General features: G+C 43.9%; 5 protein-coding genes, 1 long non-coding RNA gene and 1 pseudogene across 6 annotated transcripts; 5 read left to right on the top strand and 2 right to left on the bottom strand.

The window, feature by feature from the left end:
• Positions 1 to 29,107: 29,107 nt before the first annotated feature.
• LOC125551947 (zinc finger (MYND type) family protein / programmed cell death 2 C-terminal domain-containing protein) lies at positions 29,108 to 37,592 on the bottom strand. The gene is made up of 13 exons (XM_048715362.2): positions 35,633 to 37,592; positions 35,241 to 35,393; positions 33,230 to 33,468; positions 33,048 to 33,131; positions 32,828 to 32,961; positions 32,642 to 32,739; positions 31,929 to 32,017; positions 31,579 to 31,672; positions 31,334 to 31,491; positions 31,188 to 31,258; positions 30,880 to 30,994; positions 29,981 to 30,189; positions 29,108 to 29,396 (listed from the first exon to the last, which is right to left on the bottom strand). Exons 1-12 carry the CDS (start codon positions 35,835 to 35,837, stop codon positions 30,022 to 30,024), a joined length of 1,608 nt encoding a protein of 535 aa, XP_048571319.2. The 5' UTR covers positions 35,838 to 37,592; the 3' UTR covers positions 29,108 to 29,396; positions 29,981 to 30,021.
• Positions 37,593 to 38,688: 1,096 nt separating this feature from the next.
• LOC147976095 (uncharacterized) lies at positions 38,689 to 44,358 on the top strand. The gene is made up of 6 exons (XM_087520727.1): positions 38,689 to 40,470; positions 41,530 to 41,724; positions 41,824 to 42,021; positions 42,343 to 42,442; positions 42,917 to 43,025; positions 44,139 to 44,358. Exons 1-6 carry the CDS (start codon positions 38,689 to 38,691, stop codon positions 44,356 to 44,358), a joined length of 2,604 nt encoding a protein of 867 aa, XP_087376853.1.
• Positions 44,359 to 44,388: 30 nt separating this feature from the next.
• On the top strand, positions 44,389 to 47,328 carry LOC125531953 (uncharacterized; the record flags this gene model as incomplete). The annotated part of the gene is made up of 2 exons (XM_087520726.1): positions 44,389 to 44,462; positions 44,715 to 47,328. Coding segments are annotated over exons 1-2 (2,688 nt in total), but the record flags the coding sequence as incomplete, so codon positions are not given.
• Positions 47,329 to 47,332: 4 nt separating this feature from the next.
• Positions 47,333 to 48,174, top strand: LOC147976094 (uncharacterized). The gene is made up of 2 exons (XR_015601313.1): positions 47,333 to 47,387; positions 47,469 to 48,174. It is a non-coding gene; the product is annotated as an uncharacterized LOC147976094 (long non-coding RNA).
• A 4,638-nt stretch (positions 48,175 to 52,812) lies between these two features.
• Positions 52,813 to 58,829, top strand: LOC125551949 (transducin family protein / WD-40 repeat family protein). Its single transcript, XM_048715370.2, has 12 exons — positions 52,813 to 53,053; positions 53,140 to 53,280; positions 53,378 to 53,493; positions 53,734 to 53,888; positions 54,582 to 54,670; positions 54,788 to 55,322; positions 55,517 to 55,684; positions 56,273 to 56,442; positions 56,574 to 56,653; positions 56,738 to 56,846; positions 58,317 to 58,391; positions 58,486 to 58,829. The coding sequence occupies exons 1-12, from the start codon at positions 52,958 to 52,960 to the stop codon at positions 58,618 to 58,620; spliced, it is 1,869 nt and encodes a 622-aa protein (XP_048571327.1). The 5' UTR covers positions 52,813 to 52,957; the 3' UTR covers positions 58,621 to 58,829.
• A 516-nt stretch (positions 58,830 to 59,345) lies between these two features.
• LOC125551950 (pathogenesis-related protein 1) lies at positions 59,346 to 60,312 on the top strand. The gene is made up of 2 exons (XM_048715371.2): positions 59,346 to 59,655; positions 59,740 to 60,312. Exons 1-2 carry the CDS (start codon positions 59,361 to 59,363, stop codon positions 60,033 to 60,035), a joined length of 591 nt encoding a protein of 196 aa, XP_048571328.2. The 5' UTR covers positions 59,346 to 59,360; the 3' UTR covers positions 60,036 to 60,312.
• A 3,813-nt stretch (positions 60,313 to 64,125) lies between these two features.
• On the bottom strand, positions 64,126 to 66,214 carry LOC125553919 (putative pectinesterase/pectinesterase inhibitor 21 pseudogene; annotated as a pseudogene).
• Between the last annotated feature and the right edge of the window lie 4,844 nt (positions 66,215 to 71,058).

The raw sequence follows: 71,058 nt of genomic DNA, 5'->3' as shown, positions 1-71,058 counted from the left end.
TCGGTATCCCGGTTCTTCAAGACAACTCCGACAATGGTAAAACAAGTCCAGCAACACCACCCGCTGTGCCGACAAATCCCGATAGGAGCTGCACATATCTCGTTCTCAGGTCACACCAGATAAGCTAAGCGTACGGGAGCCAACGTAACCCAAGTTGCCAAGGGACGGCCCCGCACGGTGCTCTAGGTTGGACCAACGCTCAGAGGAGCACTGGCCCGGGGGTTTAAAATAAGATGACCCTTGAGTCCGCGAAACCCAAGGGAAAAGGCTAGGTGGCAAATGGTAAAACCAAGGTTGGGCATTGCTGGAGGAGTTTTATTCAAGGCGGACTGTCAAGGGGTTCCCATTATAACCCAACCGCGTAAGGAACGCAAAATCCGGGAACATAACATCGATATGACGGAAACTAGGACGGCAAGAGTGGAACAAAACACTAGGTGAGAGGCTGAGCCTTCCACCCTTTACCAAGTATATAGATGCATTAAGATAACATGGCAATATAATGATATCCCAACAAGTAAATAATGTTCCAACAAAGAACGGTCTCCAATCTTCACCTGCAACTAGCAACGCTATAAGAGGGGCTGAGCAAAGCGGTAACATAGCCAATCAACGGTTTGCTAGGACATGGTGGGTTAGAGGTTTGACATGGCAATTTTGGAGGCTTGAAAGCCAGTGGTAGGTATCGTAGCATGGCATAGCAAAAGAGCGGGCATCTAGCAAAGCAAAGATAGTAGTGATTTCGAGGGTATGATCATCTTGCCTGCAAAGTTGTCAGAGTTGACTGAATCCTCAAAAGCAAACTCAACGGGCTCCTTGTTAGCGAACTCATCTCCCGGCTCTACCCAAACGGAACACAATCAACCACGTGCAAAGCTCAAACAATATGATGCAAGGATGGTATGCTATGCGGGATGCGTATGCAAGATTTGACAAGGGATGCATGAACCTGGTCTCAACATGGAAATCCAAGTGTGCCACTAGAAATATGAGATGAAATCGCTTGAAAACGAAATAAATAACGCCGGAATCGGAGTTACGGTTTGGAAATGGCAAGCAATTCAAATATGACACCGGTCTGCGATTTACAGCAAGTAGTCATCTAAATGCAACAAGATAAACATGCTACAGCACCCAAACATGGCATAAAAATACATGGCAGGGATGCATTCATGAAGCTTAACAAAAGTCTAGCACTGAGCTACGGCCAATTCATCCATTAACAGGTTCAAACAAGCATGGCAAAAATGCATTTGACAGACAGATTTCAGACTTAGTGAAATTAACACTTGTCTGGAATCTCAGATCAGATAGCACTCTTCGGAGCATCAAAACAATATGCTACAGGACCTGAACATGGAAAAGTAAAGCATGGCATGGAGCTACTCAAAGAGCTTAACAAAAGTCCCTTAGTGACCTTGAGCCAAAAGGGATCAGAAAATACAATTGCAAGCATGTGAACATGGCAAAAACATAATCAGTTCTCAGACTTTGTGAAAACTGGAGCATGCTGAAACAGATATCAGGTAGGCATGTTTACGAGCTCGATGCACTCACTACAGAGCAAGTCATGACGAGCTAGGCATACACCCATCAAGAATACACAAAATACAGGCTAGACATGGCAAGAACAATACCATAGCATGCACGGATCAACTACAAAATCCTCGGCAAAATTGCTAACGAGTAGACAATCTGCCCAGATTGACGAAATGACAAAAGTAGAGCTCGATTGACTCAAGCTAGGGTGCTCCATAATTGCAAACAAGGACATGGATGGATAGAGAACTACAATATTAACAAAACATCCTTACTGATCATCCTCAAAAGAGGCACGGATCACTAGTAAACAACATGAACATATGGCAATATGAGATAACCAGCTCAAGGACTTAGTGGAAATGCTAAGTCCCTGAAATCAGCATTAGCAAATGCCTCACTTTGCAAGCTTGTGCTAGTCACCACACACATCACAAAAATACATGGGTTGCATCTCTGGAAAGATGGCAAAACCCTTAACAAAACATATGTAGAGCTCATGGGCATATCATGCACACAATAATCATGGCAAAAATGACAAATATCTAAATGGAGCAGCACATCTCACAAATATCTCAAGTAGCACTCTTCTAACAGCATTTCGGGCATCAAGATGAACTCAAATGAAAATGATGCAATGAGATGAAATGATGTGCTCTTTGAGGCGAACATTTTGATATGCTATATGCCCAAAACGGAGCTATGGATGAGGAGTTGCGATGCGATGAACATGAGCAGATAAACTGCAGACTTAGAAAATAAAAGGGGGGGGTCAACCCTTAGGGTTCCTATAGCAGTCCAGATCTGGATCGCGGCGCACTGTAGTGGATCGGGGTCGCTGGAGCCTTCGCCGGAGTTGAAGACCGCGGTGGCCGAGGACGACGAAGATCGCCGACGGACGGCGAGGGAGAGGACGGGGATGGAGTCGGCGGCTCCCTAGCGCGGCGACCGAAGCTTCGGGGCGGCACGGGCGCACTTGGCGAGATGAGGCGGGGCGGCAACCGGAGCGACGCGGTCGCCGGCGATGGCGGTGCGGTGGCGCTGGGTGGCCGGAGATGAAGGAGAGGGGCGGCGTGGGCAGTAGGCAGCTCGGGCCCGGTCGGCGATGGGAGGGCCCGGCCTGGGCCTCACGGGCCGGCGGGGCTGAGGCGGCGATGTGGTCCCCCGCGGGACAGGTGGCGGTGGCTGATTGGCGGCGGCGGATCGGGCGGACGCGTCCGGCTCCGTCCGGACATGTCCGGTGGCGGTGGAGACGGGTTTTTTTAGGGTTTGGACGGGGGAGATCCGGATTTTCGGAGGAGGACCTATTTATAGGCATAGAGGGAGCTAGGAGAGTCCAAATGAGGTGCGGTTTTCGGCCACGCGATCGTGATCGAACGCTCTAGGTGATGGAAGGGTCTTTGGTAGGTTTTGGGCCAAATTGGAGGGGTGTTGGGCTGCAACACACACGAGGCCTTTTCGGTCCCTCGGTTAACCGTTGGAGCATCAAACGAAGTCCAAATGGTATGAAACTTGACAGGCGGTCTACCGGTAGTAAACCAAGTCCGCTTGGCAAGTCTCGGTCCAATCCGGAAATGTTTAAGCCCCACACTCGAAAGAAAGGTAGAAATGACCACCGGAGGAGAACGAAGCGCCGGAATGCAAAACGGACAACGGGGAAAATGCTCGAATGCATGAGATGAACACGTATGCAAATGCAATGCACATGATGACATGATATGAGATGCATGACAACGACAACAAAACACGGAGACAAAAACCCAAACCCAAGAAAATAAAATAACTTAAGGCCGGAAACGGCAAGAGTTGGAGTACATATTGGGTAAATCACATCCGGGGGTGTTACAACACTCCACCACTACAAAAGGATCTCGTCCTGAGATCTAGGACTGAAAGAACGCCGGGTACTCAGAATGGAAGTGATCCTCGCGTTCCCAGGTAGCTTCACAGTCGGAATGGTGTGACCACTTGACTTTGAGGAATTTGATTGACTTGTTGCGAGTCTTGCGTTCAGTCTCTTCAAGAATAGCAACTGGGTGCTCACGATAAGAGAGATCTTCTTGGAGCTCAATGTCCTCGAAGTTGACGGTGCGGTCAGGAGTCTTGAAGCACTTTCGGAGCTGAGAGACATGGAACACATCATGAACATTTGCAAAGTTTGAAGGAAGCTCGAGTTGATAGGCGAGATCGCCTCTCTTGCTGACAATCTTGAAAGGTCCCACGTATCTGGGGGCAAGCTTCCCTTTGATACCGAAGCGACGAGTACCTTTCATTGGAGAGACGCAGAGGTAAACATGATCTCTGATCTCGAAAGCCAAATCACGGTGCTTACTGTCATAGTAGCTCTTCTGGCAGGATTGGGCTGCTTTGAGGTTACCTCGAATGACTTTGCACATCTCCTCTGCCTCTGTGATTAAGTCATTTCCGAGAAGTTGGCGTTCACCGGTTTCAGACCAGTTGAGAGGGGTACGGCACTTCCTGCCATACAGAATTTCGAATGGGGCCTTGCCCGAACTTTCTTGAAAACTGTTGTTTTAGGAGAATTCAGCATATGGAAGACAATCCTCCTACTTCATGCCGAAGGAGATCACACAAGCCCTGAGCATATCTTCAAGAATCTGGTTGACACGCTCGACTTAACCGCTAGTTTGAGGATGGAAAGCTATGCTGAAGCGGATGTTGGTGCCCATGGCCTTCTGAAAAGAATCTCAAAACTTGGAGGTAAAGATGCTGCCACGGTCTGAAGAGATCACTTGTGGAATACCGTGCAGAGAGACAATTCGAGAGGTATAGAGTTCCCCCAATTGAGCCGCAGTGATTGACTCTTTGATAGGCAGAAAGTGAGCCACTTTAGTGAGTTTGTCGATGACAACGAATATAGCATCATTGCCACGTTTGGACTTTGGAAACCCAGTCACGAAGTCCATTTCAATGTGGTCAAACTTCCATTCTGGAATGGCAAGAGGTTGGAGGAGACCAGCTGGCCTTTGATGTTCTGCCTTCACTCTTCTGCAGACATCACATTCATTCATGAATTGAGCAATCTCACACTTCATTCGAGTCCACCAATAAGCCTGCTTGAGGTCCTGATACATCTTCGTGCTCCCAGGGTGGATGGAGAGGAGAGAATTGTGAGCCTCGTTCATGATCACTTTACGAAGGTCACCCTTGGGCACAACAATACGATCCTCGAAGAAGAGAGTATCCTTGTCATCAAGGCGGTAGCACTTGTACTTGGGTTGACTCTTGGCAATCCCAATCTTCACCTTTTTCACCATAGCATCAAGAAGCTGGGCTTGGCGAATCTGGTCTTCCAAGGTAGGAAAGACTTGAAGATTGGCGAGGAAACCTTGAGGAACAACTTGCAGATTAAGTTTGCGGAAAGCTTCACAAAGCTCGGGTTGATAAGGCTTGAGAATCAGACTGTTGCAATAAGCCTTCCTGCTCAATGCGTCAGCAATCACATTGGCCTTGCCTGGAGTATACTCGATACTCGGATTATACTCTTGAATCATTTCGACCCAGTGAGTTTGCCTGAGGTTGAGATTAGGCTGAGTGAAGATGTACTTGAGACTCTTGTGATCAGTGAAAATGTCCACTTTTCTTCCCAATAAGAGATGTCTCCAAGTCAAAAGAGCATGCACAACTGCCGCCAACTCGAGATCATGAGTGGGGTAGTTCTTCTCGTTGGGCTTCAACTGACGAGAGGTATAAGCCACAACTTTCTTCTCTTGCATCAACACTGCGCCAAGACCTTGGAGAGAGGCATCACAAAAGACCTCGTACGGCTTGGATTCATCAAGCGGAGTCAGAACTGGAGCAGTGATCAATTTCTCTTTCAAAGTGTTGAAAGCAATGTCACACTCCGGAGACCAAACGTACTTGACGTGCTTCTAGAGAAGATTTGAGAGAGGCTTCGCGATCTTAGAAAAGTTTTCAACGAATCTTCGGCAATAGCTTGCGAGACCGAGGAAGCTACGGAGTTGCTTCACGTTCTGAGGAGGTTCCCAATTCACAATAGCAGACACCTTCTCAGGATTCACCTCAATGCCCTTGGCAGAGATGATATGACCAAGATAAAGAACCTCATCGAGCCAAAATTCGCACTTGGAGAACTTGGCGTAGAACTGGTGTTCCCTCAACTTATCGAGTACCAAACGCAAGTGCTTGGCATGATCTTCCTTGTTCTTCGAGAAAACCAGGATGTCATCGAGATAGACCAAAACGAAGTCATTGGTGTAGGCGTTGAAGATGAAGTTCATCATGCGAGAGAACGTCGGAGGAGCGTTGACGAGGCCAAAAGACATGATAGTGTATTCATATGAACCATAGCTTGTCCTGAAAGCCGTCTTGGGAATATATTGTTCACGGATTCGAATCTGATGATAACCCATACGGAGATCAAGCTTGGAGAATACTTGGGCACCTTTGAGTTGTTCGAACAGCTCGTTGATGTTGGGATGTGGGTATTTGTTCTTGATGGTCTTCTTGTTCAATGGACGGTAATCAACACAAAGTCGGTCCGTTCCATCCTTCTTCTTCACAAAAAGAACACCACAACCCCACGAAGAAGAACTAGACCGGATGAGACCCATTCTCTCTTGAATATCGAGTTGCTTCTTCAGCTCCTTCAACTCTTCAGGTCCGAGCTTGTAAGGACGCTTGCACACTGGTTCCGTGCCAGGCTCAAGATCGATGACGAATTCAACTGGCCAGTGCGGAGGCATTCCTGGAAGCTCTTCTGGAAAGACGTCTTGATATTCGCAAACGACTGGAATTTGCGAGATAGCATCCAGTTCACCCTTCTCATTGAGAGAAAATAGACGGATGGTATCGTCATTCGCGGCAAAGACAATTACATCCTCAGATGAATGAGTCAATTGAATCTGCCTGGCTGCACAATCAAGCTGAGCCTTGTGCTTAGAAAGCCAATCCATTCCGAGAATAAGATCAATATCCGAGTTACCAAGAACCATTGGAGAAGCCAGAAACTTGAAGTCACCCAACATGATAGAAACATCTGGGACTATTGAAGTAGCCCTCACAGACTTAGCCGGAGAAACCACTCCCATAGGTTTACTCAACATTTGCGAAAGGAAGTCATGCTTGGAAACAAATGATCTTGACATGAAACAATGCGATGCACCAGTGTCAAAAAGAACTTTCGCGGGAAAAGAGTTAACTGGAAAGTTACCCATGATGACATCTGGCGAGTCCTCTGCCTGAGCTGCATTCACCATGTTAACCTTGGCGTGCTTGGGGTTATGCTTGACCACAGCTGTACTTGCCGATCTCACAGGAGGAAGAGGAGGAAGACGCCTCTGGTTGAAGCACTTGTTGGCATAGTGACCCTTCTGTTGGCACTTGTTGCACGTGACCTCTGAAAACGAACGGTGATACGGAGCACTCGATCTTGGAGCTTGAGATGAAGTCTTGTTCTGAAAGCCAGGGTTGGGTGGGTGGGAAGATCCACTGCCACCTTTGATCTTCTGCTGATACGGCTGACGGAACGGAGGAGGAGGAAGCCAATACTTCTGCTGCTTGGCCACTTGAGTAGAGGAAGAAGGAGTAGCATCTCTGACTCGCTTCTTGGAAGCATCACACCTCAGTTGAGCGGCCTCTTGCTTCAATGCCATGTTGTAGAACTCATCGTACCTCAAGGGTTCCAAGAGAACAAGAGCTAGCTGAATTTCTTCTCTGAGACCACCCCTGAACTGGTATATCATGCTCTTCTCATCAGTGACGTCCTGCTTGGCAAAGCGGGCGAGCTTCTGGAACAACTTGTTGTAGTCATAGACAGACAAAGAGCCTTGCTTGAGGTTGCGGAATTCCTCACGCTTGCTTTCAACCACACTCTGGGGAATATGATGAGCTCTGAAATCTTGACGGAATTCATCCCAGGTAATTGCACGTCCACCTCTGAAATCCTTGTACTGCTGGAACCATTCTGCAGCTTGATCTTTGAGTTGGAAGGAAGCGAACTTGACGAAGTCCTCAGGCCTGATGTTACTGCACTCGAAATGCTTGCACAGATCCACGAGCCAATCGTCAGCATCAGTTGCCTCAACACAATTGTGAAAGTCTTTGGCCCGTTAGCAAGGAACTGGTTGAGTGTAGCAAAGTGATTTTGGTTGTTGCCTTGGTTCCCTTGGTTGCCTTGATTGCGCTCTTGAAGAATTTGCATGATCAACTGTGTGTTTGCATTGGTTGCGGCCATCACAGCTTGCCATGCCTCCGGAGGAGGAGGAGGTGGTGGCGGATCAGGATTCAGAGTCGTGCGCGTTGGAGGAGCCATCCTGAAGAGGTTGACATCCATTAGCACATTGATAGAGAAATATTGAAGCTGAATCCAACGGAATGAAAATTGCAACATATAGTCTTCACATCCAAACAAAATGAACGAATGCATTCCTCTTGAAATGGTCACATATCCATAAATTGAGAAGCCACTTAGAATTTAGGTAGAGAAATAAATCAACAAGGTACGGATCAAGAACGAATACTCGGTAAGAAATCCCAATCTCAAACCAAATATCCATGGAAGAAGAACTAGAGCTACAAGAATTCCCACCTATGAAACTCCCGAACCTTTCCGGTTATGCAATCAGGTGTTGGGGATACAGGGGAAGCATAATATCTCACCCAAATCTAGCAATTCCTACATCCAGCTGTATCCATCCTTCAACAGATAACCGAGAAAAACTTCGGAAACCATCTACCTTAACCTTCGAAAAGCATCCGCTATACAAGTTATGGCGATACTCCCGAACTCCCGCCCTAGTACTGGGTGGCGTCGAGGTTATCTCACCAACGAACTGCATAAAAGAGATTTTCGATGTCGGTGTACTAAACTCAGGTATTCCAGAACTGCAACGATAAAATTATGACGACAACACCTCAGAGCTCAACTCCCCGGGACACTTCCACAAAACCCCTGACAGGAGGCACCAAGACAATGTTCTCATCATAAAACCATCGGAATGATTCCAAGATACCCGCGTGATCCTAAAAAAAAATTTAGTATAATTTGAGAAGAGAAGAGTCAAAACTCTACGTCAGGATGCCTTACCAGAGCGATGAGGAGACTGGGGAGTAAAAAGAATTCCTAAACTCTCCGATATATAATTCCTAAATGACTCAAAACATTTTTCTAGACACAACTCGGCTGCTAAAACGATCAAGCAATGGGGCTCCTAAGGTCGGGGAAGGCTCTGATAACCAACTTGTAACGCCCTCGATGCGGCTATAGCTCCCACGTGTCGAGGCACGACTTAGAGACATAACCGCATTGAAAGCAATGTCGCAAGTTAGGCAGTCTTCACAACATCCCATGTAACATAAATAATAAAGGGGAGATACATAGTTGGCTTACACTCGCCACGTCAATCAAAGTGCATAAATAACATTACAACATTCAAACACTCATGGCCCGACTATGGCGCCAAAATAAAAGATAACCCAACATGCGACACGGTCCCGATCACCCCAACTAGGCACCACTACTGATCATCAGGGAAAGACATGTAGTATCGTTGAGAGTCCTCTTCGAACTCCCACTTGAGCTCAAGCGCGTCACCTGGAGCGGAATCATCAGGCCCTGCATCTGGTTTGGAAGTAATCTGTGAGCCACAGGGACTCAGCAATCTCGCACCCTCGCGATCAAGACTATTTAAGCTTAATAGGTAAGGCAAGGTAATATGTGTGGAGCTGCAGCAAGCGACTAGCATATATGGTGGCTATCCTGTTCGCAACAGAGAGCGAGAAGAGGAGGCAAAGCGCGAGCGAGAAACTACAGGACAACCTGCGCAAGCATTACTCCAACATCGTGTTCAATTCCCGGACTCCGCCGAGAAGAGACCATCACGGTAACTCACACTGTTGATTCATTTTAATTAAGTTAAGGTTCAATTTATCTACAACCGGACATTAACAAATTCCCATCTGCCCATAACCGCGGGCACGGCTTTCGAAAGTTCAAATCCCTGCAGGGGAGTCCCAACTTAGCCCATGACAAGCTCTCACGGTCAACGAAGGAATAGACCTCCTCCCGAGACGTTCCGATCAGACTCGGTATCCTGGTTCTTCAAGACAACTCCGACAATGGTAAAACAAGTCCAGCAACACCACCCGCTGTGCTGACAAATCCCGATAGGAGCTACACATATCTCGTTCTCAGGGCACACTGGATAAGCTAAGCGTACGGGAGCCAACGTAACCCAAGTTGCCAAGGGACGGCCCCACACGGTGCTCTAGGTTGGACCAACGCTCAGAGGAGCACTGGCCCGGGGGTTTAAAATAAGATGACCCTTGAGTCCGCGAAACCCAAGGGAAAAGGCTAGGTGGCAAATGGTAAACCCAAGGTTGGGCATTGCTGGAGGAGTTTTATTCAAGGCGGACTGTCAAGGGGTTCCCATTATAACCCAACCGCGTAAGGAACGCAAAATCCGGGAACATAACACCGATATGACGGAAACTAGGGCGGCAAGAGTGGAACAAAACACTAGGCGAGAGGCCGAGCCTTCCACCCTTTACCAAGTATATAGATGCATTAAGATAACATGGCAATATAATGATATCCCAACAAGTAAATAATGTTCTAACAAAGAACGGTCTCCAATCTTCACCTGCAACTAGCAACGCTATAAGAGGGGCTGAGCAAAGCGGTAACATAGCCAATCAACGGTTTGCTAGGACATGGTGGGTTAGAGGTTTGACATGGCAATTTGGGAGGCTTGAAAGCAAGTGGTAGGCATCGTAGCATGGCATAGCAAAAGAGCGAGCATCTAGCAAAGCAAAGATAGTAGTGATTTCGAGGGTATGATCATCTTGCCTGCAAAGTTGTCAGAGTTGACTGGATCCTCGAAAGCAAACTCAACGGGCTCCTCATTACAGAACTCGTCTCCCGGCTCTACCCAAACAAGACAAACAAGCAAACGGAACACAATCAACCACGTGCAAAGCTCAAACAATATGATGCAAGGATGGTATGCTATGCGGGATGCGATGCGGGATGCGTATGCAAGATTTGACAAGGGATGCATGAACCTGGCCTCAACTTGGAAATCCAAGTGTTCCACTGGAAACATGAGATTAAATCGCTTGAAAACGATATAAAGAACACCGGAATCGGAGTTACGGTTTGGAAATGGCAAGCAATTCAAATATGACACCGGTCTGCGATTTACAGCAAGTAGTCATCTAAATGCAACAAGATGAACATGCTACAGCATCCAAACATGGCATAAAAATACATGGCAGGGATGCATTCATGAAGCTTAACAAAAGTCTAGCACTGAGCTACGGCCAATTCATCCATTAACAGGTTCAAACAAGTATGGCAAAAATGCATTTGACAGACAGATTTCAGACTCAGTGAAATTAACACTTGTCTGGAATCTCAGATCAGATAGCACTCTTCGGAGCATGAAAACAATATGCTACAGGACCTGAACATGGCAAAGTAAAGCATGGCATGGAGCTAATCAAAGATCTTAACAAAAGTCCCTTAGTGACCTTGAGCCAAAAGGGATCAGAAAATACAATTGCAAGCATGTGAACATGGCAAAAACATAATCAGTTCTCAGACTTAGTGAAAACTGGAGCATGCTGAAACAGATATCAGGTAGGCATGTTTACGAGCTCGATGCACTCACTACAGAGCAAGTCATGACGAGCTAGGCATACACCCATCAAGAATACACAAAATACAGGCTAGACATGGCAAGAACAATACCATAGCATGCACGGATCAACTACAAAATCCTCGGCAAAATTGCTAACGAGTAGACAATCTGCCCAGAAACACGAAATGACAAAAGTAGAGCTCGATCGACTCACGCTAGGGTGCTCCATAATTTCAAACAAGGACATGGATGGATAGAGCACTACAATATTAACAAAACATCCTTACTGGTCAACCTCAAAAGAGGCACGGATCACTAGGAAACAACATGAACATATGGCAATATGAGATAACCAGCTCAAGGACTTAGTGGAAATGCTAAGTCCCTGAAATCAGCATTAGCAAATGCCTCACTTTGCAAGCTTGTGCTAGTCACCACACACATCACAAAAATACATGGGTTGCACCTCTGGAAAGATGGCAAAACCCTTAACAAAACATATGTAGAGCTCATGGGCATATCATGCACACAATAATCATGGCAAAATGACAAATATCTAAATGAAGCAGCAGATCTGACAAATATCTCAAGTAGCACTCTTCTAACAGAATTTCGGGCATCAAGATGAACTCAAATGAAAATGATGCAATGAGATGAAATGATGTGCTCTTTGAGATGAACATTTTGATATGCTATATGCCCAAAACGGAGCAACGGATGAGGATTTACGATACGATGAACAGGAGCAAATATACCGCAGACTTAGAAAATAAAAGGGGGGTCAACCCTTAGGGTTCCTGTAGCAGTCCAGATCTGGATCGCGGCGCACTATAGCGGATAGGGGTCGCCGGAGCCTTCGCCAGAGTTGAAGACCGCGGTGGCCGGGGACGACGAAGATCGCCGGCGGACGGCGAGGGAGAGGACGGGGATGGAGTCGGTGGCTCCCTGGCACGGCGACCGAAGCTTCGGGGCGGCGCGGGCGCACTTGGCGAGGTGAGACGGGGCGGCAACCGGAGCGATGCGGTCGCCGGCGATAGCGGTGCGGTGGCGCTGGGTGGTCGTAGATGAAGGAGAGGGGCGGCGCGGGCGGTAGGCAGCTCGGGCCCGGTCGGCGACGGGAGGGCCCGGCCTGGGCCTCGCGGGCCGGCGGGGCTGAGGCGGCGATGCGATCCCCCCGCGGGACAGGTGGCGGCGGCTGATTGGCGGAGGCGGATCGGGCGGACGCGTCCGGCTCCGTCCGGACGTGTCCGGTGGCGGCGGAGACGGATTTTTTTTAGGGTTTGGACGGGGGAGATCCGGATTTTCGGAGGAGGACCTATTTATAGGCATAGAAGGAGCTAGGAGAGTCCAAATGAGGTGCGGTTTTCGGCCACGCGATCGTGATCGAACGCTCTAGGTGATGGAAGGGTCTTTGGTAGGTTTTGGGCCAAATTGGAGGGGTGTTGGGCTGCAACACACACGAGGCCTTTTCGGTCCCTCGGTTAACCGTTGGAGCATCAAACGAAGTCCAAATGGTACGAAACTTGACAGGCGGTCTACCGGTAGTAAACGAAGTCCGCTTGGCAAGTCTCGGTCCAATCCGGAAATGTTTAATCCCCACACACGAAAGAAAGGTAGAAATGACCACCGGAGGAGAACGAAGCGCCGGAATGCAAAACGGACAACGGGGAAAATGCTCGAATGCATGAGATGAACACGTATGCAAATGCAATGCACATGATGACATGATATGAGATGCATGACAACGACAACAACACACGGAGACAAAAACCCAAACCCGAGAAAATAAAATAACTTAAGGCCGGAAACGGCAAGAGTTGGAGTACATATTGGGTAAATCACATCCGGGGTGTTACAGGGTAACAAGTAATAAAAGTAAATAAGGTGCATAAATATGGCCCAATACTTTTTGTAGCAAAGGACAAGCCTGGACAAACTCTTATATAAAGGAAAGCGCTCCCGAGGACACATGGGAATTATCGCCAAGCTAGTTTTCATCACGCTCATATGATTCGCGTTCGGTACTTTGATAATTTGATATGTGGGTGGACTGGTGCTTGGGTAGTCCTTCCTTGGACAAGCATCCCACTTATGATTAACCCCTATTGCAAGCATACGCAACTAAAACAGAAGTATTAAGGTAAACCTAACCATAGCATGAAACATATGGATCCAAATCAGCCCCTTACGAAGCAACGCATTAATGGGTTTCGTAGTAATTTCAAAAAAATTCCTACGCACACGCAAGATCATGGTGATGCATAGCAACGAGAGGGGGAGAGTGTGATCTACGTACCCTTGTAGATCGACAACGGAAGCGTTAACTTGGTTGATGTAGTCGTACGTCTTCACGGCCCGACCGATCAAGCACCGAAACTACGGCACCTCCGAGTTCTAGCACACGTTCAGCTCGATGACGATCCCCGGACTCCGATCTAGAAAAGTGTCGGGGAAGAGTTCCGTCAGCACGACGGCGTGGTGACGATCTTGATGTACTACTGTCGCAGGGCTTCGCCTAAGCACCGCTACAATATTATCGAGGACTATGGTGGAAGGGGCACCGCACACGGCTAAGAATATGATCACGTGGATCAACTTGTGTCTCTAGGGGGTGCCCCTGCCTCCGTATATAAAGGCTCGAGGGGGGAGTGCGGCCGGCCAGGAGAGGCACGCCACCCCCTTTCCTAGTTGGAATAGGATTCGCGGAGGGGGGAAAAGAGGAGAGAGAAGGGGAAGGGGGGCCGGCCCCCTCTCCTTGTCCTATTCGGACCAAAGGGGGGGGAGGGGCGCGCGGCCCATCTATGGCCACCTCTCCTCTCTTCCACTAAGGCCCACTAAGGCCCATATACCTCCCGGAGGGTTCCGGTAACCTCCTGGTAATCCAGTAAAATTCCGATTTCACCCGGAACTCTTCCGATATCCAAACATAGGCTTCCAATATATCAATCTTTATGTCTCGACCATTTCGAGACTCCTCGTCATGTCCGTGATCACATCCGGGACTCCGAACAACCTTCGGTACATCAAAACGCATAAACTCATAATATAACTATCATCGAAACCTTAAGCGTGCGGACCCTACGGGTTCGAGAACAATGCAGACATGACCGAGACACGTCTCCGGTCAATAACCAATAGCGGAACATGGATGCTCATATTGGCTCCTACATATTCTACGAAGATCCTTTATCGGTCAGACCGCATAACAACATACGTTGTTCCCTTTGTCATCGGTATGTTACTTGCCAGAGATTCGATCGTCGGTATCCCATACCTAGTTCAATCTCGTTACCGGCAAGTCTCTTTACTCGTTCCGTAATACATCATCCCGCAACTAACTCATTAGTTGCAATGCTTGCAAGGCTTCAGTGATGTGCATTGCCGAGAGGGCCCAGAGATACCTCTCCGACAATCGGAGTGACAAATCCTAATCTCGAAATACGCCAACCCAACATGTACCTTTGGAGACACCTGTAGAGCTCCTTTATAATCACCCAGTTACGTTGTGACGTTTGGTAGCACACAAAGTGTTCCTCCGGCAAACGGGAGTTGCATAATCTCATAGTCATAGGAACATGTATAAGTCATGAAGAAAGCAATAGCAACATACTAAACGATCGGGTGCTAAGCTAATGGAATGGGTCATGTCAATCAGATCATTCAACTAATGATGTGATCCCGTTAATCAAATGACAACTCTTTGTCCATGGTTAGGAAACATAACCATCTTTGATTAACGAGCTAGTCAAGTAGAGGCATACTAGTGACACTCTGTTTGTCTATGTATTATGTTTCCGGTTAATACAATTCTAGCATGAATAATAAACATTTATCATGATATAAGGAAATAAATAATAACTTTATTATTGCCTCTAGGGCATATTTCCTTCACGCATAAACTAGGGTTTAAGCTTCTGTCACTCTAGCAACCCATCATCTACTTATTACTTCCCAATGCCTTCCTCTAGGCCCAAACAATGGTGAAGTGTCATGTAGTCGACGTTCACATGACACCACTAGAGGAAAGACAACATACATCTCATCAAAATATCGAATGAATACCAAATTCACATGACTACTTATAGCAAGACTTCTCCCATGTCCTCAGGAACTGATACGTCTCCAACGTATCTATAATTTTTGATTGTTCCATGCTATTATATTATCTGTTTTGGATGTTAATGGGCTTTATTTTACACTTTTATATTATTTTGGGGACTAATATATTAACCCAAGGCCCAGTGCAAATTGTTTTTTTCCTATTTCAGTGTTTCGCAGAAAAGGAGTATCAAACGGAGTCCAAACGGAATGAAACCTTCAAGAGCGTGATTTTTGGAACAAACGTGATCCAGAGGACTTGGAGTGGACGTCAAGAAACAGACGAGGAGTCCACGAGGTAGGGGGCGCCCTCCCTCTCGTGGGCCCCTCATGGATCAACCGACCTACTTCTTCCTCCTATATATGTTCACATACCCCGACAACATCCAGAAGCACCACGAAACCCTATTCCCACTGCCGCAACCTTATGTACCCAAGAGATCCCATCTTGGGGCCTTTTCCGGAGCTCCGCCTGAGGGGGCATCGATCACAGAGGGCCTCTACATCAACTCCATGGCCCCTCCGATGATGTGTGAGTAGTTTACTTCAGACCTTCGGGTCCATAGTTATTAGCTAGATGGCTTCTTCTTTCTCTTTGAATATCAATGCAAAGTTCTCCTCGATCTTCTTGGAGATCTATTCGATGTAACTCTTTTTGCGGTGTGTTTGTCGAGATCCGATGAATTGTGGGTTTATGATCAAGTCTATCTACGAACAATATTTGATTCTTCTCTGAAATCTTTTTATGCATGACTGGTTATCTTTGCAAGTCTCTTCGAATTATCAGTTTGGTTTGGCCTACTAGATTGATCTTTCTTGCAATGGGAGAAGTGCTTAGCTTTGGGTTCAACCTTGCGGTGCTCGATCCCAGTGACAGAAAGGGAAACGACACGTATTGTATTGTTGCCATCGAGGATAAAAAGATGGGGTTTATATCATATTGCTTGCATTTATCCCTCTACATCATGTCATCTTACCTAATGCGTTACTCTGTTCTTATGAAATTAATGCTCTAGATGCATGCTCGATAGAGGTCGATGTGTGGAGTAATAGTAGTAGATGCAGGTAGGAGTCGGTCTACTTGTCACGGACGTGATGCCTATATACATGATCATGCCTAGATATTCTCATAATTATTCGTTTTTCTATCAATTGCTCGACATTAATTTGTTCACCCACCGTAATACTTATGCTATCTTGAGAGAAGCCACTAGTGAAACCTATGGCCCCCGGGTCTATTTTCCATCATATAAGTTTCCAATCTATTTTACTTTGCAATCTTTACTTTCAATCTATATCATAAAAATACCAAAAATATTTATCTTATCATTATTATCTCTATCAGATCTCACTCTCGTAAGTGACCGTGAAGGGATTGACGACCCCTTTATCGCGTTGGTTGCGAGGTTCTTATTTGTTTGTGTAGGTATGAGGGACTTGCGTGTGGCCTCCTACTGGATTGATACCTTGGTTCTCAAAAACTGAGGGAAATACTTACACTACTTTGCTGCATCACCCTTTCCTCTTCAAGGGAAAACCAACGTAGTGCTCAATAGGTAGCAAGAAGGATTTCTGGCGCCGTTGCCTGGGAGTCACGCACAAGTCAAGACATACCAAGTACCCATCACAAACTCTTATCCCTCACATTATATTATTTGCCATTTGCCTCTTGTTTTCCTCTCCCCCACTTCACCCTTGCCATTTTATTCACCCTCCTTTTCCGTTCCCCTTCTCTTTTCTAGTCCGTCTCTTTTTGCTCGTTTCTTGTTTGCTCGTGTGTTGGATTGCTTGCTCGTCACGATGGCTCAAGATAATACTAAATTGTGTGACTTTTCCAATACCAACAATAATGATTTTATTAGCACTCCGATTGCTCCTCTTATCGATGCCGAATCTTGTGAAATTAATGCTGCCTTGTTGAATCTTGTCATGAAAGATCCGTTTTCCGGCCTTCCTAGTGAAGATGCCGCTAGCCATATAAACAACTTTGTTGATTTGTGTGATATGCAAAAGAAGAAAGATGTGGATAATGATATTGTTAAACTGAAGCTATCCCCATTTTCTCTTAGAGGTCGTGCTAAAACTTGGTTTTCGTCTTTGCCTAAGAATAGTATCGATTCATGGAACAAGTGCAAAGATGCTTTTATCTCTAAGTATTTTCCTCTCGCTAAGATCATCACTCATAGAAACAATATTATGAATTTTAAGCAACTTGATCATGAACATGTTGCACAATCTTGGGAGAGGATGAAATTACTGATACGTAATTGCCCTACACATGGTTTGAATATTTGGATGATTATACAAAAATTTTATGCCGGATTGAACTTTGCTTCTAGAAATCTTTTAGATTCGGCCGCAGGAGTCACTTTTATGGAAATCACTTTAAGAGAAGCTACTAAACTCCTAGATAATATTATGGTTAATTATTCTCAATGGCATACTGAAAGATCTACTAATAAAAAGGTGCATGCTATAGAAGAAACCAATGTTTTGAGTGGAAAGATGGATGAACTTATGAAATTGTTTGCTAATAAAAGTGTTTCTTCTGATCCTAATGATATGCCTTTGTCTACTTTGATTGAGAATAATAATGAATCTATGGATGTGAATTTTGTTGGTAGGAACAATTTTGGTAATAACGCGTATAAAGGTAATTTTAATCCTAGGCCGTTTCCTAGTAATTCCTCTAATAATTATGGTAATTCCTACAACAATTCTTATGGAAATTATAATAAGATGCCCTCTGATTTTGAATCTAATATTAAAGAGTTTATTAGTTCGTAAAAGAGTTTCAATGCTTTGATTGAAGAAAAATTGTCTAAGATTGATGAGTTGGCTAGGAACGTGGATAGAATTTCTCTTGATGTTGATTCTTTGAAACTTAGATCTATTCCACCCAAGCATGATATCAATGAGTCTCTCAAATCTATGAGAATTTCCATTGATGAGTGCAAAGAAAGAACCGCTAGGATGCGTGCTAAAAAAGATTGCTTTGTGAAAGCGTGTTCTTCTAGTTTCCATGATAATAATGATGAAGATCTAAAAGTTATTGATGTGTCCCCAGTTAAATCTTTGTTTTGAAATATGAATCTTGATAATTATGGGACTGGAGATGAGTCAACTTTAGTTATAAGGCGTCCCAATGATTCGGAGTTTTTAGATCTTGATGCAAAAATTGATAAAAGTGGGATGAAAGATCGAGGTTAAAACTTTATATAGCAATGAACCCACTATCTTGGATTTCAAGAAATTTAATTATGATAATTGCTCTTTGATAGATTGTATTTTCTTGTTGCAATTCATGCTAAATTCTCCGCATGCTTATAGTCAAAATAAAGCTTTTACTAAACATATCGTTGATGCTTTAATGCAATCTTATGAAAAAAAAGCTTGAATTGAAAGTTTGTATCCCTAGAAAACTTCATGATGAGTGGGAACCTACAATTAAAATTAATATTAAAGATCATGAATGCTTTGCTTTATGTGATTTGGGTGCTAGTGTTTCCACGATTCCTAAAACTTTGTGTGACGTGCTAGGTTTTCGTGAATTTGATGATTGTTCTTTAAAGTCGCATCTTGCGGATTCCACCATTAAGAAACCTATGGGAAGAATTAATGATGTTCTTATTGTTGCAAATAGGAATTATGTGCCCATAGATTTCGTTGTCCTTGATATAGATCTCCTATTATTCTTGGTAGACCTTTCTTTAGAACGATTGGTGCAATTATTGATATGAAGAAAGGGAATATTAGATTCCAATTTCCGTTAAGGAAGGGCATGGAACACTTTCCTAGAAAAAAAATTAAATTAACTTATGAATCTATTATGAGAGCCACTTATGGATTGCATACCAAAGATGATAATACCTAGATCTATCCTTGCTTTTATGCCTAGCTAGGGGCGTTAAACGATAGCGCTTGTTGGGAGGCAACCCAATTTTATTTTTGTTTCTTGCTTTTTAATTCTGTTTAGTAATAAATAATTCATATAGCCTCTGTTTATATGTGGTTTTATGCTTTTAATTAGTGTTTGTGCCAAGTAGAACCTTTGGGAAGACTTGGGGAAAGTCTTTGCGATCTTGCTGTAAAAAACAGAAACTTTAGCGCTCACGAGATTTGCTGCCATTTTTACTGCAGAGTGCTATTTAGTTAATTCTTTTTAAGATGATTAATAGATAAATTCCTCACGTCCAGAAATTTATTTTAGAATTTTTGGGCTTCCAGAAGTATTCGAAACCTTCAGATTACTACAGACTGTTCTGTTTTTGACAGATTCTTTTTTTCGTGTGTTGTTTGCTTATTTTGATGAATCTATGGCTAGTAATAGAGTTTATGAACCATAGAAAAGTTGGAATACAGTATGTTTAACACCAATATAAATAAAGAATGAGTTAATTACAGTACCTTGAAGTGGTGGTTTGTTTTCTTTTACTAACGGAGCTCATGAGATTTTCTTTTAAGTTTTGTGTTGTGAAGTTTTCAAGTTTTGGGTAAAGATTTGATGGATTATGGAACAAGGAGTGGCAAGAGCCTAAGCTTGGGGATTCCCAAGTCACCCCAAGGACAACCAAAAGCCTAAGCTTGGGGGTGCCCCGGGAGGCATCCCCTCTTTTGTCTTCGTCCATCGGTAACTTTACTTGGAGCTATATTTTTATTCGCCACATGATATGTGTTTTGCTTGGAGCGTCTTGTATGATTTGAGTCTTTGCTTTTTAGTTTACCACAATCATCCTTGCTGCACACAACTTTTTGTAGAGACACACATGAATTGGAATTTATTAGAATACTCTATGTGCTTCACTTATATCTTTTGAGTTGAATAAGTTTTGCTCTAATACTTCGCTTATATCTTTTAGAGCACGGCGGTGGTTCTATCTTATAGAAATAATTGATCTCTCATGTTTCACTTATATCATTTTGAGAGTCCTTTAGAACAGCATGGTAATTTAGTTTGGTTATAAATTTTAAATGCTAAGAGAAGTTGGATGCTTGATAGTTGTTTTGAGATATAAAGGTGGTAATGTTAGAGGTGTGCTAGTTGAGTAATTGTGAAATTGATGAATACTTGTGTTGAAGTTGGCAAGTCCCGTAGCATGCACGTATGGTAAACGTTGTGTGACAAATTTGAAGTATGGGGTGTTCTTTGATTGCTTTCCTTATGAGTGGCGGCCGGGGACGAGCGATGGTATTTTCCTACCAATCTACCCCCCTAGGAGCATGCACGTAGTGCTTGGTTTTGATGACTTGTAGATTTTTGCAATAAGTATGTGAGTTCTTTATGACTAATGTTGAGTCCATGGATTAAACGCACTCTCACCCTTCCATCATTGCTAGCCTCTTCGGTACCGTGCATTGCCCTTTCTCACCTTGAGAGTTGGTGCAAACTTCGCCGGTGCATCCAAACCCCGTGATATGATATGCTCTATCACACATAAGCCTCCTTATATCTTCCTCAAAACAGCCACCATACCTACCTATTATGGCATTTCCATAGCCATTCCGAGATATATTGCCATGCAACTTTCCACCATTACATTTATTATGACACGCATCATCATTGTCATATTGCTTTGCATGATCATGTAGTTGACATCGTATTTGTGGCAAAGCCACCATGCTTAATTTTTCATACATGTCACTCTTGATTCATCGCAATCCCGGTACACCACCGGAGGCATTCACATAGAGTCATATTTTGTTCTAAGTATCGAGTTGTAATTCTTGAGTTGTAAGTAAATAAAAGTGTGATGATCATCATTATAGCATTGTCCCATGTGAGGAAAGGATGATGGAGACTATGATTCCCCCACAAGTCGGGATGAGACTCCGGACGAAAAAAGGCCATAAAAAGGCCCAAACAAAAAAAGAGAGAAAAAGAGAGAAGGGACAATGTTACTATCCTTTTTCCACACTTGTGCTTCAAAGTAGCACCATGATCTTCATGATAGAGAGTCTCTTATTTTGTCACTTTCATATACTAGTGGGAATTTTTCATTATAGAACTTGGCTTGTATATTCCAATGATGGCCTTCCTCAAATGCCCTAAGTCTTCGTGAGCAAGCAAGTTGGATGCACTCCCACTTAGTTTCTTTGATGAGCTTTCATATATCTATAGCTCTAGTGCATCCGTTGCATGGCAATCCCTACTCCTTGCATTGACATAAATCGGTGGGCATCTCCATAGCCCATTGATTAGCTGCGTCAATGTGAGACTTTTCCTCCTTTTTGTCTTCTCACACAACCTCAATCATCATATTCTATTCCACCCATAGTGCTATGTCCATGGCTCGCGCTCATATATTGCGTAAAAGTTGAAAGAGTTTGAAAAGGCTAAGTATGAAACAATTGCTTGGCTTTTCATCGGGGTTGTGCATGATGAGAGCATTTTGTGTGACAAAAATGAAGCATGGCCAAACTATATGATTTTGTAGGGATAAGTTTTCTTTGGCTATGTTATTTTGATAAGACATAATTGCTTGATTAGCATACTTGGAGTATTACTATTTTTATGTCAACAATAAACTTTTATCTTGAATCTTTCGGATCTGAACATTCATGCCACAATAGAGAAAAATACATTGAAGAACATGCTAGAAAGCATTCCACATCAAAAATTTTGTTTTTATTACCTACTCGAGGACGAGCAGGAAATTAAGCTTGGGGATGCTTGATGCATCTCCAACGTATCTATAATTTTTGATTGTTCCATGCTATTATATTATCTGTTTTGGATGTTAATGGGCTTTATTTTACACTTTTATATTATTTTTGGGACTAACCTATTAACCCAAGGCCGAGTGCAAATTGCTGTTTTTTTGCCTATTTCAGTATTTCACAGAAAAGGAATATCAAACGTAGTCCAAACGGAATGAAACCTTCGGAAGCGTGATTTTTGGAACAAACATGATCCAGAGGACTTGGAGTGGACGTCAAGAAACAGACGAGGAGTCCACGAGACAGGGGGTGCGCCCTCCCCCCTCGTGGCTCAATCGACCTACTTCTTCCTCCTATATATGTTCACATACCCCGAAAACATCCAGGAGCACCACGAAACCCTATTTCCACCCCCACAACCTTCTGTACCCAAGAGATCCCATCTTGGGTCCTTTTCCGGAGCTCCGCCGAAGGGGACATCGATCACGGAGGGCCTCTACATCAACTCCATGGCCCCTCCGATGATGTGTGAGTAGTTTACTTTAGACCTTCGGGTCCATAGTTATTAGCTAGATGGCTTCTTCTCTCTCTTTGAATCTCATTACAAAGTTCTCCTCGATCTTCTTGGAGATCTATTCGATGTAACTCTTTTTGCGGTGTGTTTGTCGAGATCCGATGAATTGTGGGTTTATGATCAAGTCTATCTATGAACAATATTTGATTCTTCTCTGAAATCTTTTTATGCATGATTGGTTATCTTTGCAAGTCTCTTCAAATTATCAGTTTGGTTTGGCCTACTAGATTGATCTTTCTTGCAATGGGATAAGTGCTTAGGTTTGGGTTCAATCTTGCGGTGCTCGATCCCAATGACAGAAAGGGAAACGACACGTATTGTATTGTTGCCATCAAGGATAAAAAGATGTGGTTTATATCATATTGCTTGAGTTTATCCCTCTACATCATGTCATCTTACCTAATGCGTTACTATGTTCTTATGAACTTAATACTCTAGATGCATGCTGGATAGCGGTCGATGTGTGGAGTAATAGTAGTAGATGCAGGCAGGAGTCGGTCTACTTGTCGCGAACGTGATGCCTATATACATGATCATGCCTAGATATTCTCATAATTATTCGCTTTTCTATCAATTGCTTGACAATAATTTGTTCACCCATCGTAATACTTATGTTATCTTGAGAGAAGCCACTAGTGAAACCTATGGCCCCCCGGGTCTATTTTCCATCATATAAGTTTCCAATTTATTTTACTTTGCAATCTTTACTTTCAATCTATATCAAAAAATACCAAAAATATTTATCCTATCATTATTATCTCTATCAGATCTCACTCTCGTAAGTGACCGTGAAGGGATTGACAACCCCTTTATTGCGTTGGTTATGATGTTCTTATTTGTTTGTGTAGGTACGAGGGACTTGCGTGTGGCCTCCTACTGGATTGATACTTTGGTTCTCGAAAACATCCAGGAGCACCACGAAACCCTATTTCCACCGCCACAACCTTCTGTACCCGAGAGATACCATCTTGGGGCCTTTTCCGGAGCTCCGCCGGAGGGGACATCGATCACGGAGGGCCTCTACATCAACTCCATGGCCCCTCTGATGATGTGTGAGTAGTTTACTTCAGACCTTCGAGTCCATAGTTATTAGCTAGATGGCTTCTTCTCTCTCTTTGAATCTCATTACAAAGTTCTCCTCGATCTTCTTGGAGATCTATTCGATGTAACTCTTTTTGCGGTGTGTTTGTCGAGATCCGATGAATTGTGGGTTTATGATCAAGTCTATCTATGAACAATATTTGATTCTTCTCTGAAATCTTTTTATGCATGATTGGTTATCTTTGCAAGTCTCTTCGAATTATCAGTTTGGTTTGGCCTACTAGATTGATCTTTCTTGCAATGGGAGAAGTGCTTAGCTTTGGGTTCAATCTTGCGGTGCTTGATCCCAGTGACAGAAAGGGAAACGACACGTATTGTATTGTTGCCATCGAGGATAAAAAGATGGGGTTTATATCATATTACTTGAGTTTATCCCTCTACATCATTCATCTTACCTAATGCGTTACTCTGTTCTTATGAACTTAATACTCTAGATGCATGCTGGATAGCGGTCGATGTGTGGAGTAATAGTAGTAGATGCAGGCAGGAGTCGGTCTACTTGTCGCGGACGTGATGCCTATATACATGATCATGCCTAGATATTCTCATAATTATTCTCTTTTCTATCAATTGCTCGACAGTAATTTCTTCACCATCGTAATACTTATGTTATCTTGAGAGAAGCCACTAGTGAAACATATGGCCCCCGGGTCTATTTTCCATCATATAAGTTTCCAATTTATTTTACTTTGCAATCTTTACTTTCAATCTATATCAAAAAATACCAAAAATATTTATCTTATCATTATTATCTCTATCAGATCTCACTCTCGTAAGTGACCGTGAAGGGATTGACGACCCCTTTATCGCGTTGGTTGCGAGGTTCTTATTTGTTTGTGTAGGTACGAGGGACTTGCGTGTGGCCTCCTACTGGATTGATACCTTGGTTCTCGCGTTGGTTGCGAGGTTCTTATTTGTTTGTGTAGGTACGAGGGACTTGCGTGTGGCCTCCTACCGGATTGATACCTTGGTTCTCAAAAACTGAGGGAAATACTTACGCTACTTTGCTGCATCACCCTTTCCTCTTCAAGGGAAAACCAACGCAGTGCTCAAGAGGTAGCAGGAACAAACGTAACTACTCACAAATCATATTCACGTTCATAATCGAAGGGGTATTAATATGCATAATAGATCTGAACATACGATCTTCCACCAAGTAAACCAACTAGCATCAACTACAAGGAGTAATCAATACTATTAGCAACCCACAGGTACCAATCTGAGGTTTGGATACAAAGATTGGATACAAGAGATGAACTAGGGTTTGAGATGAGATGGTGCTGGTGAAGATGTTGATGGAGATTGACCCCCTCCCGATGAGAGGATCGTTGGTGATGACGATGGTGATGATTTCCCCCTCCCGGAGGGAAGTTTCCCCGGCAGAACAACTCCGCCGGAGCCCTAGATTGGTTCGGCCAGGGTTCCGCCTCATGGTGGCGGAGTTTCGTCCCGTGAGCTTGCTTATGATTTTTTCCTCGACGAAAGACTCCATATAGCCAAATATGGGCATCATAGGGCCACTAGGGGGCCCACGAGGCAGGGGGCGCGCCCCCACCCTCGTGGACGGTGGGTGGCCCCCCTCTGGTACTTCTTTCGCCCAATATTTTTTATATATTCTAAAAATAATTCCCGTGGAGTTTCAGGACTTTTGGAGATGTGCAAAATAGGTCTCTAATATTTGCTCCTTTTCCAGCCCAGAATTCCAAGTGCCGGCATTCCCCCTCTTCATGTAAACTTTGTAAAATAAGAGAGAAAAGACATAAGTATTGTGACATAATGTGTAATAACAGCCCATAATGCAATAAATATCGATATAAAAGCATGATGCAAAATGGACGTATCAATGGGGTATCCCCCTGAGTCATCACAAGCTCACTATACCAAAATCCTCATTATCGGTTTTGTTCTTCTTTCTTGTTGTCGTTTTCCGGCATCCCCGTGACGTAGTCACCCGTGTCTGGCTAGACAATGATGGATGTTGTCACACCGAGAGGGCCATAAGAATATCTCTCCAACGTCGGAGGAGCAAATCCCCCTCTCGAGCAATCTAGTCACTTGTCAAACTTTTCGATGAACCTATAAGTTGTCGTTATGATCACCGTATTACAGGTGACGTTTGAGCAACCCTAAAGTTCACCGTACGGTAAGAAGTGACTACGATACTCTCATGGTCTAAGGAGAAAAATCACATGTTTAACACTCTATGTTATTACAATTGATTACAAACGATATTATCTCAATTCATAACAAACAAGTTTGGATCGATTCAATATGATTGTTCTTCCAACGTCATAATCTCAATGTTATTTTAGGAGTATCGTTACACTTAACGATATTCTAAGATCTGGAAAACATGATCACCAACAACATTTGAGCTAGTCTTACAGGTGAGACTAGGAGCCTTTATTTTATCCATTTATCATTTCACATGTGCATGAGTTTTTCACTGAATCGCATATTCCAGGATCATATCACTTATAGTATGAAATATAAATACTTAATTATGAACATGGAAATATAATAATACAATATTATTGCCTCTATGACATATTTCCAACAGTCTCCCACTTGCACTAGAGTCAATAATCTAGTTAGCACTTTTAACTTTTACACCAATGGCAATCCGGTGATAGTCCATGCTTTGCTTGTGGTATAGATTTCGTCCTATCAAATCTGAAAATCTTTAGATACGTGTGTATCATTTGCATTTTAATGCATCTATCATGCTTTCACAAAAAAATCATAATTTATGTGAAACAAGCTTTGTATATATTGAATCACTGGTAGAGCCTTTGATTCCTTAGATTGAGCTACATAACCACTATCAAGAATAGTGTTCCATTTGCATAATCATCTAGAAAACAACAATTTCATAAATGAACATTTGATTCATCACCCTCTATTGTTGTTTCTAAAGCAACAACATACTCAACCTTATGTTATAGAATTCATCACAGTAATTTTTTTGGACCAATTCTAACTTACTATGCCACCAATGATTTAGTTGAAGCCAAAAATCACTTGGAGCAGCAATGAAGATTTTATCGTTGTACTACTTACAACGAGTCTGTATTGATGCAACTCCTTACAAGTTACAACAACCTCTTCATCTTCTTCATATGCGACAAACATGTCGTTAGTACTTAACGACATTTTCACTATTGTCCTATGATCAACAATTTGATCATTCTGATAACTTTACTCACAACTTATTACGAGATGAATTTAAGGTGGCAACCTATGATTGGATTAAGGGGAAAGGCTGGGTCCCACCCAGCTGAAATTCAGGAGAGGCAAGTTTAATTAGTTTTTTTGAACATCACACAAGCGCTCATATACACGCGCATACACTCATTCCTATGAACACACACACGCACACACGCACACTCTACCCCTATGAGCACCTTCGAAAAACTGAGCTGACATATCATCTTGAGATTTACGAAGTCAACGTAGATGACTCGTCGTCGACGGGAACGTCTCCTCCCACTGAATGCGCATCGCTGAAAATCCTGAAATAAATTCAGATATAAATGCGAGCAACATGATTTGAACCTGATGGGCTTGAGATACCACAATACTCTAACCATCCAACCATATGTATTTCTAAAAAAGAAATTCAACCACAGGTTGATTCGCGGCAAGTTTAATTAGTTGGAAGCGTCCCATGAATGCCCGTAATAATCCCGCGCGTCTGGATAATCCCGTGCGTCTGCATTTTTGGGTCAGGTCGTGCGTGTGTCCTCTCGTATGCAGAAGATCCACGGTCGGTGCCGTCTGTAAAACCGCGTGGTGAACTCGTGATGGAGACCCGCCCGCGGTGAGTATAGCAGATCCGATAGCCCGTGATGTGGAAACGGGGGGAGCGCCATCACTCCGAGTGGCGGCCAGTTGTAGCCAGCAACGTCGCAGCTGAGGAGGAGATTGAATTGAATTGACCTGAGCCTGCACATGACGCGGTGACTTTTTCCAACGTTTAAACCCGCGTCCCTCTCATCCACCTCGAGCTCAACAGGACATCGCGTCGTTCCTCACCCCTGACATGCGGGCCCACACACCGCTGCGGTCCCAGCCGTCAGTCGTACGGCAGGTAAACGTGCTGCGTGTGCGTAGCCTGGGAGCTGGGCCTGTCACCTGTGTCGGTCGAGGGGCATTCGCTGTTCATTTGTTTTGGTTCCCTTGCTGTGAGATGGCGAGGGCAATTAAGAGACCCTGATCAAACGAGTAAATTATGGTCTGCCTACGTAAGCGAAAAGCAAGCCTGTGAGCCCAGAAGATTACTATAATTTGGGTACAGTGTAGGAGTATTTTTTTCAGCCACGTGACATCACCGTGGACTGCCCAAGTATGCACACAGAACAAACTAGTCTTCACGCAGTATACTTAAACGAGGCAGCAGCTTCACGGCCGTTCTGGTACACAGCACTAACCAAAACCGACACTAGTTTTGCAATGATACTTTTTTTTTGCGGGGTAAGTTGTGCACTGGCACTGTACCGTCCGTCTGTACTTTGTACGTGGTGACGCAGACCAGCAGATCCGATCTCCTTAGAGAGAGAGAGAGAGAGAGAGAGAGTTCATTACGGTGGATCTCTGGGAATTCCGGATCTCTGGGGCGGGCGATTCCTCCTCCAATTAAGAAGAAAGAGGAGTGTGGTGCGGCATGGACCCTTGATTGCCGGCGAGCACTGCAGGGATCCATCCATCCCATTATTATTGTAAGCGTAAGCGGCCGGTGGCGGTCGCCGTCAACGGAAGCGGCCCAGTGCCGCCCAGAAACTCGCACGTATGCAGGCAGAAAAAGTTGATTTGTTTGCTCTGGCCGGCCACTTGCCAGGCAGGGCCATGCCATTGCCGCGGCACATGGAGTGATGGCGAGCGGAGCCAAGGAAAGAAAAATAATGCTGATGGATGGATACTTGCCGTGCCTCCCCTGCTCGCCAAATGTTTACATTACACGGGAATCCGCAGCATGGTTACACGGCCACGCCGCGTCCTGCTGACGACGAGACGCGGCAGCGGTGGTTCCGGCGCCATGCTTTCCCCTTTTCCCCGATCATCTTTTCTTCCGCAACGAAAGGCAGCACAGCACGCCGCCGTGCTGGTTCGTGTCGAGGATGGAAGTTTCCATGGGCACAGCCAGCAACTGGGTCGTGCAAGCAACGCCTCAACGGGTCTGCGCGTATCTGGCTCAACAAAACGTGCAGCTATGAACCCAAAACCATGGAGGAGGTGGCACATGGGACCATGCCAAACACACAAATTTTGTCGTTGCAAAAATCGCTTTCAACACAAGGCAACTACCACACCATGTTCATGGAATATCCTATATGCATGGAACAGATAAAACGTAAAGTAGCCCAGCAAGATTATTTGCTTTTGGTGTATAAAAAAGCACAGTTCTTATCAAAATTTCAACTCCTAAAAAAAGGCAATGTGGAGACTCTACTCTACATGCGGTGTGGTCAATGCCGAAAGCGAAATGCAAGAAGCCTCAAATAACAGACCAACGAGATAGACCAGAACCCTAACGAGTAATCCCCAAAACCGTCCAAGGTGTCCACATAAAGAGACGAAGAATCCTATATAACGAAATAAAGATGCACACTGAACCGGCAATGCTGGCGACCACAACTATTTCACATCAAATGCTCTAGATGGCCCCAGTGGCTAAATACTAGACCAAGCCCAATGTAGCATGGCCCTGCATTGAAGTTGACATCTAAAAAAGATCTATCTGGCTTGGAACGCCTGTCTTCAGGTTGAAATGCAAGGTAGACCATCACTTTCAAGTTCCCAACTCCCTGGTGAGACAATAACAGAGAAAAATATAGGTTACTAGCAAGGACTATCTCTGATTCACACAGCCAACTGATGACATTCTCTTGCATCTGTATCTTGCTGCCGCTAAAAGGAACATATTTGCCAGGCAGATAAAACAACAAAGCTAACAACAAGATCAAGAGAATAGATTCAAACTATATTGATTTTCTCGTTTTCCAAAGAAACATGCCCATCCATTGCAGATGTATACAACAAACAAAATGGCGATTAGCAATTAGCATAGCTTCAGAATCCAAAAACACAACATCAAATAAGCTTATACCTATCTAACTTTTACAACAACTATTGGCCCTTCACTTGTTCAAGCAATAGATGCATCAATGGGCACAGGAAAATTCTCAGCTCTTGGAACATTCTATTAAAAATTCTCTCAGAATTAGTGCATTTACTGAAATTATTCGTATCATAATACACATTTGACAGTGGATAGTGTATACTGATAAAACACAATGAATCATGCCAAAGTGAACCGTTGCTTATTAGTGGATCATATGCATGAGCTTTTGTAGATCAACAACAAAGTTAAATGGGGAGAGTTACAAACCTGCAGCAGCAGACACCACTCTGTGGAACAGGTAAACATTACTACGGCCTTGAGATTGATGTAGGATATAACTGAACCCATGCAAATTCTTCCTTGTAGCTAGTACTTTGATCACATGATCCTTTACATGTGTACACAACAATTGTTGCCCAATCAAGAGAGTCTGGTTCATTTCTCACACCAAAGTAATAAAGCAATTGTGGCATTATCTGGAGATACAGTAAACACAGTGTAAGGATATGTAAGCACATGATCCTGTATACGCAAGCACGAGGGAGGGAAATGTAACGATTACTGATAAGCATGTTGGAGGCATCACTGAGACACTGACTAAGCATAAACTTCACTCATATGAAGTTCCATAGGTACAACTATTTGGACATTGCTCTCATGGGGGTTAAAGGAAAAACATGATACCGTAAGTTCATAGAAGTAATTCATTAACAACATTCTTTTAGTTTCCTATTCGGACACAAAGAAAAACAGCTTGGTCATAACTTATAGGCACAAACCATGCCATGCATGCCCTGCCACAGCCTGGCCTAGTAGCATAACTGATTACACAGTCCCTAGTGCTAGTGATCGATAACTTCTGAATCATGTCTTGTTATTGTTATTATTATTTGAGACACTGATGGTAGTGATGGCTCATAAACAGAGCATTTGCCCAACAGACATTTTAGAGAGCAGATGGGCATTAACAAAATATTGGGCATGAAAAATGTAAGGTTTTCAGTCTATTATTTTTGTGGCAACAAAATATTGACTCTAAACCTATTACTGCTACAAGGGGGAGTTATCATGGAAAAACAATTGGGTTTTTGAGTTTACTAGCTAAGTGGAAATGTGTTGCTATATCAGAAATGCAAATATTTTTGGCCCTAGACAAATTGACCAACCTGAAATTCATAGCATAGTGGACCTTTACAGTAGCTACATGAAGGGATGTCAGGATTTGATGGACGCCCAGCTGATAAAGCCCACAGAGGTTTTACATTTGGATCTCGACAGTATCTGCGTAATTTAGACTTTTATTAGTAATAAATATGCATATAACATACATTGTTGAGAATAAATATGCAAGCCAACTGAATAAACTGAATTACAAAACGATTGAAACAATATCGAACTACAATTTTCCTGAACAGGCAAAAGTAAATTGAAAACATCACCGAACAAGGAGAGGATTCATGCAAGTTATGCATACCTCAATACTTGCTCTGGTGCTCTTGAGATACGCTCTTGAAAATATGCCCAGCATTGGTTGTCAGCATCAGCCTATATAACATAGCAGTGAATAAACAGTGGTTGCTATGTTGGCAAGCACAAAAGAGAGAATGCACGGCTAAAAACCTCAAATTGATCCATCCATGACTGCATTGTATCATCTGGTTTACCATGCTTTTGCATCACCAAGGATTTTGAGCTGTTTTCATCACAACCATCAGAATCCAAATCAACTTCATCGTCAATTGCTATCTGATATTCCGGCCAAGAAGTCCTAGCTGGAACTGCAAATAGAGAGGAATTATAAGAGGATAAAGACAAATGCAATAATTACGACCTTAATAGCATTATTAGTCTTCAAACATGGTTACCTTTTCCTACAGCTGGCAGCACAGAACTTGAAGCTTCAGAAGAATTGATTATCTGTAGGCAATCATTTTTATGACCAGAGCGCCAATGCAGTGCCTGAGAAAGAGTCACAAAATTTTGTTCATCCAAAGTAGGATCTGGTTGCCAAAGGGATACGTAGGGTCTGTTTGGTTGGTGTCCAAGCCAGTCAAAACTTTATTGTATTGGAGGTGGACAAAGGATCATGAGTGTGTCCAAAAATTGGCAAGGATCAAACCAAAGACTGTATATTTGGACATGACAAAGGGATAGATTTAACACAAACATGAGATGCCCAAGAGATCTCTAGGATGATTAAATGATTTGGGAATACCTGATGTTTCTCAGAACAGTAACGTGATTTCTTGCAGCCACCACATATTTTATCCCCTTTCCATGTACCACACCAATGACAGAGAGCAGCTGGCAACTCATAGTCAAGTAAACAAAGGAAATCAATATAGCCATCTATTAACATAACCAGTTTGACTGACAGAAGATGGCCATTGTTGCCTACGAATGTAAGCGCATCAATATACTAAATTAATCAGCATCTAACAAACCCCACCAAACTTAGTCTCAGCAGTCAGCACATTGACAGTGCAATGTTTTTCTAGGAAAAAAAAACAGAAAGCAAAAGATTATATGTTTCCGAAGGAAGACATTAGAAGCAAGGTGCCGATATGTGGAGCAACCAGCATAAACAAATGAAGATGATAACTTCAAGATTTTAGCATATTGAAAATATGATTTAGGAATTCATAAGTGTAAATGAAGAAAGTATTTATGCAATAGCTAGATAGAGTGAAAGAGATCTGCTGGACATAAGCACATTTTCTCTAGGATAACTAGCTAATTACTCCCTCCGTCCCGAAATAAGTGTCTCAACTTTGTACTAGCTTTAGTACATTGTACTAAAGCTGAGACACTTATTTTGGGACGGAGGGAGTACTACGTAATGCAGGAAATGTAGCACTAATAGCATACCAAACTTATTAGGCACAGTAAATCTAAGATGACATGTAACTGAACAAAAAGGAAAACTACCTCCGGCACATAGTGGCTTGTCAGAGTTATTGTGACTTGGAGGTTCACTTGAGTAGAACACGTTGGTACGAGGCAGCTGGCACCGGAAAACCCTCACGCTGCAATCCAACGAGGCAATCAGGATCAGCAAAATGTTTTCAGTCTCTAGTCTAAAAGCCAACACAGCAGCTACGGGACTTGCTTCACCTTCTACGAGGATTGCCTTGGTTGCGTGTCCACTGTTCGTGCTGGTCTCGGTGCAAGCATGCCATCGACGGGCACATGAACATGAAGAGAGTGCGGTGGAATGCTGCTGCATTGCTCTCAATAGGAGCATAAATCTACACAGCCGAAGCATCCATTTAACAAGTACAAGTTCCGGAAAGAAAACAGCAGGTACAATTGCTTCTAGGCACAAAGCAATAACCTGGAGGACAAAGTGCAGGGGCTCGCCGCAGAAGCCACAGCAGCTGGAGTTCCCCGAGGGCAAGTTCACGGGATCCAACCACGCCTGGACAAAATACACAAACACCTCATATTAATACCTGCTCCAATCGCATAAAAAAATCAAAGTGTGTCGCTTAATATGATGGGCATTATTGCACGGACCGGGATGCCTCCGGCCTTGCTAGGAAAGAGGTGGCGGAGGAGGAGGCCTGGATGCTTCGGCTTCTCCAGGAAACCAAGCATCACTTCCGCTTCTTCATCTTCGTCCTCGTCATCGTCATCATAGCCCGAAGCCGCTGCAGCCACGGTCGCGGGCAGTTCTGTCTCATCATCATCTTCATCATCGAGGGAGGTGATGCGAAGACCGCGTAGCTTGTCGGCGTTGGGCTCCATCAACTTACCTGCGGCGGAAAGAGATGGATGAGGCGGGATTCGTGCGGCTTTTCTTGCAGGATTGAGAAAATGGCCAAAATACCACAAGTCAAAAATCAGAGGTTCAAACATACCACTGGTGAAAACCAAAGTGTAGTCAGTTCAGTTTACATGACAAAATACCACTAGCGTATGACTACGGTTTTGCTAATTTACAGTCGAGTGATTTGCAATTGGTTTGCATTCAAATTTTTTGGCCGTTTGATCTCGTGCCGAGGTCCGCGCTGGGTGCTGGCTTTTTTGGACGTTTTTCTATGCGTCTGTTACCGGGCGCGCTTTCGTTTCCCAGCCAACCCGTTACTGCCTATCCCCTGGCTCTCTGTCTTTTTTTATTCTTGCCCTTTCTCATTTCTTCGCGAGAGTTAAAGATGAGAGGGAGGCAGTTCTTGGCGATTTCCTCGTCATCCATGGTGATTCCGATCTCCTCATCCTCCTCTTCTTTCAGATTGATTTCCGCTCCAGTGTCGTGTGATTTCAGTTCGTTATCCGGGTCTTCTCCCTTTCCCCGTTGAATTTCTTCTAGATCTTCTGGTTTGATTCGATTCCCTTGTGTTTGATGTAGATGTGAGTGTATGTGTAGTCTTAGTGGTGGATTTTCCTGGCGATTTTTTCCTGCTACTACAATGTTACAGTGATAGGTGCATGGATGAAACGGTGGATCTAATTCCCCTGTTGATTTTGTTTCTGCTAGCCTGGGCGTTTGATTTCGCTGACCTTTTTTGTTGTTAGATGCTGGGTGTGCGTTCTTAGGTAGTAGTTGCATCGAAGTTACGGCAACTTCATAACTGTAATTTCATTTTAATTACAGTGTAATTTCCTCTGAAATTACAGAGTAGTGACACTGTAATTTCTAGAGGTAACCACAGTGCAATTTTTGCTGTAACTTCTATGATTTTTAGTTTACAGTCACTGCAATTACAATCTAATTTCAGGTTATTACAGTGCTTTTGTCAGTGTATTTTCAGGTTAATTACACTAGATCACAATGAAGTTTCAATGCAATTAAAGTATTTGGGGAGGGGGGGGGGGGGGGGGAGGGGGTGTTGCCTATGTTGTATCTGCAAGCATTTTAGAACCTTTTTCTTTGTGGGTTGTCTTTGTTTGGTAGTATTTGTATCCATTTTATAACCTTTTTTTTGTATGTTTTGGGTAGTGTTGCATCTAAGTTGACAGCTGCTTCAAGATTGTAATTTCATTTTAATTACAGTGTAATTTCCTCTGAACTTACAGAGTAAGCATATTGTAATTGTAGTGTTCTTACAGTGTACTTGTAATCACAGAGTAATTACGGTGTAATTTTCAGGGTAATTACACTGTAAATCACACTGCTATTTTACTATAATTACAGTGCAATTTCTCTATAATTTACGATGTTGTTATAGTGTAATTTCCATGGGTAATCACAGTGCAATTTTTACTAGAATATTTACGGTCAGCCCAATTACAGTGTAATTTCAGTAACATTACAGTGGTAATTAGGCTGTAATTCACATTGTCTTTGTTGGGTAGTGTTGCCTCTATTCACGTTGTCAATATATACTGAATCTACCTTTGTGTCAGAAACTAAAAAGCACGGACACGGGGACGGAAAGTCGGGGATGCGCATACGGGGATACGGCATTTTCCAAAAACAGCCATTCGGGGATACGGTGAGCATATATAAAATAAAATAAAAATATGTCATGTAATATAGAGTTAATACAGAAAATAAAGGAGAAAAAGATTAGAATAGAGATACTGCCCCCATTCGGTTGTGTCTCTTTTATCAAGTGCTTGATTGATTCTTGTCCCCCCATGTCATTGCAAGTTGCATCTTGCAAAACACATCGAACAGTAAAGAAGATTAGAAGAGTTGAAGACATAACCCAGCTGTGCCACTCCCAGATGCCATGCTCTACAAGCATTCATGAGCAGGATGATATTAAGCTAGGAAAAAGAAGCACTGAAGCAGACAAGCAGTACTACACTAGTAGTCTAGTACACTACTACTACAATCTACAGGCATTCAAAGAGCAGCAGCTAGCAAGCAAGCAGCAAGCACAACATCCAGCAGCTTAATGGAAGATCAAATCTGAATAAAACAGGTCAAGAAGTGGAGGAGAGGATGCGAGTTCAGGGATTGGGGAGGGTTACCTGCCGTCAGGAGAAGAGGCTGCTGCCTCCTGGTGTGGGGGTGTGGTGGCCGGTCGGATCCAAGCGTCGCCGGCGGCGGCGGCGGCGGCTTCGTTCCAGGAGGTGGCGGCTTCGATCCAGAAGAGACTGGGACCTGGGAGTCCCTCGTTGTTGTGTGGAGAGCTGCGTGCGATTCCTGCAAAAATAGGGTTTCGTTTTGGGCCATGGCTGTTTTTGGGCTGGGCCGTATCCCATCCGTGTCACGTACGTGTCCCGCCGTGTCCCTGGGCTTTTTTCTTTTTTTTAATCGAAAATCAGGGGATATTGGGGGATACGCGTATCCAGCCGTATCCCACCGTGTCGACACGGCCAATCGGCAATTCCTGCCGTGTCCGTGCTTTTTAGGTCAGAAACTTTGCTGTGCACAGGAACAGGAATTTCTGCTTGTCTAGTAATTTCAGCAGCTTGATAATAGTAATTTCAGTATTGTTTTGCTATTGTAAATTTTAGCTTCTTTTGCCCTGGTGCTTTTGAAACAAAACTGACCAGTTTCTTTGATTTTTAACTAGAGTGGTCTGTGCAATACACTCTGTCAAATGGAAAGAATTTGCGATCTCTGCTTTTCATTCTTGTGATTTTACAGGTTCTAGATCTCAAAGAAATGCACTAGGCATGAGCAAAGACATTGGAATTGAAGGACTTTCAGCCTGTGGATCGTCTCTTGTATGATCTTCCATGGTTCTCCCCCAATTAGTTGTTGCAGCTTTGGTGTCCGTCTTTTCCCCAATTGGAATTGAAGGATTTCTGACTTCATGGTTCCTTGTTGGTGTTTGTCTTTGCCCTTTCTTTTTATTTCTCATTTCCTCCATGTAAGTAATTTAATTTCTGCCTTCTTTTTTGGTGTTTGTTTTTGCCATTTCTTTTTTTATTTCTCATTTACAATATATACATTTTTCTTCATATTACTCTTCCTAGTTGCAGCTGTACTTCCCCATAACCGTTCGAAAACATTGGTTTTGTTTCTTTGTTTGTTTGAAGGGAGGAGCCTTTGCTTTCCTTGATCCATCTTTTAATGAGCATTCTGAATTTCACTTGCAGTTTAGTGATCTGCTAGTACATTTTTAATCAATTTGCTTCTAAATTTGTTTCCTTTTTGAAGGCACTGTGTTGTTATCTTTTAAGATTTATCTCTGGTATTTTCTTTTATTCGAACGGATTACACACTTCATAGGATTCTGGGATGCTTTTATTACTCCCATGTTGGTATCTTTTTTTTTCTTCCTTTATTCATGTGAAACCAGGCACACAATTGCGGTGTCTTTACATTCAAGATTATGGAAGTATGGACTGCAAGGACTCAAGTTGTTAACCATTTTTCAAGCGCTGACATTCCGAACTTAAGGACAGAAGTATGCTAATGATAGTTTTTCTGCGAGTTCAACAGGGTGGATAAGTTCTAGACTTCTTGTTACTGATTTCTTTGATGATGTAAGCACTTCTATTTTTTATACTTCAAATTTACAGTAAAGAGGTTCATGATTTCCAGTCTTTTTTTAGTTGTACTTTTGGCTCCAGGTTGCCTAATTTACTGTGCTCGTCTACATCATTCACTGTCTCTTGTACTATGTATTTTCAGCTTTTTGGCTCAGTGTTAATTGCTTCCCTTTGTGATGTATATCTTAATGATTGGTCTAATTCTTGTTTGATCCTTTCTTTCAGACTGTGAATTAACAATGATGGAGAAGAAGGCTTTTTTGCATTAGAGAGATGTTAAACTGCTCACACTATGGATAGCGCAGTGCGTATGTTGGTTCAATGTGTGGTCATCTGTATGATAGGCAGTGTGTATGTTGGTTCAGTTGTGTCTATAATCCGTAGATGGCATGAGGTACTATACTTGCAAGGTTTTCTTACTATAATTTCAAAGTTTTACACCTGCTTGTCATAGAATGCAAATGGGTCCAGTCCAACCCGCGTACATACATACCAACTCATGACTCGGCGCTGCAAATGGGTGTCTTTGAGACTCGACAAGTTCCGGTCATAATGTCACTGTAATAATCACACAATATGAGTGTAAATTATGCGTAAATACACTGTAATTGTAGAAGTTCCAGTGCTAATTTGACTGTAAGTTTTGTGTATCTAGTCTTTAACTTTTAAGATATCACTGTGAGTAGACTGCAAGTTACCAGCAGACTCTAATGGCAGTCTACTTATCACTGTGTTTTTCTCCCAAAAGACTGTAAGTAGGCTGTACGTTGATGCAAGACCTACATAGGGTACGTTGATGGATCAGTAGGCTTTTTCTTGGATGTGGTATTGCGATAGTTGTAGCTCACATATGTTTGAAACCGGGTCTAGTTCCTGTTAGAGTTATAATATAAGTCATGTACCCCTTTGTATTTATCCCGTTGTATAAGGGGTTTCCTGCATATGTTCCACACCTGTACATGTATATATATATCGGCCTATGGCCTCATGGGAATACAAGTTGCCTATTCCTAACATGGTATTAGAGCTAGGTTAATTTTTTTCGCACGCTGCAACTCGTGCGTTCGGTCTCTCCTCCCCCGCACGCTCCTCCCGTCCCGATCCCCCTCTGCCGCCGCCGTCGCCGGCCGATTCCGGCCAGCTCCGGCGCCTCCCCGCGCCGCGGCTTACCGGCCCGCCCCCCCCCCCCCCTCGGCCTCCTCCACCGATTTGCCGGCGCGGCGGTGTGGTGCTCCTCTTCCGCTCCTCCCGAAGATCGCAGGACTCCATCGATCGAAGGCCCTCAGCATCGCTCGATCTCAACATCGCTCGAAGGCTGCCTCTGCCCGTCTCGCTCGCAGACTCTATCGATCGAAGACTCCATCGATCGTCCTCGTCTCGCTCGCAATAGGCAGGCTCGATCCCAGCTGGCCCCCATCGAGCCGGCCTGATCTCCTGCAGGATCGCTCCCAGCCGGCTCCAATCGAAGCCGGCCTGATCTCCTGCTCCCGGCCTCAATCAACGCAGCTCCCGTCGGCCCTTGCCCCTGCGGTTCTTCAGCCGCCGACTGCCAGCTGCCCCTTGATCGATCTCCAAAAAAAAAAATGTCTGCTGCATCGGGCTATGTTGCTGTCCCTCGCTGTCCGGTGATCTTTGATGGTACTAACTACACCGAGTTTACTGGCTTCATGCGCATTCACATGCGTGGCATCCGTCTTTGGGGTGTTCTTTCTGGCGAGGTCTGCTGTCCGCCACGTCCAGTTCCTCCGGTGGCCCCTACTCCGCCAACTCCATCGGTTCTTCCTACGGATGCTAATCAGGCCGCCAAGGATGCGGCTAAGGTTGCTGATGAGGCTGCTGATCGTGCTTATGATGAGAGGGTTTTGACTTATGAGGAGGCTCTTCAGACGTATCATGGTGCTCTGTCTGTTTACACCCAGTGGCTTGATGATGATGCTCGTGCTGCAGCTGTTCTCACTGCTAGTGTTCTGCCTCAGTTTGCTTCTGAATTTCTGGGTCTTTCTACTGTCTTTGAGATGTGGACCCGTCTTCGTGAGCGCTATCAGCCCTCTGGTGATGCCTTATACCTCTCTGTGATCCGTCAGGAGCATGCTCTTCAGCAGGGTGACTCTACTGTTGATGACCTCTATGCACAGAGTTCTGCTATCTGGCGCCAGCTTGATTCTCTCCGTAGTGCTGGGTGTCGTACCTGCCCCTGTTGCCAGGCTGTCCAGGCCAATTTGGAGTTTCATCGCGTCTATGAGTTCCTGTCTCGGCTCCGTAAGGAGTTTGAGCCCCGGCGTGCTCAGTTGTTTGCTCGTGGCCGTATTTCTCTCATGGAGGCGCTTTCTGAGATTCGTGTTGAGGAGACTCGCTTACGTGGTGCTGGTTTGCTGGAGGTTCCCTCTGTGCTCGCTACTCGTGCTCCTACGCCACTTGCTCCACCGACCCCTTCTCGCTCGAGTGCTCCGCCGCTCTTGCCCACTCCTTCTGGAGGCTCAGGTCGCCCCCGTCCACATTGCGCCTATTGCAACAATGATGGTCATCTTGAGTCTCAGTGCTACACGAAGAAGAAACACCTGCGCAAGGCTCAATCATCATCTTCCGGGACTTCGTCATCTACCTCGACAGCCTCAGCCATTGCTTTGACTGAGCAGGATATTCTGAGACTTAAGCGTCTGCTCGCGGCTTCAGGTTCTTCCTCGACGGGTACTGCCGGTTCTGTGACTGATGCTTCCCGCACTGAGCAATCACCCTCTACACAGTCAGGTACATCCCCCTGGGTTCTGGACTCTGGAGCTTCTTTTCATATGTCTTCTCATTCTTCCACTTTGTCCTCTCTTCGATCACTGGATTCTCCTACTCATGTCTTCACTGCTGATGGTACTCCACTTTCTGTTGCTAGTAGAGGCAATCTTACTACTCCTTATTCTGTTCCTGATGTTGCTCATGTTCCTCGACTTACCATGAATTTGTTTTCTGCTGGTCAACTTACGGATTCTGGTTGTCGCATCATCCTTGACGTTGACTCTTGTTCTATCCAGGACCGTCACACGCACACTCTGGTTGGGGCTGGCCCTCGCCGCCGTGATTCTCAGGGTCTTTGGGAGTTGGACTGGCTTCATGTTCCTTCTGCTGCCACCACCATCGCCAGTTCTTCCGCTTCTGTCGCCTCCGTCACTGGTTCCTTCCAGCAGTGGCATCATCGACTTGGTCATCTGTGTGGTTCTTGGTTGTCTTCTTTAGTTCGTCGAGGCCTTCTGGGGTCTGTCTCAGGAGATGTCTCTTTAGAGTGTCAGGGTTGTCATCTTGGCAAGCAGATTCAGTTACCATATTCACATAGTGAGTCAGTGTCTAAGCGTCCTTTCGATTTAGTCCATTCTGATGTATGGGGTCCGGCCCCTTTCGCTTCGAAAGGTGGTCATAAATACTATATTATTTTCATAGATGATTTCTCTCGTTACACATGGCTTTATTTCATGACTTCTCGCTCTGAGGTGTTGTCTATTTATAAGCGTTTTGCTGCCATGGTTCATATTCAGTTCTCTTCCCCTATTCGTGTTTTTCGTGCTGACTCCGCTGGCGAGTATATCTCTAAGATGTTGCGTGGTGTTCTTGCTGAGCATGGGACTCTCTCTCAATTCTCTTGTCCTGGTGCTCATGCTCAGAATGGTGTGGCTGAGCGAAAGAATCGACATCTTCTTGAGACGGCTCGTGCATTGATGATTGCTGCCTCTCTCCCGCCTCATTTTTGGGCTGAGGCCGTCTCCACATCCACCTATCTTATCAATATACAGCCTTCCGCTGCTCTACAGGGTGGTGTTCCTTTGAGCGACTTTTTGATCGTTCTCCTGATTATTCGATGCTTCGCTCGTTTGGTTGTGTTTGCTATGTTCTTCTTGCCCCTCGCGAACGCACCAAACTGACCGCTTAGTCTGTTGAGTGTGTCTTCTTAGGCTACAGTGATGAGCATAAGGGCTATCGTTGTTGGGATCCTATTGGTCGTCGGATGCGTATCTCTCGAGATGTGACTTTTGAAGAGTCTCGTCCCTTCTACCCACGCCCATCTTCCTCGACTTTTTCAGTGCAGGATATCTCTTTCCTCACTTTTCCTGACTCACCTATCACTCCCCGAGACTGTACCTCTCCGTTCCACTTTCTCTCCTTCTCCACATCTAGTTGATTTGCAGCCACCATCATCCCCGGTCTCCTCGCCTAGCATGTCACCGGGTTCTCCACCTTCATCTCCGGTGACTTCCTCCCCGGTCTCCTCTCCCAGCCTGTCACCGGATTCTACACCTTCATCTCCGGTGACTTCTTCGTCGCCACCTCCTGATTCTACCTTGCCGATTCCTCCTTCTATTGTTCCATCTTTTCCTCAGCATTACACTCGTCGTCCACGACCAGTTGATGCTTCTGTGGATGGGTCGTCATCTTCCTCTCAGCCTACTTATGGCTTGCGTTCTCGTCCTCGTCCGCCTGTTGATCGCTTTGGATTTCCCACCGCTGGTGCTGCTGTTCTTGAGCCGACTTCTTATCGTCAGGCTGTTGTTCATCCTGAATGGCAGTTTGCGATGGCAGAGGAGATTGCTGCTCTTGAACGCACTGGTACATGGGATCTTGTTTCTCTTCCTCCTAGAGTTCGTCCGATCACTTGTAAGTGGGTCTACAAGGTTAAGACTCGCTCCGATGGTTCTCTTGAGCGTCACAAAGCTCGTCTTGTGGCTCGTGGTTTTCAGCAGGAGCATGGTCGTGATTATGACGAGACTTCTGCTCCTGTGGCTCATATGACCACTGTTCGTACACTTCTTGCCGTTGCCTCTGCACGCCACTGGTCTATATCTCAGCTTGATGTTAAGAATGCCTTTCTTAATGGTGAGCTGCGTGAGGAGGTGTACATGCAGCCACCACCTGGGTATTTTGTTCCTGATGGCATGGTATGTCGTCTTCGTCGCTCTCTCTATGGCCTTAAGCAAGCCCCCCGCGCCTGGTTTGAGCGCTTTGCCTCTGTGATCACTGCTGCTGGTTTTTTAGCCAGTGCTCATGATCCAGCATTGTTTATTCACCTTTCTCCTCGTGGACGGACTCTTCTTCTTCTTTATGTTGATGACATGATCATCACGGGGGATGACCCCGAGTATATTGCCTTTGTAAAGGCCCGTCTTAGTGAGCAGTTTCTTATGTCTGATCTTGGACCTCTTCGCTACTTTCTTGGGATTGAAGTCTCTTCTACCTCTGATGGCTTTTTTATCTCCCAGGATAAGTATATCCAGGATCTTCTTGCTCGTGCTGCTCTTACTGACGAGCGCGTTGTTGAGACTCCTATGGAGCTCAATGTTCATCTTCGTGCTACTGATGGTGATCCTCTCCCTAATCCGACGCGTTATCGTCATCTTGTTGGCAGTCTTGTCTATCTAGCTGTCACTCGTCCGGACATCTCTTATCCGGTTCATATTCTGAGTCAGTTTGTCTCTGCCCCCACCTCGGTTCACTATAGTCATCTCCTTCGTGTTCTTCGATATCTTCGAGGCACGATCTCTCACCGTCTATTCTTTCCTCGCTCCAGTTCTTTACAGCTCCAGGCCTATTCGGATGCTACGTGGGCTAGTGATCCTTCCGATCGCCGTTCACTTTCTGCTTACTGTGTTTTTCTTGGTGGTTCTCTCATTGCCTGGAAGACGAAGAAACAGCTTGCAGTTTCTCGTTCGAGTGCCGAGGCTGAGTTGCGACCAATGGCTCTTTTGACGGCAGAGGTGACTTGGTTACGGTGGTTACTTCAGGATTTTGGTGTTTCTGTCACTACACCGACTCTGCTTCTATCTGACAGTACAGGTGCTATCAGCATTGCACGCGATCCTGTGAAGCATGAGCTCACCAAGCATATTGGTGTTGATGCGTTCTATGTACGCGCTGCTGTGCAGGATCAGGTTATTGCTCTTCAGTATGTGCCTTCCGAGTTACAGTTGGCGGATTTCCTGACGAAGGCTCAGACTAGGGCACAACATGGCTTTTATCTCTCCAAACTCAGTGTTGTTCATCCACCATGAGTTTGAGGGGGGGTGTTAGAGTTATAATATAAGTCATGTACCCCTTTGTATTTATCCCGTTGTATAAGGGGTTTCCTGCATATGTTCCACACCTGTACATGTATATATATATATATCGGCCTATGGCCTCATGGGAATACAAGTTGCCTATTCCTAACAGTTCCAACCCGATTAGGATTGACCTTTCTCCTGATGACATACACACAGCGGAGATGCACAAAAAAGGGACACACAAATACATACAAGTGTCGTTCTTTATTGGTTGGAAAACTTGACTGATGTCCAATTGATTTTCAGTCAAACGTCAAATATACACTCCCTATGTCTAACATATTCAAAATTGAGACAGGCATATGCACTTGCCTCTTCACACGCCATACTCTACTTCCAATTCAGTAGCAAATGAGAATCGTTTCTAAATTTGCTGCACGTCGCCGTGAAGAATACTACGCAGAACGAAAAAAAACCAGGAAAAAATAATCATACTTGGCCGCTGAAGGTCGCGGCGGCGAGCCGGGGCAGGCGTGGCGACGCGGTTGAAGTCCAGCAGTACCCACAGGCAGGGGTGTCAGCGTGGTTCAATTCACGGTCGAGGGCGCCGAGCTGCTTCTGGCGCCGAGGAGCAGCAGCCGTCGAGGTCGCGAGGGGATGGCGGCGGGGGCAAAGAAATAGGCGAAACGGTTTGTTGTTTCTGTTTGGGTGGATGGAAGGAAAACCCTAGCCCGTCCTCCTGGTCCGGCTCAGCCGCGTCCCAAGCGCCACGAGGCGAAACCGACCGGGGTCGCGCCGAGATAGATAGGCCCAGACCACTCTCTCGACGGGAGCTCCCTCAAAACGAGTGAATTGCACAGAACATCAACTTCAGAGGCACTTATAACACTTTACCCCACCTTTTGAAGAAGTTTTCACAAAACCACAACTTTTGGGCTAACTAGTAACACACAACCCAAATCCACCACACAGCCCAAATCCTCTAACTAATGCCCAGTAACACAAACGCTGTACAGGTGCGCGTGCGGTGTCCTCCCGAGCGAGAGCCAAGCCGCCGCCGGCTCGCTCGTTGCCGGTAGGTCGCCGCCCCCGTCGCCCCAGCGCCCCCCCTCCCCCCCTCTCCCCGACATCATCTCCTCCTCCGCCTCAACACCGGCTCATCTTCCCAGCGCCGTCGTCCTCTACACCCACCCAGTTCCTTGCGCCTCTTCTCCTTTCTTCCTTGGACTGGGGTAGCCGTTGCGCGGCGACTCGCGGACACGCATCATGGAGTGGAGCTTCAACAATTCCGGCATTGAGTATGCGTCCACTCTCCTGCTCCTCTTGGCTTTGATAAATTGGTTTGTTTTGGGGATTTTAGGGTTGGTTGTAACCAAATAGGTAGTGATTTTCAGTGATTGCTCATGACTGACGTGATTATGTTGGTAGATTTTACTAGTTTTCAGCAGACGCCTAATTTGTTACAATATTGGTATTAGCTAATTGCGTTTTAAATCAGATTCGAGCTATCTAGGGTTGGAATTGAAGCAAAAAAATTATGTCTTTTTTGTTGCTTTTCTTTCTCTAATATACAAGTATGTTTCATTATGCAGTGTAGATGATGAACTTTGGGTGGTTAATGTGCTGCCAATCAATGGTCTAGGGGATAATGTGCAAAGGATAATTGGACTGTCTGATATCACTTTTCTCAAGTTAGTGAGCTTGGTGTGCTCTGTTGGCTATAACAAAAAGGATACCATCTATTATCAGTGCGGAGGATTAGTTGGCATGGAGCTATTGGACAGTAATAAGAAGGTGACAACAATGGTAAATCAGTACAAGAGTGTTAAGATGTTGAATCTGTCAGTTTTGAGGAGACCCGCACCAACCCGCCGCAAGAAAAGAACGAGGAAGCAAGCATTGTTGATAGAGCAGCCAACCAAAGAGGGCATTAACGAAGTCATAGTTGAGCAAGAAAATGTGTTAGAGGAAAAAGTTGAGGCGACAGAGGAAGAAGAAGAGATGGCAGTGGCAGAGGAAAAAGAAGAGATGGCAGTGGCTGAGAATTATGATGATGAAGACTTGGAAAATCTTGCTCGATTAAAGAGACAGAAAGAAGATCCCGCGGAGCACATGGAGGGCGACACCGATATTGAGGACCTTTATCCACTACTAGATGATGCATCTGTTATTCCTATTGAAGATAGCACACTTGATTCTTGCAATCCATCAAAGAAGAGAGCAGAAGCATGGCAGAAGAAGAAACTGAGGAAGGATGCTATTCTCGGTTCACAAGCAAAGTTGCGAGATGTAACCAACACTCAAGCATGTGAACTTTCAGATCCAGGAAGTGAGGATATTGGAATGGATATAATATCAAGAGATGATGATGGCTTTGAACCTGCAATATCCGTTGCACCAAAATGCAAGAAGAGTAGAGCACAACCACTTCCAACTAGAGTGTGGTATGATGAGGGCAGGTTGCTTGGAGGTGAACAACTCTGTTTGCATATGTGTTTTGTGAACATGCATCAATACAGAAGAGCCTTGAAGAATTATCATATACTTCAAAGTAGAGACTATATGTATCTTAGAAATGATAGAGATCGGGTCAATGTTTGTTGTGTGACTGAACTTTGCCAATTCTATATGACAGCTTCAGCTATCAAGAGAGAAGAGACTGTTTGCATTAGGAAGATGGTGTTACCTCATACTTGTGGCATTACCTATGATACTTCTAGAGTGGACAGCACATGGTTGAGCAACAGGTATGAGGAGAACTTTAGAGGCGATCCAGATTGGAAGATAAGCGCGCTAATAGACACTACCAAGAGAAATCATGGTGTAGACATCACTCCCATGATGGCATATAGGGCAAGGAATAAAGCAGCGGATATTGTGTTAAGAAATCACAAACAACAGTATGTGAGGATCAGGGACTACTTGCAGACAGTGCTTGATACAAACCCAGGCAGCCGATGCATCGTGACCACGGTTCAGCAGCCACCACCTGCAATGAATCCTAGGTTTCATGGCTTATTCTTCTGTGTGAATGCATCTAAGGAGGGGGGTTTGCATGGATGTAGGCCATTCATTGGTCTTGATGGATGCTTTGTTAAGCTGACTACAGGAGCACAAGTGTTGGCCGCCTCTGGAAGGGATGGCAACAACAACTTGTTCCCCATTGCATTTGGAGTTGTTGGCAAAGAAGACATTCCTAATTGGTGTTGGTTCCTTGAACAACTCAAGTATGCTCTTGGTGGCGACTCAGGGCCATTTGGAAGGTGGACTATCATGTCAGATAGACAAAAGGGCCTGCTGAATGCCATAGACAAAGTATTTCCTAATTGTGATCAGAGATATTGTCTTAGGCATATTTACGCAAATTTTCAAACTGCTGGTCACAAGGGTGATGATCTTAAAAAACACATGGATAGTGCTGCATATGCTTACCAAAAGTCTGATTATGATGCTGCTATGAGTGACTTGAAGGCTGAGAGTGAAAGTGCATGGGAATGGTTGTCCAAAATTCCACCTAGGCATTGGGCAAGGCATGACATGGACACAAATTGCAAAACAGATTTAGTGGTGAACAACTTAAGTGAAGTATTCAACAAGTATATCCTAGAAACTAGAAACAAGCCCATTCAAACCATGATAGACAACATTAGGACAAAGCTAATGGTCAGATACAACAGCAATAGAGAGGGGCTCGTTAATTCAAATTGGGAGATCACGCGAAACTATGCAGAGAAGTTGGAACTTGAGAAGACCAGGGCAAAGCATTGTAGGCCAGTATGTGCAGGTCAAGGGCTGTGGCAAGTTACTTCTGGATTGAAAACATATGTTGTTAATGTCGATGCTAATACATGTGGATGTAGAAGGTGGGACATTAATGGTGTGCCATGCAAACATGCAGTGTCATGCATTTATAAGAAAAAAGAGCATCCTGAAGATTATATGAGTGCATTCTTCAAAAGGGCTATGTACCAGGTTGCCTACAACAATATTATATACCCTGTCCCTAGCAAAGATAGTTGGGCAAAGACTGAAACACCCGATATTGACCCACCAATTTTCACTAGACATCCTGGAAGACCTAAGAAGAGCAGAAGGAAGGGAGTGCATGAGGTGCCTCAGCCGGGTTCTAGACATAGGATGACAACAACGACATGCTCGAACTGCCACAAACCTGGTCACAAGTATACCAGTTGTACCACACCACTGAGAGCAGACCTACCACACCACTGAGAGCAGACCTGGCGATAAGAAAAAACAAGCACAAGGTAATTCACATATTCATAAATGTAATTAGCATATGTTTCTGCTTGTTAACACAACTTTGAGTGCTTGTACTGGTTGCTCAGAGTAATAGAAGAATATTTGAAGAAGGACCAATCCATGATCAAGCTGAAGAAACACCACTTCATGGTCAAGCCGAAGCATCACCTGTTCATGTTCAAGCTGAAGCAGCACCAGTTCATGTTCATGCTCAAGCTGAAGCAGATACTTCAACTGGTGCAGCCAAAGGCAGAGGGGGAGGAAGAGCACAAGTAAATGGAAGCGGAAGAGGCCGTGGAAAAGGCAGAGGCAGAGGACAAGCTGAAGCTGCAATTCAAGATCCTTTTCATGCGCATGCGATCTTCGAAGCACATGATCCTTTTCATGGGTTTGACATACAAGAAGTTGCTTCACAACCAACTGCAGCTAATACTAGAGAGAAGCTACCAGTAATGAGGGGTTCAGGTTCAGCAGGGGGCAGATTCATGGAGTACTTCACTGCCAGTGGCAACCACTGAAGAAAATCCTATGTCGAAGGCTTCTTTTGTGAATGAAAAGTTTACATCTTTATGAAAACTGACTTGTAAATGTCAGGTTTATGTAACTAAAAGCTCAGACTTGAATGGATGCTTATGTTACATTACATATTTTGGGGATCTAGGCACAGTGACTTGTAAGTGTCAGGTTTAGGTAACTTAAGCACATAACTATATGGATGCTTATGTTACAACACATATTTTATTCCTGTAAGACCACGGATATTGTCCGTTTAAGTATTGTTCTAGTCTTATATATGCTTCAGTTTGAAATATTTTATTCATTCTGTAGCTACTTTGGTTCATTTCTATAGCTATTTTACAAATAAGTATCACAAACTTTGATTCAGTCGTAGCTATTTTGGATCATTCTATAGTTTCTTTTGTGTCAGTTTTCATTGGTTCATATTCACAGATACACAGCATGATGCATCGCTGGATTACACTGAAGAAAATCTGTAGCTATTTGCTGTTGAACTCTGAAAAAAGAAAGGACAAAGGAAGCAGCCTAAACTCGTTGGGGAGGAGCTCTGTACAGGACGGCCGGCGGCATCGACGATGCCGCTGGGTGGACGAGCCAACGCTGACACGAAGGAAGAGGTGCTGGTGGAGGAGACGACGTCGGGATGGACGAACCGGCGAGCTGCCGGCGACGAGCTAGCCGGCGACTCTGGCTCGGGAAGAGACGGCATGCACGCAGATGTAGGTGGCTGTTAGTACGGGCATTAGTTAGAGGATTTGGACTGTGTGTGCTGGATTTGGGTTGTGTGTTACTAGTTAGCCCAAAGGTTGTGGTTTTGTGAAAACTTCTCCAAAAGGTGGGGTAAAGTGTTATAAGTGCCCCTGAAGTTGATGTTCTGTTCAATTCACTCGTTTTGAGGGAGCTCCCGTTGAGAGAGTGGTCTGGGCCTATCTATCTCTGGCGCGATACCGGTCGGTTTCGCCTCGTGGCGCTTGGGACGCGGCTGAGACGGACCAGGAGGACGGGCTAGGGTTTTCCTTTCATCCACCCACACAGAAACAGCAAACCGTTTCGTCTATTTCTTTGCCCCCGCCGCCATCTTTCCGCTACCTCGACGGCTGCTGCTCCTCGGCGCCAGAAGCAGCTCGGCGCCCTCGACCGTGAATTGAACCACGCTGACACCCCTGCCCGTGGGTACTGCTGGACTTCAACCGCGTCGCCACGCCTGCCCCGGCTCGCCGCCGCGACCTTCAGCGGCCAAGTATGATTATTTTTTCCTGGTTTTTTTCGTTCCGCGTAGTATTCTTCACGGCGACGTGCAGCAAATTTAGAAACGATTCTCATTTGCTGCTGAATTGGAAATAGAGTATGGCGTGTGAAGAGGCAAGTGCATATGCCTGTCTCAATTTTGAATATGTTAGACATAGAGAGTGTATATTTGACGTTTGACTGAAAATCAATTGGACATCAGTCAAGTTTTCCAACCAATAAAGAACGACACTTGTATGTATTTGTGTGTCCCTTTTTTGTGCATCTCCGCTGTGTGTATGTCATTAGGAGAAAGGCCAATCCTAATCGGGTTGGAACTAGACCCGGTTTCAAACATATGTGAGCTACAACTATCACAATACCACATGTGCCACTCCCAGCTGTGCCACTCCCAGACTACAAACATCCAAGAAGATTAGAAGAGTTGAAGACATAACCCAGCTGTGCCACTCCCAGATGCCATGCTCTACAAGCATTCATGAGCAGGACGATATTAAGCTAGGAAAAAGAAGCACTGAAGCAGACAAGCAGTACTACACTAGTAGTCTAGTACACTACTACTACAATCTACAGGCATTCAAAGAGCAGCAGCTAGCAAGCAAGCAGCAAGCACAACATCCAGCAGCTTAATGGAAGATCAAATCTGAATAAAACAGGTCAAGAAGTGGAGGAGAGGATGCGAGTTCAGGGATTGGGGAGGGTTACCTGCCGTCAGGAGAAGAGGCTGCTGCCTCCTGGTGTGGGGGTGTGGTGGCCGGTCGGATCCAAGCGTCGCCGGCGGCGGCGGCGGCGGCTTCGTTCCAGGAGGTGGCGGCTTCGATCCAGAAGAGACTGGGACCTGGGAGTCCCTCGTTGTCGTGTGGAGAGCTGCGTGTGATTCCTGCAAAAATAGAGTTTCGTTTTGGGCCATGGCTGTTTTTGGGCTGGGCCGTATCCCATCCGTGTCACGTACGTGTCCCGCCGTGTCCCTGGGCTTTTTTCCTTTTTTTAATCGAAAATCAAGGGATACTGGGGGATACGCGTATCCAGCCGTATCCCGCCATGTCGACACGGCCAATCGGCAATTCCTGCCGTGTCCGTGCTTTTTAGGTCAGAAACTTTGCTGTGCACAGAAACAGGAATTTCTGCTTGTTTAGTAATTTCAGCAACTTGATAATAGTAATTTCAGTATTGTTTTGCTATTGTAAATTTTAGCTTCTTTTGCCCTGGTGCTTTTGAAACAAAACTGACCAGTTTCTTTGATTTTTAACTAGAGTGGTCTGTGCAATACACTCTGTCAAATGGAAAGAATTTGCGATCTCTGCTTTTCATTCTTGTGATTTTACAGGTTCTAGATCTCAAAGAAATGCACTAGGCGTGAACAAAGACATTGGAATTGAAGGACTTTCAGCTTGTGGATCGTCTCTTGTATGATCTTTCATGGTTCTCCCCCAATTAGTTGTTGCGGCTTTGGTGTCCGTCTTTTCCCCAATTGAAATTGAAGGATTTCTGACTTCATAGTTCCTTGTTGGTGTTTGTCTTTGCCCTTTCTTTTTATTTCTCATTTCCTCCATGTAAGTAATTTAATTTCTGCCTTCTTTTTTGGTGTTTGTCTTTGCCAATTTTTTTTTATTTCTCATTTACAATATATACATTTTTCTTCATATTACTCTTCCTAGTTGCAGCTGTACTTTCCCATAACTGTTCGAAAACATTGGTTTTGTTTCTTTGTTTGTTTGAAGGGAAGAGCCTTTACTTTTCTTGATCCATCTTTTAATGAGCATTCTGAATTTCACTTGCAGTTTAGTGATCTGTTAGTACATTTTTAATCAATTTGCTTCTAAATTTGTTTCCTTTCTGAAGGCACTGTGTTGTTATCTTTTAAGATTTATCTCTGGTATTTTCTTTTATTCGAACGGATTACACACTTTATAGGATTCTGGGATGCTTTTATTACTCCCATGTTGGTATCTTTTTTTTTCTTCATTTATTCATGTGAAACCAGGCACACAATTGCGGTGTCTTTACATTCAAGATTATGAAAGTATGGACTGCAAGGACTCAAGTTGTTAACCATTTTTCAAGCGCTGACATTCCGAACTTAAGGACAGAAGTATGCTAATGATAGTTTTTGTGCGAGTTCAACAAGGTGGATAAGTTCTAGACTTTTTGTTACCGATTTCTTTGATGATGTAAGCACTTCTATTTTTTATACTTCAAATTTACAGTAAAGAGGTTCATGATTTCCAGTCTTTTTTTAGTTGTACTTTTGGCTTCAGGTTGCCTAATTTACTGTGCTCGTCTACATCATTCACTGTCTCTTGTACTATGTATTTTCAGCTTTTTGGCTCAGTGTTAATTGCTTCCCTTTGTGATGTATATCTTAATGATTGGTCTAATTCTTGTTTGATCCTTTCTTTCAGACTGTGAATTAACAATGATGGAGAAGAAGGCTTTTTTGCATTAGAGAGATGTTAAACTGCTCACACTATGGATAGCGCAGTGTGTATGTTGGTTCAATGTGTGGTCATCTGTATGATAGGCAGTGTGTATGTTGGTTGAGTTGTGTCTATAATCCGTAGATGGCACGATGTACCATACTTGCAAGGTTTTCTTACTATAATTTTGAAGTTTTACACCTGCTTGTCATAGAATGCAAATGGGTCCAGTCCAACCCGCGTACATACATACCAACTCATGACTCGGCGCTGCAAATGGGTGTCTTTGAAACTCGACAAGTTCCGGTCATAATGTTACTGTAATAATCACACAATATGAGTGTAAATTATGTGTAAATACACTATAATTGTAGAAGTTCCAGTGCTAATTTGACTGTAAGTTTTGTGTATCTAGTCTTTAACTTTTAAAATATCACTATGAGTAGACTGCAAGTTACCAGCAGACTCTAACGGCAGTCTACTTATCACTGTGTTTTTCTCACAAAAGACTGTAAGTAGGCTGTACGTTGATACAAGACCTACAGAGGGTACGTTGATGGATCAGCAGGCTTTTTCTTGGATGTGGTATTGCGATAGTTGTAGCTCACATATGTTTGAAACCGGGTCTAGTTCCAACCCGATTAGGATTGGCCTTTCTGCTGATGACATACACACAACGGAGATGCACAAAAAAGGACACACAAATACATACAAGTGTCGTTCTTTATTGGTTGGAAAACTTGACTGATGACCAATTGATTTTCAGTCAAACGTCAAATATACACTTCCTGTGTCTAACATATTCAAAATTGAGACATGCATATGCACTTGCCTCTTCATACGCCATACTCTACTTCCAATTCAGCAGCAAATGAGAATCGTTTCTAAATTTACTGCACGTCGCCGTGAAAAATACTACGCGGAACGAAAAAAACCAGGAAAAAATAATCATACTTGGCCGCTGAAGGTCGCGGCGGCGAGCCGGGGCAGGCGTGGCGACGCGGTTGAAGTCCAGCAGTACCCACGGGCAGGGGTGTCCGCGTGGTTCAATTCACGGTCGAGGGCGCCGAGCTACTTCTGGCGCCGAGGAGCAGCAGCCGTCGAGGTAGCGGAAAGATGGCGGTGGGGGCAAAGAAATAGACGAAACGGTTTGCTGTTTCTGTGTGGGTGGATGAAAGGAAAACCCTAGCCCGTCCTCCTGGTCCGTCTCAGCCGTGTCCCAAGCGCCACGAGGCGAAACCGACCGGTATCGCGCCAGAGATAGATAGGCCCAGACCACTCTCTCAACGGGAGCTCCCTCAAAACCCTCCCCCTGCCGCGCCGCCGCATAAACCCTTTTCTCCCTCCCCACCCGCCGCCGCCGCCGCGACGACCAACCGCCCAGCGCGGCCATGGCGCCGGCCCCCGCGCCGATTCGCGACCTCCTCACCTCCTTCAGCCCCTCCTCGGACTTCCTCGCCCTCTCGTCCGGCGACGGCCGCATCAAGGTGCGGAATCAAACGCTGCCTATCCACGCCGGAGCGGCTCGGGTTGCCGCTTCCTTTGTTAACCCGACGGTTTGCCTCTGTCGCAGGTATGGGACGCCGTGCGCGGCCACTTGCAGACGGAGTTCGCCGACATCCCCGCGGTGGAGGTCGGGGCGCTCCCCGAGACGAAGCGCGGCCACCTCGCCCTCGACTACACCTGCATGAAGTGGGTACAACTCTCCACCAAGGTGAGGAATCACTCCCATTTTTCCAGCTGTTGCTGTCTGGCGCTGTGCCCGTGTGTTCGTGTGCTGTGCGTCATTGCTCGTGTTTTTTGCCTAGCAGAAGAAGCGGAAGGCTGGGAGTTCGCTGCTCGTGCTTGGGACGGGCAGTGGCGATGTCCTTGCGCTCGATGTTGCTGCGGGCCAGTGGAAGTGGAGGATCAGCGATTGTCATCCTGGGTATGGCTGGTGGTTCAGTGCATTTGTGTCATGCTGGGAGGGGAACCTCGTTGTTCATTTGTGGAAACCACATTTTCTTAGTACGAAATGTACATAATACCATGCCAATTACGAAATTCCTTTTGACGCATTGTTTAAGCACATACCCGCAGCTGTAATCTTGGCTTTGTTTGCTATTTCCTGTTGAGCTTAGGCTCAGATGTGTTCACTTATGTCGGTGTGTGTTTTGTATTTATTCAGGGGTGTGACAGCAGTGGCATACTCGAGGCATGGGCGGAGTGTGTACACAGCAGGCGCTGATGGCATGGTCTGTAAGATTGATGCCTCAGATGGATCTGTTGCAGGGAAATTTAAATCTTCCTCAAAGGCAATATCTGCATTGGCAGTTTCATCAGGTATCTCTTCTTGATTTATATATCTATTTTCAGTGTTTCACTATTCTCTATGTTGCTAAATCATCCATGTCTTGCTTTTTCATCTGCACTATGGATGTTTTTGCATCTGTGTTATGATTTCTCTTTCAGACATAGTTTAACTGCTCTGAGTTACCCTTACAACAGTAAATAGTTGATGATCGTAATTACCTTTATATTCAACAAATAGATGTTAACCATCTTTTATCCATGTTATATCATGTTGGCGCCCTCATGGTGTTGGCCATGTCATGGCCTAGAATCTCTAAATGATCTCCACAGTTTGCTTTTCAAACTATAATGGTAATGATCTATTCGAAGTAGAGATGGAAATGCTACACACCTATTATCTACCAGACACATGGATCCATTTAAAGAAAATCCCACTGTCCTGAAAAATGCCGCTTTTACTTGTTTATAATCCTTTTTTTGTGAAATCCGAACTTTATCTATCTGTTTATATGATATATGCGCAAATGTATGATATTGTTAACATTATATGTATCCTTCGAGCTAAGGGTCTTTTAGTATATAATATATGTCTGTATGTGTATTAATCTTATGCTGCAATGAGGCATGCATGCCCATTTTGTTTTGCTTGTATCTGCTCTCCATACCAATCATTTCCACCCCAGTTCAAAGAAATGAAATGCACTTTGTATTTGATCTTATCAGATGGAACAGTTTTGGCAACAGCAGCTGGTCAGTTGAGGACCTTTGACGCTTCTGACAACAAAAAAATTCAAAAATTCTCTGGGCATCCGGTGAGTGTGTCTTGTATGCCCTCCTGAACTTTGATCCTCTTCTGAATTTGTTATCTTTTCAATTGTATTGCTTTTTCTAAGTGCACACCTGTTGCTATTGACTACATGAATATTTAGGTGTCTGTGAGAAACATGATTTTTAGTAACAATGGCGAATATGTTCTGTCATCTGGAGTTGGGGAACGCTATGTTGCCATTTGGAAGTTGGGCAGTGGTAAAAGTCAGAGTTCAAGCTGTATACTCTCTATGGAACACCCAGCAATCTTTGTGGACTGCATGTGTTCAGGTACTAATGCTACTGAAGGAGAAATAGATGTGTTGGCTATCTCTGAGGTTGGTATCTGCTATTTCTGGTCTGGGAATAACATGGATGACTTGCGCAATAAGAAGCCTACTAAGATTGCCTTGTCCGAGTCCTCCCTTTCAAGAATGAATCAGGATTTCACGATATTTGCCGCAAAACTTCAAGGAATAGATGGACCTAATTCGGCTCATGTCCTTCTGGCATATGGATCCGTGGTGAAACCATCTTTCGATAAGCTGCTGGTTTGTTATGGTAAGGATGTTAATTTGGGTGTATCTGAAGATGGAGTTCTCTTACCTACAGTTCAACCCACCACGCACCAGAAAGGTCAATCTGCTAAAACAAAAGGTATGCTAATGTTCATCAGTTATGGTGGTAATTCACCTTATGTATTATTTATTTATATGAATATCCGAATGGGTCAACCATTCAAACCCTGTTTAAAAATGGGGATTTTGGTAGGAATTTTATTGTTACCGCCTTCATTTGAGAAGGTTATTAATGGCGAATCTTGGGCTGAACTTTGTCTGTTTCTTTTGTAGTAACTATCACTGCTCTAGACCGGGCGAATGCAGAAGATGCCATTCTTCCTCTTCCGAAGCTTCATACACAAGAAAAGAAAAGGAAACATGGTGTAACAAAACCGAGTGGCGTCAAACTTGCGATTGATAGTGACCTTGGTACCACTTCAAGGTTGACCGAGAAAAGAGGTAAATTATCTCTTGCCATGTCTTCTCCTCTTCTGCAAGTGATGAAACACAACAAACAGTTGGAGTCTACATAAGCTATTAACTGCAGGGGCATAACCTTGTTTTGTTCTTCACGTGGGACGATGTAGCAACTAATTCTGTGACAACTTGAGTAATGTATTGCTATTTATTAGCATATTTGAGTTTTATGCTACTTTTTTGTAGGGAGAACCAGGATGTGCCTGTTATATTTACTATTCCAAATCATTTATTTTCAGAATGTTCTAATATACAGCTTGATCACATCTCTTGCCATGTCTTCTCCTCTTCTGCAAGTGATGAAACACAACAAACAGTTGGAGTCTACATAAGCTATTAACTGCAGGGGCATAACCTTGTTTTGTTCTTCACGTGGGACGATGTAGCAACTAATTCTGTGACAACTTGAGTAATGTATTGCTATTTATTAGCATATTTGAGTTTTATGCTACTTTTTTGTAGGGAGAACCAGGATGTGCCTGTTATATTTACTATTCCAAATCATTTATTTTCAGAATGTTCTAATATACAGCTTGATCACATCACTAAAAAGCCATTTTCCTTATTTAGTTCCGGTGCAAAGAATTGAAAACGACAGCATATGCATTGAAGATCTGATGAGGAAATATGGTGTCATTGATCAGAGTCTCGTCGGCCATCCTGACATGGCCACTAAAATCTTATCAGATCTGTTTAGTAGCAGCGGCATGACAATTGACGCTAATTTACCCAGCAAGAAGGTTTGTGGTAACTCAGTTTCAGTTTAAAGTTCTATCACTGTTTGCATCTTTACTATGTGCGTGTAGCTATCGAAGTTAATTCGTTGATGTGAAGGGGTACAATTTTGATGTTGTGTTCTGTTGTTCAATAGATTCGAGCACATCTAAGATCTTTAAAGCCTGGAGATGCTTGCAAGCTTCTAGAGAATTTAGTATGTGCATGGAGATCAAGGTGCTCTGCATCCATGTCTTTCACCATTGCACATTTTCACCGCTGTGTATTCTGTGTTGGTTGCTGATATGTATCTCTCGACAGATCTGGTAGCGCTGAGCTTGTTTTGCGTTGGATATACTGCTTACTAGTAATTCATGGTCGTTTTATCCCCTCGGAGAAATCAAGAAAACTAATTAGCGACCTGGAGAAGGTAATATTTCTTCTTACCACTTAGCAGTACTAGTTGGAGCTTGTTGCATTGCATATCTCTATATGTCTGTTTGTTTCTCCCATGAGCTTTGTAGATCATTCGAAACATACCCCCTCAAATAGGGGTGACATTGTCTAGATTTGTAGTTTAGGTATGTGAAAATCTTATGTGTTTTGTTTCATTTTTCTTGATATTAGACTTGAGTTTCCAAATAGATGACAACAAACTATTGTGGTTAAATTGGCATCTTAATGAGTTGCAAAGGTTTAAGTACTTATGTGTAGTGTATTATGGAGTACTAGTGTTCTTGTTATGGAGAAGGGTTGTGCTATAGCGACTGACCTATATGTTTGGTACTCCCTCCGTCCCATAATATAAGAGCGTGTTTGACACTACACTAGTGTCAAAAACACTCTTATTTTATGGGACGGGGGGACTATTAGATAATGCACAACGAGGATTACATATTTCAAACTTAAGACCATCATATACAATCAGGGTAGTTTAGCTCTAGCTCAATAAGAATTTTGCTTTGTCATACACAAGTATAACAGAATTTAAGTAACTGTGTATATATGCACTGACCACTGCACCATGTTCAGAATGTTCGTGATGTACTCCCTCCGTTCCTAAATATAAGTCTTTTTAGACATTTCAAATGCACTACAACATACGGATGTATGTAGACATATTTTAGAGTGTAGATTCACTCATTTTGCTCCGCATGTAGTCACTTGTTGGAATCTCTAGAAAGACTTATATTTGGGAACGGAGGGAGTAACTGTTATTGTAGTTTCCTGGCAACCTCTTTGAGAAAGATGTATCAATGGTGGCGAGAACTCACCTGCTGCAGTTGAACTGACTGTGCACATTCAAATTGGCCTACAGGAAACCTATTAGTGAAAAGCCCACATGCAAACTCACAATTGTAACCTTCTATAGTCAGTGTGAAGAGCACAGTCTGGAAGGTGAAACACATTATTTTGCTGATGATATTTGCCCCTACACTTGTATAGCTTAGATCTTGAATTTCCATGTCATCTTTGAAAGATGGATTTTCATTTAGGATCTCAAGTTGTATCTGTAGTTGGCAGTGGCAAGTTTTAGGATCACATTGAGCAGATGATCATAGAGTTAAAGATAAATATGGGAGATGGTAGTTAAAATTAGTAAATACTGCTGCCATGTGTTTTTGCTTTGTAATCTATTTAGGAGAGAAATGCAACATCAGTGCCTTGCCTTATTTGGATTACACAATCGATTTGAATAAGCTACCAACCAATGTGGTTAAAGTTGATATGCCAACTACGGGACTGTCTTTGTCTGCTGGATGTTTGGCCATGAATTGACCAAAATATGACCTCAGTTGGCATGCCACTAATCTAAGCACAAACAGATACGGGCCATCCGATCAACACTACTAAAATAAGCCGAAGAGCATAAAAAGTAGAACTGATCGTTCTTTTGCAGATGTGTGCAGAAAGATACACAGCAACTGAAGATTTACTGAAGCTTTCTGGTCGTCTTCGGCTGATAATGGCACAGGTTTACATCCATTTACAATGCTGAAAAAGTTAGTAGTTAGTCCTACTGCTACAGTTATGAATGATATAGTTATTATGTGTTTCAATTTCCTTAGGTTGATAAGGATGTGAAAGATGTATCGTCTAAGGCCGCAGTCCAATCTGATGAAGATGAAGAAGACGAAATTGATGAAATGGTGTATGGTGAAGACGTGGATTTGTCTGAAAATAGTGACAATGATGCTGAGTAGGATCGCAGCATTGTTGGCATGCCTCGGAGAAACTTTGCGACTTTGTGTACGGTGAAGATGTATTTTTCAAGCTTAGAGCCTGTAGTCGAGTTTGTAAAACTGCGCAACGACTGGAAGGTTGCACATAATTTTGACAACAGGAGGTGATATCTGAAAGGCATTCTTGTAAGGAAACTTATCCTATCTGTGCATCCGAGAGACTTTGTGCATCTGAACTGCAGGCGCAACATTGAAACAGTGACTAATTTGAAGCGCGTCTTCTGCAATAAGTCCCCTTGGATTAAAAGACAGTCGGCGGCTCTTCACAAGAGCATTGTACTACAAGCAACGGAGATCACACAGAAGTGGGCGCGCTGTGTGTGGTCGTCGCTCGCGTCGTCGGCGTCCTATATGCATTACTTCAGTGTTTCTTCGTTCCAACCACACCAACCCCAAGTATCTATATCTTGCTTTTGATTAGGAGACTATGAGTCCGTCATTCTTTTTCTTTAACTAAACATTGTAGAACAATTTGCTCACGCGGACCGTGGTGCCAATTGGACAACACATTCTTCTCCGTTAACTAAATATATTGAAAAAATGTCGTGCTTTCAGGCCCTGTAATGATAAAAGCTTAGCTGACCGACGGTGCCGTCCAATTTGGAAAAACTCGACCCTGGCTTGGCGCCTTCACCAGCCCCCACTACTCACCACACCTATCCGTTCAAGCTTCACCAACCCCCACCTTGGAACCTCTATTTATGGCGCTCACTTCCGCACTCCAGGAAACCAAGCAGCCCAGTGCGCCATTACAACAGCCACAGCTCAACACATCACTTGCACCGGTCGAGTCCTTGATCATCACAGCAATGGCCTTCACCGACAGCTGGACCCACGAGATCGAATCGCCGGTCGCCGCGTCGCGCCTCTTCCGTGCCGGCGTCATGGACTGGCACACACTGGCCCCTAAGCTCGCACCGCACATCGTCGCCAGCGCCCACCCCGTCGAGGGCGAAGGTGGCATCGGCAGCGTCAGGCAGTTCAACTTCACCTCAGGTACCACGCGTCACGCACAATTCATGTCAGCTTCAGTCTGGTACACATCCTGGGTTAAAGCATAACACACAGCTGATCTTGCAGCCATGCCCTTCAGCCTCATGAAGGAGAGGCTCGAGTTCATCGACGCCGACAAGTGCGAGTGCAAGTCCACCCTCATCGAGGGCGGCGGCATCGGCACCGCCATCGAGACGGCCACCTCGCACATCAAGGTGGAGGCGGCGGCCAACGGCGGGAGCGTCGTCAAGGTGGAGTCGACGTACAAGCTGCTGCCGGGCGTGGAGGTGAACGATGAGATCACCAAGGCTAAGGAGTCTGTCACGGCCATCTTCAAGGCCGCCGAGGCATACCTCGTCGCCAACCCGGACGCCTACAACTGAACCAGTTGAGAGGGAACACACATGGTTATGGTTATGATTATGCTGTCCCTGGTTTGATTTTTGTGTGCTTTTTTCCCGATCTAATAAAGCCGCTCCAAACTCAAGTAGTGACGCGGGAGCATTGAGCAGAGTGTGGAGTTGACAAGTTAAAAAGGTCGTGTATTCAGTATTTGTAACTATCAAAGGGTGCCATGCTGTTGTTTGATGATGTTGTTGCTTGCTATGTATCTTCCTCATGGTTTTGCCCGGAAATAAAAGGAAATATTTGTTTGCTTTACTGAACATAATTTCGTTTGCTCTTTTCAAATAGGAAGCGACAGTGTGTTGGCATTTTCCATTTTGGCATCACCTTTTTCTGGCAAGTGCATCTGTTTATGCCCTTGTTGGCGAGGATCCAGGTCCAAGTTTGGCTCATTTACAAGTCGGTGTTCTCTCTGCTAATGAAATGAATGCCAGCAACAGCTGGATCTTTCAAAAAAAAAAGAGTCGGTGTTCGAAAAGAAAATCAGGAAGCTAGCTTGATACTCCACAATTTAAGACTGCAAGACGTCTAGATAGATAAAAACTTCTTAAAGATAAAGTTAGCTTGATATGCTTAACTATAGGATATTAAAAAACAAAATTATAGAATTTATTGGTATTTTCATTCGATCATTATAGACATTATTATTTGTTAATAATTTGAGGATTAATATTTCACTAAGGGGAACATAGAGTCAGAGTAAATAAAATTGCTAATTCTGATTAGAAAAAAAGAATAAATATCAAGCGTTATAGTATAATTTTGAATACTATAAAAAAGTAAGACGGGACGTGGGGGAGATAAAAACTTTTGGATATATTGATTCGGATTGAATTGCAAATACATCAAGGATAGAATCAATTCAATTCTGAATTGCAATAAGCAAGCGAGGTCTCTCAAATAGAGTCGAACTGAACTGCTAGACTACGTTGAGTGATGAACTCAATGATTCAAAAAAAAACCCTAAGAGATGGATGAAATTACACAAGGAATCCTGGTCTCAAAGAAGAGGGAAATGGGGATATGGCGAAATCGGTAGACGCTACGGACTTGATTGTATTGAGCCTTGGTATGAAACCTGCTAAGTGGTAACTTCAAAATTCAAAGAAACCCTGGAATTAAAAAAGGGCAATCCTGAGCCAAATCCGTGTTTTGAGAAAACAAGGGGTTCTCGAACTAGAATACAAAGGAAAAGAATAGGTGCAGAGACTCAATGGAAGCTGTTCTAACGAATCGAGTTAATTACATTGTGTTGTTAGTGGAATTCCTTCTAATTCTAAATTAGAGAAAGAGGGGTTTTATACCTTATACATTTAATAAACACGTATAGATACTGACATAGCAAACGATTAATCACAGAACTCATATTATATTATAATTATAATATAGTTTCTTTATCTTTTTTAAAATGAAATTAGAAATGATAATGATTATGAAATAAAAAACTCATATCATAATTTTTTTTCATTATCGTGAATCCACTCCAATCGAATATTGAATAATCAAATTCTTCAATTCAAATTCAAAGTTTTCGAGATCTTTAAAAAAGTGGATTAATCGGACGAGGACAAAGAGAGAGTCCCATTCTACATGTCAATACTGACAACAATGAAATTTCTAGTAAAAGGAAAATCCGTCGACTTTATAAGTTGTGAGGGTTCAAGTCCCTCTATCCCCAAATCCTCTTTTATTCCCTAACTATACAATATTATTATTATTTATCCTCTTTTTTTTTCTTTTTATCAATGCACTTCCTTTTCTTTTTATCAATGTAATGGGTTTAAGATTCATTAGCTTTCTCATTCTACTCTTTCACAAAGGAATGCGAAGAGAACCCAATGGATCTTATCCTATTCATTGAATATATTTCTTTTTTATTAGAGTATCGGCAAGAAATCTTGGTTATTCACTCTATTTTTAAGTTTTATTTAAGTAAACCATGCACAATGCATAGGACTACCCCCCCCCCTTTTCAAATTTAAAATTTGAAATACTTTAATTAGTTTTTAGTCCTTTTAATTGACATAGATACAAATACTCTACTAGGATGATGCACAAGAAAAGGTCAGAATAGCTCAGTTGGTAGAGCAGAGGACTGAAAATCCTCGTGTCACCAGTTCAAATCTGGTTCCTGGCAGAGAAAAAAAAGATCCACCGAATAGGTATTGATCCAAATACCTCGAGATGGATTGTGATACATATTCATTAATAATATTTATTCATCTAAGTGGATAAATCTATAATATAAATATAGAGGCACTTCTTTTTCTTTTTAAAGAAGTTTTAAAATATATCTTTTCTTTATGATAAAGAAGGGGGTGAGATTCCCCTTTATTTTTTTGCGTTTCTTAATTTTGTACTCCGCTATTCCGACGAATATTTTTTTAGTCTTGCTTATCTTTATCTTATCTTATTTTCCTAGTTGTGCTAAGTAATGTGCGTGCTACAAAGTTCCTGGTAGAGAGCTTCTTTGAGTCATCCTATTTTTCTGTTCATATGAAGGAAATTAATATGCGATTTTCAAAATAGGGGAATCCAAATGAAACCCTTTTTTTTGCTCAGTCTATCTGGAATGCTTTTTTATAATTAGGAATTAATTATAAATAGGTATTCCGTTTCATCTAGGAAAAGAACCTAAAAATATTCCTTGACTTGAATAAAATCTGGAGTTGTGTTGTATAAGTGAGCATGAATTTCTTATCATTCAATGAGCATCTTGTATTTCATAAAAATTGGGGGTTATATAATCCTTACGTAAGGGTCAGCCTATCCAACTTTCAGGCATTAGGATACGTTTAAGGCGCGGATGATTATCATAAGAGATTCCCACCATATCATAAGATTCGCGTTCTTGAAAATCGGCACTTCTCCAAATCCAGAAGACAGACGGAATTCTAGGATTATCCTTTTGGGCAAAGACTTTTATGCAGACTTCTTCTGAATTATCTATACCATATTGTATTCTCGTAAGATGATACACGCTAGCTAAAGATCCACCGGGTGCTACATCATAAGCACATTGGGAGCGTAAATAATTGTAACCATATACATATAAAATGACAGCAATGGAATCCCAATCCCCTGCTTTTATTTGTAAAGTCTCTATTCCTCGGTGTTCAAAGCCCAAAGATCTATGAACCACCTCATGTTTGACTAGCCAATTAGATAACCAACCCTGCTGCATTGTCTTCATCTCTCCCTCTTTGTATAAATATTTCACATTTCGGATGCAAGTTTGAAAGATTGCCCTGCTTTTTATTTTTCTACACAAAAGAGCCCCTCTCCTAATTCACTAATTTGTAAGAAGGTACTGAACTTTTGGATTTGAAAAAAGTTTCAGAAGATATATCTAATGTAGATGGTGATTGATAGAGCAATTCTTGCTCATAAGTTCCTGCATGAGTACTGCGCCTAACATAAAGCTTGTGACTGGTAGTAAAACATCTATTTTTATTTTGAGACAGAGTTCGATCCTCAACTATTTCTCGCGATATCTTCTTACGAAGTTTTGTTAGGGCATCTATAACTGCCACCAGTTTAGGTGGGCAGCCCGGCAAGTAGACATCCATAGGAATACGTACTAAACATTCCCCCTTAATAGTACAGGCTCCCATAGCAATGACATATTTTGGTTCAGGCATTTGCTGGTATAATCTCACTAAAGAGGAAGCCATGTTCATTGTTACCATACCGGCTGTTAAAATTAGGTCTGCTTGCCTAGGAGTTGATCAAGCAAGCGAACCAACCTGTGGTTGGATGGTTAGAGGGACAGTGGTATCCCCAGCCCACCAGGGTTCAAATCCTGGTGCTCGCATTATTCCTAGATTTATTTGAGAATTTCCGGCGATGCGCTTTTAGTGGGAGGAGACGTCCCCGTCGACGACGAGGTGCCTTCGGTGACTTCGTAAATTTCAAGATGACATGCCGGCTCAGTCTCATGAAGGTGCTTATAGGGGTAGGGTATGCGTGTGTGCATTCATAGGGGTGAGTGTATGCGCGTATGTATGAGCGCTTGCGTCTGTACTGATGTTCAGAAAAAAGATAAACACAAGCAAAAAGATCAGCATGTCGTAATTGAACCGTCTTAAATCCTGTTCTATTTGAGTCGTAAGTTGTCCAATTGTGAGCATGGGTGTCCGAAAGAGCAGTGTACACGCACATACATTCTACATTCTACATGGACATGCATCTCACATATACTGTACGATACACAGATGATATACATCAACAACAGTGTACCGTGTACGTACAACCGATCCTCCTATCCATAAAATGAACAACCCTTGTCCACAATCCATCTTCCTCGACCCCGGACGAACGCTAACTTCGCTCAGTGTCAGTGTGGGCGGCCTGCTCCTGCGGCAGCAACCCCGGGATGAATGGCACGCCGTACTTGGAGATCCAGAGCTTCCCCTGGATGAACCTCTCCACGGTGTACTTCTCTTCCGCCTGCCGGTAGGTCACGTGCTTGACGCCCTTCCACGTGACGCGGTTGCTCATGTCGGCCCCCGGCCCCCGGTTGTCCACCTCGGCGTAGTAGCAGGTGCTGAGCGCGAAGTCGCCGAGCCACGGCAGCCACCCCTGCGGGTCGATGAGCTCGCCGATCTCGGACTGGATGTAGAGGGTGCGGGAGTGCTCCTTCCACGGCCGCCCCAGGAACGTCCGGAGCCTGCCGATGTGGTCCTTGAACTCCGGGTGCGGCTCGATGGTGCAGTTGTGGATGACGATGCCGCCGGCCGAGTGCCTCTCCTTGCGCCCCTGCGCCGTGATGATGTTCTGCTGGTTCTCCATGCACCTGCGCACCTGGAGGACGCAGTTCTGGAACACCACCTGCGCGTTGCCGAAGATGAAGTCGATGGTGCCGCTCACGGTGCAGTCGCGGTAGTACTGCCGGCTGGTGTGCGTGTAGAGCGTGTCCTGGTACCCGTCGAACTGGCACTCGTAGAACACCGACTGGTCGCTCTGCACCCTCAGCGCCACGGCCTGGTGGTTCTTGGCGCCCGCCGTGTTCTCCACCGTGATCCCGCGCATGAAGAAGCCGTTGCCGATCGCCTCCATGGTGGCCGTGTCCTTGGTGGTGATGTTCATCATGAAGTTCTTGTCCCCCGTGATGACCGTCTTGCCGACCCCGTCGCCGATCATGACGAGGTTCGTCACGTTGCGCGCCACGGAGACGTACTCCTTGTACGTGCCCTCCTTGACGTGCATCACGTACGTGTCCTCGCTCTTGAGCGGCACCTTGGCCAGCGCCTCGTTGATGGTCTTGTAGTCGCCGCTGCCGTCCGCCGCCACCGTCATGTCCGGCTTGAAGTCGGGCTCGCTGGGAGAGGCCTCCAGCAGCCTCCGCTTGGCGTCCGACATCCACCTGGGCGCGCCGTCGTGCCCGAGCAGCCGCCGGCTGAAGATGGACAGGTCCAGGTTGGCGATGGTGTCCCCGAACTCGTCCACGATGGACAGGATGTTCTCCGTCAGCTCCTGGGAGACGTTAAGCGCCTTGCGCATCTTGGCGGAGGCGTCCGTCGTGGTGTTGGCGAAGCCGTCAAGGCAGGTCTCCTGGTACGTGAGCGCGGAGGTGAGCCACGTCTTGAGGTCGTCCATGGCGTGCTTGAAGTTGGTCATCTCGAAGCCGCCGAGCTGGTCGAAGGTGGTCTTGAGGTCGTCGATGGCGTAGTGGAGCATCTCCTTGCAGTTCTTGAGCGCGCCCGACGTGCGAGGGTCGTGTTTGAGCTCGTTGAGCAGGCTGGACTCCTGCACGGCCTTCTCGATCCGCTCCGAGGTGGCCTTGAAGATGGCCTTGGCCAGCTCCGTGGTGGTCGTCGCATTGCCGGCCGTCTCCTCCAGCGTCTTCTCGCACGCCACCTTGTAGTCCACGGGCTGGCAGAAGGACTTGATCGACTTCACCGACGTCGCCAGCTCCGTGCTGTCCTCCTCATTTTTAGCTTCTTTGAAGGACACGACGCAGACGGCGGCGACGACCGCCACCGCCAGGACGGTCGACGCGCCGATTATGGCGCCTTTGCTCATGGTAGGTTTACGACGATCAACACCTCCCGATCAATTCATACAATTACAATTAAATGGGAGGTGTTTAGGAGGTTTGAGCCCCTCAACCAATGGAAGGGGTCTAGTTTATTTCTTACAAGTTGGACTAAATAGGAGCCGGAGATGAGGATTCGTCATTTTATAAGCGCGTGCTAATTTGGGACAAGCCGGAGAATGAGGGTTGCGCATGGGCCTTGAGCTCGCAAACAAGCCGAGGTTACAGGACAGCCGCACGAGGAGGACGACGGTCGTCCAAACCCTCTTCTTGTGTTCATCGTGCGTTTCTGGCCTTCAATTGCGCGGCCACTATATCCAGCTTGAGCAATGCTACACTTTTTTTTTTTGAGGGAATGCCATCATGGCTTACTTTATTGATTAACTTAACACACTTACATCGTTCACAAGAGATTCATGAATGAAAGAGGGGGAGTCATCTATCCAATTACAAGATAAATGATTCTCGTAGCTATACTTAGCAATCTCATGCGCGACGCCATTGGCTTCCCGAAGACAATGAGTAAACTGGACGGAACCTATCTCCACAACTAGATCAACACAATCTGCAAAGATCGCAACTCCTTCATGCCACCAAGTATTTCCTCCTCCACAAGCTTCAACGACTTCCAAACAATCAGATTCTGCCACAATTCTATTGTAGCCTAATGATACTGCTAGCTTTAGACCTTCTTTCATAGCCTGGGCTTCTATCATAGAAGCTGACGAGGCGTTTGGGAAAAAAGTGCAAGAGCCTCCAAGGAAATTCCCGTACATATCTCTCAGGACTGCACCCGTCGAGCCAACTCCTTCATCATTGTGATAAGATCCATCCAAATTTAGTTTAATATGACTAGAATCTGGCTTGGTCCATTTAATTAAGCTTCTATCCCCATCTCGCTGGCTTGATTTTGTAAAGTTTGTGCACAGAGCCAATATAGAAAGCTTCCAACTTGCCGCTGGCGGAGTTCTCTCCTTATGCGTGACCGATCTTCTGATCCACCATAGGTACCAGGTAGCGATCGCCACAACTTCCACGATTCCTACTTGTGGTAAACCGGGATAGTGACCTGTTGATGAGTCCAGCGGCTCTTCCAGAATCGCAGACCCTGCACGATCAGAAACACATGCATCCGCAATCAGTTTATCTAGTTGTAACATTTTCCAGAGCTCTTGCGCCGGGGAACAATCAAACAGAAGGTGCTTCAAGTCTTCTGCATACGTATGACAAATCGGACACAAGCTGTCCGTCCCTATGTGTCGATTCACCAGAACCGATTTAACCGGAATAGCTCCATGTAGTAACTTCGACACAAAAGTTTTAACTTTGCCCGGAACAGATATTTTCCATACTTTCTGCCATATGGGGTTTGATCCTCTTGAAGATGAAGCTATATATTGGTAGGAATTCCCGAATTGGTGTCTCCATTCAACATGGTAGGCCGATCTCACCGAGAACATTTTGTTTCTATTATAATGCCAAGCAACAAAATCATCAAATCCATTCAAGCTTAACGGGATACTGAAAATTCTGGCTGCATCGACGTGAGTAAACAAAGACCGAACCAGATCTTCATCCCATTGTCCCAACTGTGGATCAATTAATTCGGACACCTTTGTAATAACAATATTTACTCTTGGCGTCATTACCTTTCTGTCCGGGCTTGTAGGGATCCATGGATCTCGCCATATATCAATGGAGTCACCGTTTCCAACTCTCCAAATACATCCTCTTTTGAAGGTTTGGATACCCGCAAAAATACTTTGCCAAGTGAAAGAGGACCCCTTTTTTGGTCCAGCTTCAAGGATACTTTGGTTTGGATAGTATTTTGCCTTCAAAATCCTAGCACATAATGATTCAGGGTTGCATAACAATCTCCAAACTTGCTTAGACAACATTGCTAGGTTGAAAGAATGAAAATCACGGTAACCCAGCCCGCCTAGACTCTTTGAAAAACAAAGTTTCCACCATGCAAATCAATGCATTTTTCTACTGTTTTCATCATGTCCCCACCAGTATTTAGCGATTACAGTCGCCATGTCGTTACAAATTCCTTTAGGGATTTTGAATACTGACATCGCATAAACAGGAATAGCCTGGGCCACAGCCTTTAATAAAGTTTCTTTTCCTGCAACTGACAAACACTTCTCTTTCCATCCATTAATCCTTTTTATAATTCTTTCAATTAGATGTTTGAAGCAGTCGCTTCTATCTAAACCAACAAGAGAAGGTAGTCCCAAATACTTATCTGATAATGCTTCATTGTCGATATTCAAAAGGAGGCAAATACCTGTTCTCATATCAACATTGGTATTTTGACTGAAAAAAATGCTTGATTTAGCCACACTTACCACTTGGCCTGAGTTCTGACAATAGGTGTCCAGTACTTGTTGCAGGGAAGCTGCATTTTTCATATCTGCCTTCATGAGAATCAAGGAATCGTCAGCAAATAAAAGGTGTGAAACTGACGGTGCATTCCTACACACCTTGATCCCATCGATGTCACCAGCTTCCTCTTCATGCATCAATAAACTAGACAAAGCTTCAGAACATAATAGGAACAAATAGGGAGATAAGGGGTCCCCTTGCCTGAGACCTCTTGTTGGAGTAAACTCCTCTGTAACTTGTGAATTATACCGGAAATGATACGTGATTAGGTAGTTGGTAGATTTTGATCGGTGTTAGGCAGAGGCGGGGCCCACCCACTGAAAATAAGGAGGGGGGAGAGGGGCATAGAATTTGGTTCGCCGTCATTGCTACATTTCTTTTTCTGTTTTCCTTTTTTTCAATTTTTAATTTCTTCTTCATCACCGTTTTTATTCTTTGTTTTTATTTTTCTCTTTCTTTGAACATTTTTTAAATCTCGAACATTTTGTGTTCAATAAATTCAAAAAATGTTCATGAAATTCAAAACCTGTTCATCAAATACAAAAAAATGATGGATAATTTTAGAAGATGTTCATCCAGTTTTCAAAAAGTTCATCCGATTTTCAAAAAAGTGATCTTGAATTGAGAATTTTTTCATCAAGTTCAAAAAATGAAAAATGTTCACCATATTCAAAATTTGGTTCACCGTCATTTTTAAAAATGCTCATCAATTTCAAACAGTGTTCATCCATTTTTCAGAAATCTCATCTGATTTTTTCAGAAAATGTTCTGATGAGAATTTGTTCATCAAGTTCACAATTTGTTCATCTGATAAAAACATGTTCATCATTATCCAAATTCATGAACATTTTTTCAAATTCGTGAACATTATTTGAATTCAGCTACATTTTGGCTCCATGGACATTTTTGAAGTTCACATATTTTTCGAATTTTGGAATGTTTTTGAAATCCCAAATTCTAAAAAAAACAAAAACAAAATAAGAAGGAAACAAGAAAACAGGGGGACTCACCGCTACAGCTGATGGGCCCGCCCAAAATAGAAGCGGGGGTGCACGCGCGTCCGCTGCCTGGCATGTGCTATGCCATATAGGGTGTGTTTGGTAGAGTGCATGGAGGTTGCATGAGCTCAAAAGTGCCCTTCTTGAGCCACTTTTGGGTGTTTGGTACACTACATGGGGCCGCCTCAACATGCACAAGCTCAGCCTGATTTTTTTTCTAGGGAACCCAAATACTCTCTCCGTCCCATAATAGTGTCAAAAAGGTTCTTATATTATGGGACAGAGGGAGTACCTTCTTAGCATTCACGAAGAGAGAACACCCAACAGCCGTTCGCTGGTCAGCATGCATGAGCGAAGCGAACGACAACATGTTTCAAAAAATGTTTAGAATTTCTAAAATAATTTAATTTGCAGAAAATGTTCCAAACACCAAAAATTGTCAAGAATTTCAAAATTTGTTCGAAGTTTCAAAAGAACTCAAGATTTTCTACAAAATACATCAAATATATTTAAATTTTCGAAAAATGATAGATTTAAAATATGATTTTTCCAAAATTCTTTAGAATTTTCTTAAATTGATTTTTCAGAAAATTGTCATATTTTCAAATTTTGTTTATATTATAAAAAGATCGAACTTTCAAATTTTTAGCACTGGTCGGTCACTCCCCAGCATGCCATTTTGGGCCGGCCCATGTACGGCCTGCTTGTTTTTAATTTATTTTTATATTTTTATTTTCCGATTTTCTATACTTTAGTTAATTTAGGATTTCAAAATGTTCTGAAATTTCTGTTAACAATTCAATAAAAATATGTTCAAGACATCAAAAAATATTAGTGGATTCAGAAAAAATTCGTGACTTTCCAAAAAATGCTGACATCTTCAAAAAATGTTATGAAATTAAAAAAATTGTGTATCAATTTTTTTATGAAATTTGAATATGTTCACGAAACTGAAAAAATATTCCCTGATATAATAAATATCCATAAGTTCTAAAATATTCGTCAAAACAAAAATATGTTCTTGAATTACAAAAATTGTTCTCCCAATTTCAGAAAAATGTGCCTCTATTGGAAAAATGTTCACCGATCCAAAAAAATGGTTCACCGAATAAAGAAAAGTGATCACAATTTCAAAAATGTTTGCGCATTTATAAAAATATTTGTCATTTCAAAAAAAAATCGTGACTTTGTGAAAATTGTTCACAGATGTGAAAAACATTTCACATTTTATAAAAAATGCTGACGAGTAAAAACAATGTTCAAGATTTTAAAAAATTGTTCGTGATTTGAGAATTTCACAAAATTGAAAAATGATCAAAAAGAGAAAAAGGAAAGTAAAAATGAAAAAAAAGAATAAATAGAACAGAACAGAAAAGAAAATAAATAAAAAATAAGGTAAAAAGAAAAAGAACGAAAAAAGAGAGGAAAAAAGAGAGGAAAAAACTGGTTCAGGAAAGATTCTACAACCTTCCCAAAACTGATGGAGAAGGAGCCCGAAATGGGAGGGCCCAAAAGAAAATCAGACGCTGTAAGGGATACGCGGTAGGTCGCTAACGAACTAGACTCCAAAAAAAGGTA

Source organism: Triticum urartu, chromosome 4A (genome assembly GCF_056163025.1).
Source record: "Triticum urartu cultivar PI428250 chromosome 4A, HENAU_Tu73, whole genome shotgun sequence".
In the NCBI taxonomy this organism is placed as follows: domain Eukaryota; kingdom Viridiplantae; phylum Streptophyta; class Magnoliopsida; order Poales; family Poaceae; genus Triticum; species Triticum urartu.
This window is presented reverse-complemented; position numbering and strand designations above follow the sequence as displayed.

Coding starts and splice junctions, on each gene's coding strand:
- LOC125551947 (XM_048715362.2), bottom strand. CDS start 35,837: ATGGCCCAAAACGAAACCCTATTTTTGCAGGAATCGCACGCAGCTCTC. Junction 32,962..33,047: donor CCCTGCACTTTGTCCTCCAG/GTTATTGCTTTG, acceptor TCGGCTGTGTAG/ATTTATGCTCCTATTGAGAG. Junction 30,190..30,879: donor CACTATGCTATGAATTTCAG/GTTGGTCAATTT, acceptor CTGTATCTCCAG/ATAATGCCACAATTGCTTTA.
- LOC147976095 (XM_087520727.1), top strand. CDS start 38,689: ATGTCTGCTGCATCGGGCTATGTTGCTGTCCCTCGCTGTCCGGTGATC. Junction 42,443..42,916: donor TCATCTTCGTGCTACTGATG/GTGATCCTCTCC, acceptor CTGACAGTACAG/GTGCTATCAGCATTGCACGC. Junction 43,026..44,138: donor GATCAGGTTATTGCTCTTCA/GTATGTGCCTTC, acceptor AACGCTGTACAG/GTGCGCGTGCGGTGTCCTCC.
- LOC125551950 (XM_048715371.2), top strand. CDS start 59,361: ATGGCGCTCACTTCCGCACTCCAGGAAACCAAGCAGCCCAGTGCGCCA. Junction 59,656..59,739: donor GCAGTTCAACTTCACCTCAG/GTACCACGCGTC, acceptor CTGATCTTGCAG/CCATGCCCTTCAGCCTCATG.
- LOC125551949 (XM_048715370.2), top strand. CDS start 52,958: ATGGCGCCGGCCCCCGCGCCGATTCGCGACCTCCTCACCTCCTTCAGC. Junction 54,671..54,787: donor AAAAATTCTCTGGGCATCCG/GTGAGTGTGTCT, acceptor ATGAATATTTAG/GTGTCTGTGAGAAACATGAT. Junction 56,847..58,316: donor TAATTAGCGACCTGGAGAAG/GTAATATTTCTT, acceptor GTTCTTTTGCAG/ATGTGTGCAGAAAGATACAC.